Source organism: Spinacia oleracea, chromosome 1 (genome assembly GCF_020520425.1).
Source record: "Spinacia oleracea cultivar Varoflay chromosome 1, BTI_SOV_V1, whole genome shotgun sequence".
NCBI lineage: Eukaryota > Viridiplantae > Streptophyta > Magnoliopsida > Caryophyllales > Amaranthaceae > Spinacia > Spinacia oleracea.
The window spans coordinates 108,346,634-108,418,722 of NC_079487.1; the positions used below are offsets into that span (position 1 = coordinate 108,346,634).

The window sequence follows — 72,089 nt, forward strand, 5'->3', positions numbered from 1 at the left end:
CGCACGGGTCAAAATCTAGTTTTAACCAATACTGAAAAAAATTCTCACTCAATGAAAACGTGTCACCCCTTTCTCCCGTTGTGCCTCTTTTCTCTTTTTACAATTTTTCTTTAATTTTAAGTTTACGTTAAATGAAATTCCAGTTGATCATATGCACGGTCATTGTTGTGTGGTAAAGTTAAAAATGAGTTTAAAATTTTCAATTCATCAAAAAGAATAAATGTTTTTATTTGGGTTTCATTGGGAAAACAATGAAGATAGAAATATAAATTTCTATGCTACTAGAAATTAATAGAAAAATATAAAGATAAAGGAGTATGAAATTTATTGCGGGTGAAAGGGCATGAAGTTTTTAGTGATGAATAGAAATGAAATTGAAAAAAGAAGGAGCATGATTTTTGTTTTATTTTTTTATAAAGAAAATGAAAATAAGTTTTCAAAGATGGACACCTGACACTCCACCTTTCTTGCAAATTTACATGTTATTAAATATTAGTAAAGATTTTCTTAATTTTATGCCATTAACCAAGCAAAATTTGAGCAATACACGACTATAATGTCTCAAATTGTAGACTTTTCAATTTCCCACAATACTATCACCAATATAGAAAAAGACAAACTTTTAAAGATGGTGTTCAACACTCCCTTAGTTTTTTTTTAAAGCATTTGCATGAGCACATAGTTTTAGAAGAATCATACAAAATTTATTATTAAATTAGTATTTGGGTCTGGGCGATGCCCCGAGTTAATACACGGATAAAAAATTTAAATAAATTCAATATTCCATAATTATTAAGTTGTCATTCATTATATTTTGTTATGAAAAGATGACATATAATTTGGTTTGGATTAGTGGTTAATGGTTTGGTATACAAATTAGAGGTCACGGGTTCAAGACTTTGTACCACATATATTTATCACTTTTGAATAATTGTGTATGACATGGAACATTGAAGTGAGATTAGTGTGAGTGCCACGTTGACACATAGGCTTGCTTATCAACGTCTTTTATATAGTATAGATGGTATAAGTAAGGTCCCGCTTGATATCTTTTTTTATTTTCAGTATTCTGTTTTTTTAGAAAACTAAAAGCTGAAACAAAAATATGGAAAGTTTCTAATTATTATATTTTTTGTCACTTTTCAAAATCAATATGTTTACTATAGGTTTTTTGAGTTTATGATTTAATCTAAATCATATGACTTTCGAAAAAATCAAAAACGGTAAGGGCTGGCAATCCCTGACCCGACCTGATAACCCGACTCGAACCCGACCTGAAGTTACTGAGAGAAACCTGAATCGAACCCGAATGACCTGAAATCGACCCGAAAATGACCCATTTATCATATTTTGTAGTAATATTAAGTTTTACAATTTTTCTGATATTTTTGGACACAACACGAAATCGACCCGAAACCAAACCTTAACATGACTCATTGACCGAATTGCCACCCCTAGGTAAACTGCTAGTGATATCGAACGAGGCTTAAGTACATACTCCCTCCGTTTCGAAATAATAGGGACACTTTGACTTTTGACACTATTCACAAATCAGTTTGACTGTCATTTGTGATTTTTGGGTAAGGAAAAATATAGTCGTGTAAGGTCTTGTTTGATTTTCTCGATATGTACTTTCGGAATATCAACTTTTATAATTTTTCCGAATACAAAATTAGAGATATAAATATAATGTCCAAACATTTACATTGGCAAACGTGAAAAGGTAAATTGTCCCTATTATTTCGAATTGGATGGAGTATATGTTAAAATGTTTCTAGTAAAACAACAATCGGATCATTATGATAGAGATAACATATGAGATATGGTATTTTTTTTTTAATCATTTAAGTGGAGGTTGTGAAAAAGAGATAGACAATAAAATATTTTGAGTGGAGATTGATAAAAGAGAGGGAAATACACAAAAACAATGGAACCAACATAGAAACAACTAAATATAACTACATATAACTAAATTTACATATGATTTTATATTTTGGTATAACTAAATAACCGGTACATCTAAAGAAAACACCCATAAAAAGCAAGTGACCCGTTAAAAAAGGACGCAAGGAGTAAATATTATAAGACGGGAGTAAAATCACCTTAATAATGATCTAAAATTATTCTGGTAGAAAATGGAAGTCATGTGAAGTATGGTTTGTGAGGTTTCTGCTAGGTTGTTTACATGGTTTTTACTTGTATTTTATGCACGCGATGTGTGCGTGGATTTTAGAATGCATGTAAACCAACATTAATAAATCAATATTTATTAATAAAGAGTAAACTTTAGATTGGTTAGATAGTAAATTTAGTGGAGGTAATTTATTTGACCCGACTAAAGCTTATTGAATTAATTGAATCTTATTGTAATTTATCTGATTTTTTTTAAGTTTTAATCTAGGCCTTGTTCGGCGAAACTGGCGGTAGCGGGTAACGTTTAACAGTTGAAGTAGAGTTTAGCGGTTGAAGTAGTGTTTAACGGTCAATAGTAGCGGGTAACAATTAGCTATCAAAGTAATGGGTAACTAGTATGAGTGTTTGGTAAAAGTAGCGGTTGAGATTGTAAAATACAATAAAAAATCTATATATTTTATAATTTAATAATGTTGATTTATATTTTTTTATAAAAAAGACTAAAACTTTATTATAATTTTATCAAAAAATACCTGCTACCTTCAAACGCTACTATTTTTAACGTTTGACAAAAGCTACTCAATCGCTACTTTTACCGCTAACCGCTACCTCACGCGCTACAATGCCAAACACTTTCATATTTTACAAGTAGCTTTTGAATAAGTCAAAACGATACCCGCTACCTCAAACGTTACCACCAAATAGGCCCTTATCCGATTTTGTTAGACCTGAAACTATTTTTTTTAGTGTCTACAAACGCCCCTCAATATAGATATCTCCCTGTAACAACTTTAAGCAACTAAATTAAGTACTCCTATACTAACACAAGTAGAAAGCAAATTAAAATAACAATAATGTATTGGTCCCAAATAGCACCCGAAATGTAAAACCAAATAAAGGTATATCTAATGAATGGACCAAAATAAAGATCCCTCAAAAGCCAATTAACGGGGTCTAACATTTCTTGTGAGGTGTGGTCCGCCTAACAAAGACAAACACAAGAGTTGGCTAACCTCATTACTCACCATACAATTATTCAATATTTAATTTCCTTATAAATATACTTAATTTTATTATTTTGTAATTGAAAATAATCTTATGTTTGTTTGTTTTTTGTTTTATGGGTTGGTCTTCTTTACCTTTGGCTCAAAGTATAGGTCAATGAACTTTTCCTTCAATTTGAAGACTACTTGTACTGCTTTAACTAACACTAAACATTTTTGTTGGCCATCTGTAATTGGGTTTTGGTACCTAATTAAACATAACATAAACATCTTTGAATATGTGATTATAAAGTTTGTCTTTAAATAAATATATTATTATGATATTGTTTGATTTTACAAGTTTTGTTTGGTTATTCCATTTTGATATGTGTCACATGGTGTTAGGGCTTTGCATGAAATGATGTAACATGATTAATTATATTAAATGTCTTTTTGGTGGAACATTTGCTTCAAAATATGGTATGGGAATTAAGACATCAAAATCTTTTTGTTTTGGAAATATATGTAATAATTAAATTTAATAATAATAATGGAACTTTGATCACTTTATGAGATTTGTGAAATATTATTCCCCACAATCATACAAATTGGTAACAACTCCATTTTATAAGGTTGATTGAGTAATGAGCTGTTTATTTTCTAAAAATTCATGCATATATACTCCTTAAAACTTGTAAGCATATATGACATGATAGGCTACACCAATTCACTTACCTTAAGCTTATTAATCTAATCAATAATGTTCCATTCTTCAAATAATAGCATACATTAACATATTCCTATGTATACATACTTTGCACCAAAAAGTATATTGTACATATTCCTATATATAATTAAGGTAATCGAGCAATGTCTAGCTTGGTCTAGTGGAAAGGATTCCATCTTTCAACTAAAAGGTTGGGTGTGCAATCCCCACCAGGGGCACTTTGAAGGTGGGTCCCCCTTATCATTCCCCCCCCCCCCCCCCCACACACACACTCTCAAAGTGTCTAGCCTGCTAATCTTGACGGGTTGACCCGTGCGGGGTTCTGACCTGGTAAGACACTCCATCTTACCTTCAAAAAAAAAAAAAAAAGGTAGATCATCACTCAATCATTTCAAAGAATTTCCAAGTGTCAAGTTCGTAATACTCCACACTTTACATAATTGAAAATTAAGCTGAAATTGTTAAGTAAGATTTACGACATAAAAGAGTACATTTCAACAAAATTGACCTCAACAACATCGATTATAGTTAATTTTGTTGTATGGAGTAATACAAAGTACTATCTTTAGCATTGCACTTCACAAGAGGGGACATTTAAGAAACTTAGCCACTATCCAATTTTTCTCTCTCCCTCTCCTCTTCTAGAGTTTCATTTTCTTGGTCGTTTTAGGGCAAAATTAGTCTAATTTCTCCTCTTTATTAACAAATTAATATTACTTTAAAAAAAACATAACGCATAGGTGAATTGATATAAATGACGCCGGAGCTAATAAAAAAAAGGTCATTTTATGATTAGAAATCAACTACCCCTCTGTTTCGTAATGATATTATAGTTCAAAATTTTGACACTTTTCACAATTTAAAAGAATTTTCAAAATCCTTTCCAAGTACTACTCCCTCCGTATTTATTTAAGGGATACACTTGCCTTTTCCGGCCGTATTTATTTAAGAGATACACATGTCATTTTTAGTAACTTATCAACTCTACCATCTAATTAAATAATTATCTAAAATATCTTATGTATCATCACCCTATTAAACAAATAATTTCAGAACTACACCCCACCCCACACCCCCTAAAATGACATGGTCCCCACTTGTTTTACCTATACCCAACCCCACTTGTTTTATTACTTTATTCCATTCAATTCTTCTTCTTAATTCACGTGTCTGATCAAGTGTATCACTTAAATAAATACAGAGGGAGTACGCACGAAGTATAAGAACAAACGTATTCAAGTGGGGTCTTTTTTTTATTCGTCTCATTGAGTAATTATTTTTCTTTTTTTTAATACTCCCTCCATTTCTTTTTGTTGTATCCGTTTCCATTTTAAGTGTTTCTTTTTGTTGTATCCGTTTCTATTTTTGGACATATATTTTCTCCTAAAATACCCTTACATTTCTATCTAATTACCAAAATACCTAAAGATTCCCCACCTAAATTTCCTCACTCCCTATTATTTAATTCTTTTCTCTTCCCCATATACCCACTCTCTCACCTCCTTTATCGACCATCATTATCACTCCTCTATCTTACCTTATTTCTTTATTATTTTCTCTCTTCTTTTTTTATTATAATCTCTTACATACAATCATTTTTTTTACACCCAATCATTACACTTATACCAATACAATTAAGATTCCAATTTTCTTAAAAACACCACCCTTTTCCAAATGGATACATCATTTAGGAATGGAGGGAGTAGTATGTAAAAATAAATAAAAATAATATAAATGTGCATTGAAAATCTTTTAAAAAAAATAGAAAATAAAACATCATGATGGAACAAATGAACTATAACCCAACTTCTTTTTATCGAACGGGTTACTAATTGTCTAAACATTTATCAAGTCGGGTCAATTTTTTCTGGTCATAACCGAAACCGTTGGTATAAAACCATTGAATTGAATCTGAATCAGGGGCTTTCTGATATTTGTGGCTAGACTGAGTTCTGAGTTTCAGAGCCCCCATGTTATTGTGATCACATAATAACAAAAATAAAATAAAAAGTATTTTCCATACTGAGTAGTTTATTTTCCCTGAGGTTGGGGATTTTACAGGATCCTGAGGATAAGAACCATGTGGCTTAGCTACTGCAAAACCCAATTCATTTTTTATTTTGCTTCCTTTTTAAAATTTATTTCCTGGTATGCTGCTGTCCTTTAATTTGAAGTTTTCTGAAAGCTATAAAATATATAAATAATGAAATCCTCCAATTATATGCATAAAGTAAATAAAATAATGAACCCTCCAAATCTGCAATTATATGCAACAAAATTGTATTTGGGATACTTTTTGTAACGATTTCATTTGTTGCTAATGCGTTTATGCAAATCTTACTTTAAGTTTTAGCTTTATACTTTAGTATAAACCTAATCTTTTCTTAAAGTTATGCTTATTTGTTTTTGGACAATTTTTTAAATAAAACCGTTTATACAATTTAAGATATTTCCTAAAGTAATAAGATCTTATGAGCATTTATGCATGGTACCATCCTCTTTCCCTCTCTCTTTTTCTAGAGTTTATTTTCTTGTGCGTCGTTGGACGGAAATAGTTCAATTTATACTATTTTTGACCCTTTCTCTTCATTTAATTTAGCTATTAATTGTCTCTTAAATTTAATAAATTTTTTCACTATATGGGTAGAGTTCGTCCTTGTTCGTTAATCTCCCTATGACGGAGTTAGTTTTAGTATGTTTGGTTTGTCGTTCACTCGTAGTGGATTTATGTATAATTGGTTCGTTGGCAAATTTTTATGGGGGATCGCAACATATATCAATATTCCGAGCACATTTAGATGAATCAAGTGGAAATCATCCCCGCGGATACAACAAATCGTTATATCGTCTCTCTGAAAAAGTTGAATGTTCCACCGTTGTATGCATGAGACGTTCTACAATGCAAGATCTATTCAACGACAGTAGTTTTGACGAAGGAAACATTTATTTGATTCAATTTGCCGTGTATGTGTTAGATCTATATTTCTCTTTAGCTTGTAGATGTCGTATGACTATTTATTAATGAATTAATTTTCCTTTCAACAAATAAAAATGCATGGTACCACTAGTTAGTGGCCCGTAGTGTTACATATAGTTTGAGCTAGCTTTTTTAATTCATTTGAAATTCACTTATAAAATTCTTAATATGTGTGGCTTGAGAATATTATGAATTTCATTATATATGCGGGTTAAGAATAAAATTGGTTTATTAACAATCTGTAAACTAAATTTTTGAGCAAGTTACATTATTTGTGTAAAACTTTATTTTTTGTACTACTATATATATAACTTAGAAGAAATTTTTAAGTTATAATTGTATATTGAGTTACAAAGTCGAAATAAATTTTGGACGAAAAAAACACATTTGATTAGCTAAAAGAAAGCGTTGCCTTATTTTTTCTTATTATTTTCTTTGTTAATTTCATGGTTACGTCTAGTCTAAATCAATTTATGAAAAAGATATATGATTTGATTAGTAATTAAATTAAAATTAAGAAAAAAATGGTTTTCATAAATTGTTACTCAAATATAAAACTTGGGAATTAAAGTTCTATACACTCGTAGGAACGATTTTTCTCATTTTTAATTGTTATATAAGGACGACTTTTCTGTTTTTTAATTGTTTTAGATTCATAAGTTGTATTTTTGGAGTGGTGGATTAAACTTTGCATTAACATATGAGATATCATGAGTTCAAGGGTTGATAGCAACATTTATTTTGTGAGGACATAATAAAACAATGATATATATGTGCACATGACATGACATGACGACCACATATTACTTACTAAGTTATCATGATACTTGGAGATATGTCATAAATTGCCTTGGAGTTTTCGAAATATATAGGTTGGTTGGTTGGTTGAAGATGCAGCAATAGTTGGGAGCTTGTGACCAAGTGATTATTTTTAATTTTAGGTGAACATTACTACTCAATATACACATTTTATTTTTTCAAGTGTTACTCTATATGTCCTAAAAGATTGCCTCACTTTTTAAGGATCGTCTTAAAAATATTATTTCGTATCCTATTTTATTAATATGATACCTCACTACCCTTTCTATAATTACTAACACAATACAGAGTAGAACGTTTGAAAAAATTGTGATGAGACGATTTTTAAGGGAGGAAGGAAGTACAAGTAAGAGTTAACACCATTATTAATGGTTACTTAGTTATTATATACGAAGTACTGGAGTACAAAATAAGTTCAGATAAGCCGTGTCACTTTTATTTTGGAGAGTTTCAATTCAGATAAATTTAGTTAAGAATTTTTCTAAAATAAGATAAATCTGATTAGGATATGTTATGTTTATCTGATCTAGTATATATAATAAAAAAAGTTCTAAAATTTTCTATGAATGTTTCTTTTTTTTGATATTGTCTAATTTTTTCTTATCTAATCTAATTTTTTGATATTCTAATCTGATTTGTTTAATCATTTATATTCCATACGGAGTACATCATAAGGTGACTCCTAAAAAATACAGTACATCATAAGGTGACTCAAATTGGATTAGTGGAAAGGATTTCAACTTCCAACTAAAAGGTTGGAGGTTCAATCTCATTTGGAGCAATTTGAAAGAGGATTCCCCTTACCATTCCCACCATTCTCAAAGTATCTAGTATGCTAACCCGGAATCCCGAACAGGTTTATCCGTATAAGGTTTCGATCCGATAAGACACTTCATCTTGCTTTCAAACAAAAAAATAATTAATGTTTACATAGAGGGAGGCCTTTATATACGAAGTAAAATTTTTCTTTTCTTTATGAGGATATTGATTACATAATTGAGTTGATATCACCCCACAAAATCACAAATTAAAACATGCTTATATTTTTTAGGTGCACATGATTAGACCGTCTACTTTACTACTCTCCAGATGAAGACATCTGGGAAAGCGGAGTAGAGAGGCCATCTCAACCAATAGCGGCCTCTTTCCTGCCTATTTCCCCGTATATAGAAAATATAGAATAAATTATTTGTATTAAATACGAAGTTTACTTCTTACAACAGAAAATAATTTTGTGTTGCCAACTTTTTTATATTTATTTATTAAATAACGTATATATTTTTTTAATTAAATAATAAGAAGAATTAAAATTTGTATTACTAACGCAAATTTTCGTTTGAACCACTCTTAAGCATTTTCGCAATCGGTAATATTTGACTCTTAACCAACTTGTACGGAGTATTGGTTAATATACTCCCTCCGTATTTTATTAGGAGTCACACTTACCATTTTCGACTGTATTTTATTAGGGGTCACACTTTCATTTTTATAACTTTTATATTTTATCCGTTTCACAAAATTGTAACACTTTTAGTTTTGCCACTATTCATATACCAACTCTGACCATGTATTTACTAATCTATTAAAAGCAAATGTTATCAAATAAAATATTTTTGAATTGATCTCATTATATACTTTCATAATATGAAATTTTAAGAGAGTGATGGATAGCTCAGTTGGTTGGAGCTTCTATCCCGGTTCCAGGTGATCCTGGGATCGATTCTCATCCCCGCCCTTGTGGCTCATTTGCACCAAAAAAAAAAAATGAAATTTTAAGATTAATTTAGAACAAGATAATTAGAGATATATCTTGACAAACGTGATAGTCAAAGTGTTGCAATTTTTTTGAAACAGATTAAGTATATTCTAATTATTTAATATTTCGTATATCTAATTTCTTAGGGACCACAACTACAATAAAACTACTCTCTACTTTAATTAAAACTAGTTTAGGGCCCGTGCAACGCACGGCTACTACTAAAACAATTTATTATTTTAATAGTAACTAAAAGACCTGTGATATTAGGAAAACATGAAAGTAAGAGGATATATGAAAAAGTATAAATTCAAATTTGTGTAAAAAAAATATTCAAATGAACTAAATTTGCATATTACTATACAAAGTTAAAAATTATAGTCGTTTACTTGTATGTAGAACGATCTAACAACGTTAAACAAACCCGAATGACTCAAGACTAATTTTCGAAAAGATCCTAGCATAACCGAGTTAGTCAAATACAACATATTTTGAATTGAGTAAAATCTTGATAAATAAACTTATATGTTAGTCTACTTACCATGTATTAATATTTTAATTAACATTCTTACTTACCGGTTACCATGTATTATATTATTAATAGTAGACTAAGATTAGAAGTTCATTTATCAATATTTTTTATATTTCTTATCAGATTAAAAAGTTATAATAATACATAAATAAAATTATATCATAAAAGAAAAAATAATATTGATTTAGCATTCTTACTTACCAGTTACCATGTATTATATTATTAATAATAGACTAAGATTAGAAGTTCATTTATCAATATTTTTTATATTTCTTATCAGATTAAAAAGTTATAATAATACATAAATAAAATTATATCATAAAAGAAAAAATCATATTGATTTAGCATTCTTACTTACCGGTTACCATGTATTATATTATTAATAGTAGACTAAGATTAGAAGTTCATTTATCAATATTTTTTATATTTCTTATCAGATTAAAAAGTTATAATAATACATAAATAAAAGTATATCATAAAAGAAAAAATTATATTGATTTAGCTTTCCTCCAATAATATATTATGTAGTACACATCTATGGTAATTAAAAAATATTTTTATCTTAGTTTACTTAAAAAACGTAATGTAATTTATTTATTTTAAAATAAAAAAATAAAAACATTTTGGTGGGAAAAAACCGCACCAGGAAATGACACGTGTTATTCCTGGTGTCTCTTTTAGTATATAGTAAAAGATATTTTTCCTATCATATTTTTCTATTTGTTTATTACTCTTTCCCCCACTTACTTTAGTAATTTTATTACATTTAACCATCCTTTTTTAATATACGTGACGGTTAACATGTTGATTTTGTGTTACCAACTTACCATAGGATAATTTATCGAAGTGTATTTTGTTTAAAGTTATATATAGCTAGGTGTTAACTTAATCTCGTCGAATTTGTTGTTTGTGATTGATTGATTTCTGTATGATACTCGTAAGGGCTGAAAAATACACATAATCACATACTATTATACTAATATACGTAGTACAAGTGAGTACTCCCTCCATTCCTTTATGTTGTTCCCATAAAGAATGTTGGGGGGTTTTTAAGAAAACTGAATCTTTGTTTGTATTGGGATAAGAGTAATGATTGGGTGTAAGAATAATGATTGTGTGTAAGAGATTATATATTTAAAATAAAGTAAGGAGAGAGAAAATATTAAATAAATAAGATAAATGAGAGATATTTCATTAACAAAATAATCAGATTAAAATCGAACCAGAAAAAGAACAAAATTAGAACAGCTCTAAATCGAACCACTAAATCGAACCAGAAAATTCGATTTAAAATATAACCAAAAAATAAGAAAATCCAACAAAAATCCAGAAATTTAGACTTCAATAACTCACAAATTCGTGAACAAATTCGAGCACAATTCAACCCATAAATACGAACATATTCAACCCAGAAAATCAGGAAAATTCAACCCAAATCGAACAAATTAAACCCAGAAAATTAAACCCAGAAATTCAACCCAGAAAATTAAACCCAGAAAATTAAACCCAGAAAATTAAACCCAGAAATTAAACCCAAATCTTAAACCCAAATCGAACAAATTCAACCAAAATTAAACCCAGAAATTCGAGAAAGTTCAACCAAAATCAACCCAAAAATTAGACAAGAAAATCGAGATAATTCAACCCAAATTTAGACCAAAATAAACCCCAAAAAATCGACCAAAATCAAACCAAAATTCGAGAACATTCAACCCGAAATTCGACAAAAATTTCGACAAAAAGTTCGTCCAAAATCAACCAAAAATTCGACAAAAATTAAACCAAAAACTCGACCAAAATCAACCAAAAAAACAACCCAGAAATTCGTCATAAGTTCGCAAAAAAAAAAAACCCTAAAAATTTGAAACGTGAATACAAAAATAAATAAATACCCAATTGATCTCAATTTCACGATTTTGAGGATTTAGAGGTCAAATTCGACCATGAAAACTCTAGATCTAGGGTTTTCGTGGTCGAATTTCACCATCTAAAACCATAATACGTATTCTACAGCTTTTTCGGGTGGTGGTGGCGGTGGCGGAGTTGTGGTGGTGGTGGCGGCGATATTGAACGAGGAGAGAGAAAAGTGAGAGAGGAAGGAGGAGAGAGAGAAAAGTGAGAGGAGGAATATGAAAATGAAGAACATCTTTGATGTTCTTGAGGGTATCACCAATCGAAACAGAGAAAGGAAGGAGGAGAGAGAGAAAAATGAAAGGAGGTTGAAGAGAGAGAGAGAAATCAGAGAGGTGAGAGAGAGTGAAATCAGAGAGTGAAATCAGAGAGGTGAGAGAGAGTGAAATCAGAGAGGTGAGAGAGAGTGAAAGTGAAGGTAGTGGGGTGGGGTTATGGGGGATGAGAAATTAATTAAATAAGGGTGGTGGGGAAAAAGAGGGTGGAAAAAAGGTAGAATCTTAGGGTTTTTTGGTAAATAGTGGGGAATCTTAGGGTAAATTGGTAAAAAAACTATGGCCAAAAATAGTAAAGATTCAGTAGGGGAACAACAAAAAGAAATGCCAAAAAAGGAAATGGGAACAACAAAAAGGAATGGAGGGAGTACAACCTATTTCTCTATGGAGTAATCTTTAACATTGGACAAATAAACTTAGCCAAAATTATATGTGTTTCATTTTCTCGTTATTTCTTTAATGTGAGATAATTAATCCGAACTCATATTTAATAAACGTTGTACGGAATACATATTAGCATCATGTGTGATTAAGTACACCTCGGTATTGACTTGTATATACACCCGTATTATACAAAATTTGTTGTCTTTTTTGTTGCTTTTTGGTTGTTAGAGGGGACGGGGCGAAATAATTAGACAGTCTATTATCTAACAATAATGAATTAAGACATCATTATCTTGATAGGAGACACCAATTGGAGTGGAGTGGAGTGGAGCCATCATAGTCGTTGGACGTAGCCTGCTTTAATATATTTCCCCATACTACTGGTCAATAATAACATAATTAATTATTTAAATTATATGGACATGAAAGAACAAAAGTACATGACGCCATTTATGAATTTAATTAATATTTAAGGTTTATTTATATAATTAAGATACATTATCACCTTATTTTAAAGTACATTGAAAATCATGATCGTGATCATATTGGTTGCTTACTGTCCCCAATATTATTAAAATTAAAAGATCTTGTATGTATAAGGTGTATAATAAATTTATTGTATATCGAAATAATTTTTACCTAATTTTTTTTGTAACTTTTGTATTATGAAAAAAAAGTTGATGGATAAATACTTCAAAGATTAAATGGTTACCTTTCTATATTATTATTAGTGATTTTGAAGGAATAATTTTTATTAAAATAAAAAAAAATATTAGAAAAAAAATACTACATCCGTTTCATAAAAATCATTACAATTACTATTTGCACAAATATTAATACAAAGGTGGAAAAGTTGCTTAAATATAATACGAAGTAAAATATAGATAAAGTAAGATAAAAGTGTAAAAAGGTAGGCGAGTGTAAGAAAAAAAAGAATAAAGTAAGATAAAGTTATGGAAAATTGTAAATATTGTGGGTAAGAAGGGTAAGTAGTAAATTTTCATGTCAAAAAATAGAATAAAGCAAAACGTAAAGATCATTTTGAAATGGAGGTAGTAGATAACTTTTACATATATAAGAGTAAGTTTTTAAACGTATTAAGTTAACTGTTTTTACCATGGTGTACAATATTAATTTATTGCATATCACTTTTAAAAAAGAATTTGTGTATTCAAATTGGGCAGCTTACCTTGTTTGAAATCTTTGAATTGAAGAAATGATTTATAAAAAGAAGAAGAAAAAGATAGGAAAGACAAACGAAAGAGAGAAGTATTTGAGGGTTTAGATTTCCGTTGCTATCACAAAATTTTCAAATTAGAATTTAATTTGATTTCGATTGTTTTGTTTATGTTAGTTTTGACTTTTTTGTTGTTGTCGCGGTTTTATAAAATTATAATTTTAAGATCTAATTATAATTTTTATTTTTTTGGATTTATACTGTAATTATAGAATGACTATTTTTATTACTAAATTAATTTATTAATGAGTTTTTAGCCAAAGTAATTAAAGACTTAAAATATTAAGATAAGTTACTGATTTGAATCTCTCCTCTCCATTTATAATTGACAAGGCCTTGTAGCTCCACTCGGATCAAAGAAAAATTATTGTGAATTTGAGATGCCTTGGACATTCCTAACTTTGAAAGGTTAATTAGTATCATTCATTTCCATTAGTGTACTTCTCTGTCTCTCGATCGCTCTCGTTAATTAGTTAGGTGAGTGATAAAATATCTAACTTAGTTGCTTAAGTTGTATTCAACTTTATACTACAAAAGTCACACAACAAGTAGGTCAATATCATATGCTCGTGCTCCTTTGAAATTATTTGGACATGAATTTTATATGAACTAAGGGGGCTGTATAGTGTATAGTTGTATACAATAAGACGGAACAAGTCGGCCATTATTCTTGAATAATTATAAATTTTTATGTAAGGCGATTTTAAACAAAGATCGATATCATTTTGGTGTCATATAAGTTAAGTAATGAAGCCAATTATTTAAGTACTGGAACCAATTAATTAAGCACCGAAACTAATTAATTAAGAAAAGAAACCAATTAGTTAAGTAATCAAAACGATCTTCTCGGTAAGGCGGGCTTACAGAAAAACTACTGTTGAAAAATTGGCAAAATATAAATTTATCTTTTCCCATGTACATAAGGTAATCCGAAATGTTCAATAATAACGAAAACTCTTGTCAGCATTACGTAATTTCCGTGTTCTCGTTTAGTTGCAAGTTTGCAACCTTTCTATTTTGAGAATTTTTTTTATATAAAATTGCAACCTTTTAATTTTTGACAATTTTAGCCATTGACTTTACCAAAGTACTATAGTACATACTCCGAATTGAATAACATGCATTACCTTAAATTACATATGGAAATGGAGGCATGAATATAATTTACTACATATCCACTTGTATTGTAAAATATGGGGTTGAATAGTAAAGATTACCACTAAAACCGAACCTTTGAATTTTTTTTTTTGTTTGGTTGCGAATGAGCCATAAGGGCAAAATAAATTACAAATGAGGATAGGGGGATTCGAACCTGAGACCTATTGTACACAGGCCCTCAGTCTTAACCACTAGGCCAAGACATCATTGGTGAAACCTTGGAAATATATGCTTCTACGTCTACTCCGTAAAAATTACAATTAAAACCAAACGTATGAAACATAATATTTTTTTTTCTTTTTCTGTGTGAACATAATTTAATTTCATGGCAAGTGACAGTTCACAGTACTATGTGACACATTTTGGTTTATGTAGCCGAGCTTGTCTTTCGATTTAAAGAACTTTGATATTGATATTGATATTGATTTCAAGTGTTGGACCGGGAAACTTAGATTAGAGATTGATGAAAGCTCTAAAAATAATGTGAGGGTGAATTTCATCATAAGAACTACGTAGTAATTAAAGGCCCTATTTGGTTCATTATTAGTAAAGGAAAGGAAGAGAAAAGAAAGGAAGGGAAAAGAAAGGAAAAGAAGGGAATTTTATTTTCCTGCGTTTGGTTTAAGGGAAAGAAATGAAGGGAAGAAAAATGAAATATAACTCACAGTTTTTTATTTTCTCTTTCCTTCCAAATTCCTCCAATTTTGGAAGGAAAGGAAAGTGAAAATTTTATAAAGGAGCTTTCCTTCCAATTCCCTTCCTTTCCTTCCACTTCCCATATAATTATTTGTACCGAATACATGAAACCTTAATTTACCTTTCCTTTCTTTTCTTTTCCTTCCAATTCCTCCCAACCAAATAAAGCCTAAGGGAGAAAGTGATGAAAGATGTTTCAGAAATGAGTTCCTAAACCAACTATGCTTCACTGCTTGGAGAGTAGAGATAATAGTTTTTAAGTGGGTAAGCTTAATACTTCATATTCTTGATCGCCTCATCGGCAAAAAGGACAGTAGAGCTAAAACTACCGTTGCGCCACCACACCTTATCCAAAGCTCGTACGAAAGGTTGCAGTTTGGGTAGATGGGTGCTGTGTCCAATCATATATTCATATCGATGGGTGCTTCGCATACATGATACATGTACTTCGTATATGATTCATGAATAACGAAGAATTCATGGATGCCCAAGTGACAGTTCAGGCAAGTCTAATATATTTGGCCAGAACTATGACTAAAAAATTAAACAAATTCTTCCATTTTGGTGCACATTGAAAATACACAACTCAGTAAGTAATATACTAGCTCAACAAAGAAGAAAGAATTATACTGAGAGGTACCTGAATAATAATGTAGATATTATTAGTACCTAATGCTCTTGGCAACCTCAAAGAAATGAGCAACATTCTCTTCCGGTGTACCTACAACTATTCCATGACCTAGATTTAGAATGTGCTTCCCTCTCCCGGCTTTTTTCACTGTATCCATTATTCGACTTGTTATGAATTCTTTTGACCCAAAAAGCACACCAGGGTCCACATTGCCCTGCACTGCAATATCAGATCCTAACCGTCTCCTACCTTCTGCCATGTCCACCGTCCAATCCAAGCTTACGACATCAACACCTGTTAGGGGAAGCCGTTCTAGCAACCCACCAGATCCACTAGCATACAGTATGATTGGCAGATTTGGATGTGTCTGTTTCACTGAATCAACTATCTGCTTCAAGTATGGTAAACTGAACTCTTCAAAGTCTACTGGGCTGAGCTCGGTTGCCCACGAGTCAAAGATCTGAACAGCTTGTGCACCATGGTCAGCTTGATATTTGACGTACTTTGCCATAGATGTGGCGAATTTCTGAAGAAGAGCATGCAAAACCTACAGGAACAACATCTAAATGGTCAGCCAAAGCGGAAATTTTATATAAAAAGATGCTAATTTGGAAAGCACACTAAGGTTAGGTTACCTTGGGTTGAGAGAAAGCAAGTCTTTTAATTTTGCTGAAGTGCTTTGATGAACCACCTTCAACTACATATGATGCCAGAGTAAAAGGAGCCCCAACAAACCCGAGAACTGCAGCCTTGTTGTCCACCTGAGGAACAGAACTTGCAGATGAATATGCTGATAGATGTATTTATTCATGTCTCATAATTAAAATGCCAACATATATCAGATTCCTTCACAACACCCGATTCGTTAAACAAAGAAAAGAAATTGCATGAGAGAAGCTAAATGTATCTCCAAATTAGTTTTCATAAGCTCTAGCCACTGTGTTAAGTGCTAATTACATAGTATTTCCTAATACACTACCAAATGAAATGGGCTAGAAAGTGCCCATTTCTACTACCTCCACAATGTCGAAGAAAATATTTGATCTGTGTCAAGAATTCAAGATTCTGTCAACATGAATTGCCACCATAAGGGTTTAATAGGTTAAAATTCTTATGACAAGAAGTCAAGAACATAAATGAAAATATAATAAAAAAGAAAAATACAAACAAATTAAAATGAATATAGGAGCAACGAGGAACATGCAATACCTCCTTTCGCAAAATTGTTAAGGCTTCCCCAACATATGGAACTGATTCCTCGGGAACAAACTCTCTAACCACATCAACATCTTCCTGCGTGCGTAGAGGATCGAATATGACTGGACCCTTTCCTTTCACAATGTCAAAAGGTATATTCATTCCAGCAAGTGGAGTCAAAATGTCTGAGAACAATATAACCTGTCAACAAAGCACAATAGTCATCAGTATACAAGCAAAGGCATTACAGGTTATTGTATACTGTCTAGGTAAAGGTTTTAGAAAGTGACAGAGATGTCTGGATAGGAAGGCTGGACAGTAATATTAGCAGGAAGAACTTACACCATCAGGCTTGAAAACTTTCCATGGTTGCAAGGATATTTCTACAACAAGATCAACATTTTCTGATCTTTCACGAAACGAGGGATGCTTCTCACAAATAGCTTGGTAACTCTGAAAACACGAATTAGAATGAAACCTAGTTACGCATCAGGTATACATCATATCATTCGGAAAACAGGCCACATCACACATATCACGAGGAGCTTAAGACAACAAGGAATATATAATACAATCCTAGTAAAAAGATGTCCCATCTGATGTTATTCCATAGTTCTTTTCAGGCCACGTAGTCTTTTAATTACCTAGCAGCTAGAACCAACATACTTTCAACCTTCTTAAAAGGTTGATCCTATATGCTACACCTAATATATAATACATATCTGATGCTGACTGTCAAATCTTAGTTCCTCTAACTTCAAAACCATGTCATTTATAGATGTCTGTCATGTTAGCATTACCCGCAGTACATCAGTACATGTAACAAAACTAAGGCAATATTAGAGGTTTGATTAATCTGCTCAAGAAGGAAGTCTTATGCGGAAGTTCCATGATGGTCATGCTAAACTAACTAATTATCTTTACAAATGCATGTGTAACCAGGTTGTACAAGATATCCAGGCATGAAAATGAAAAGCAACATTTTGAGATCCAAACAATTGGATTAACAAACTACTCCTTAATAAGCATTCCAACAACCACGACAGAGATGACAAGCCATATCCAATCAAACAGAAACAGAAACTAGTAAGAACACACCCCAAAAAACAAGAGTATGGTAATAAACCTGCCTTCATGTATCTCCCAGCTTGCCTCATCAGCCAAACTGGGGGTCTTTCAACATCCAACCCTTTCACAGCATTTAGCAACAAGGGTTCAGCTGTAATGACTCCTTTTGACTCTGCCACTAAACCTAAACAATACAACAACAACAATGTCAAAGCCTTAATCCCAAATTCCCAATCGGTAAGTCCTGCTGCATGAACCAGAGAATCTATATTCATAGGTCGTCCAAAAAGATCTATTAAACCATAACAGTGATCACCCTATCACAGCAAAATTCATTACATTTTCCCACTGTAAATTAGAACCATAATCCAGAAAATATATCCATTAACCTAAACAATGATCAACCAAATCATCCAAAATTCAGTCCATGTTCACTATAAATTAGAACTGTAATCCAGCAAGCATATCAACAAAACCCACAATTAAAGAATCCCCAGTAAATTAAATTCCAATTAAACAAATCGTCTTTCACTAAAAACTCGAAGCAAAATTTACCCAAATGAGAAATCAACAATTACCCAAAATCCCAAAAGTCAAAAATTCAAATTTAGCTACAAAATTAGTACCCATAAGCCATTTCTGCATGAATTAAGTATAATGTAATAAATTAAAATGAGATATTTAAGAAAATTACCACCAGCAGAGCACTGAATCGAAGAGGGTTTAGAATTTGATAAAGATGAAAGTCTTGAATGGGAGATAGAATGAGCAGAGAAGGATGATACAGAACAGCTGCCACCATAGATGCACGACATTTTTAAATTTTTTGAGAAATTTCAACAATAAATTTTTGCAAGAAAAATTCTGGGTATAAAGCTTCAGTTCATCAGAGTTTTGTTGGGAAAGTCTCCCTCTTCCTTGGTTTGAAGGGAGAATCCGGATAGATAAGGTAAAAGGAATAGCTGGATTATTACCAAATCGGTTGAGATAATGAATAGTTACATCAGTTTTCTTTGGCTTGTATCCTGATGCGGAAGATTCAGACCCGTGAAGGATTGCGGATCGGATACGTTAGTTCGGGATCGAGCTCATCATAGACAACCCGAATCGACAGTTTGGAGCGTTTGGGCAGAACCGGTCCGATTTTGCAGCCCGAAATTGATGTTTTGATATAAAATTCAACCCGGTCCGAAAAGCCCGTCATTTCGTGACACCTATTATTTGCTCGATTTTGGCCCATCTTCATTGGATAGTAGTAAAGGTATACGAAAAACCAAAAATCCGAAAAATCCGAAATCCGATTCAGTATCCGATTCGAAAAAGTGGGTATCCGAAAAGACATGGTTATCGATTTGGGTACCCGGTCCTAAATTCGGTTATTGGATATGGTTATGGATATCGTTTTACAAATAACTGGTATCCGATAACGATTCAAAATAAGTTGTTTTTTTTAAAAAAAAAGTTTTCCCAATTTAATTTTTTTTTTCTTCCCAATAGCTCAAAATCCTAAGTGTTAATAATTAACGTATAATTTGAGTAAATTGTAATTTCATTTTTAATGTAGTCAAAATCATGTGCTGATGTTGGTATTTAGTGTTGAATGATATTACAATAATCTAGTTATGCCATGTACACTTGAGTAGAACTTAGATTGTGTGTGCTTGCGTCCTTCAAAGCCACAAATGATGAAGTCTGATGTAGAGGAGGATGATTGGCAGGAACCATCAAAATTGAGTTTGAAGGTACCCTGGGTGGATGGGAAGTCGGGAACCATCTGACTAGCAAGGGAGTGGGGGTGGATGTAGTGGTGGTTTGAAGTTTGGTAGAAGAAAAAGGAGTACCTCTTAGTTCGTGTGAGTCTATTATTAGGAGTTCGATTATCTAAGTTCCCAATATTTAAAGGCAATTGATGCTTTAAAAAAAGTTGTACTTATACAAGAAAATGAGAAATTTCCCTAAAAAAAAGGAAAAGAGAAAGAGAAATCGATCAAATACTAAATTTTACTTAGTAAGTACGTTGTATTTCTTCTTACGTATTCCCTCCATCTCTTAATACTCGTACCGCTTTGACCGGTATGGAGTTTAAGATACTTGAATTGAAGTATTAGTTTAATATAGTTAGTTGATAGTGGAATATTTTTTTTAATATAGTTAGTGGAAAATGTGTAACGGGTGGGGAGTGGTGAGTGGGGGTGTGAATTTTAAATGATTTTTGTAGAGAGTAGAGGTGTATGTGGGTTAGTAGGTAAGTGTGAGAAATAATATAATATTGGTAAAAAAATTCATTTATAGAAGCGGTGCAAGTATTAAAGAACGACCCGAAAAGAAAAGCCCTGCGAATATTAAGGGAAGGAGGGAGTAGTGTTCACTTTACAATACAAGAAATCCATCATATAGTACTCCCTCCGTTCCTAAATACGTGTCCACTTTGGACATTTACACGGTAATTAATAAAATTGAATGGTGTGTAAGAGGTAATGATTAGGAATGTTTTTTTTGGGGAAAGGAAAAAATATATAATTGTTTATTAATAAAGTATATATAAAAGTGGATGTGGTGATTGAAAAGTGGTAAAAGTGTAGAATGTGTAAGAAAAAGTAATAATGATTTATAGAAAAGTGGGAAAAGTGTGTGGAAAAGTGGGAAAAGTGTATGGAAAAGTGGGAAAGGTATATGTCCAAAAATGGAAACTGGACACTTATAAGGAAACGCTATTTATGGAAACTAGACACGTATTTAGGAACAGAGGGAGTAATTACTTTTGTCTTAACGAATCTCGTGTTTCTGAATTGAGCTAATCTCGTGTTATCGAAACTTCTGCTGAATGTCACAAAAGCAAGATTTGAATTATGATGATGTTATCATCATGTAGCAAATCTCATCTTATCCACCCACAAGGTTTTTAATTGGATACCTCCAAAAACCACATTCCCATAAATTGACAAAAAAAATAAAAAAATCGATGGCTTTGTCCCTTCAAGATTATCCCCGTTACGGATCGACTAATACAGAGTAGATTCTAGTTCGAAAATAAAATTCAGGTTGAATCGTTTTCGAGTTGATTTTCAAGTCAGATATATGTTGAAATGGAATCTATTGTTGCCTAGTTCAAATCCCTTCCCCTAGCTTCATTTAAAAACAAATGAAAATGCAAAAAAAACTGTAACAAATCTGAAAGCAATCTGATAACAATGAATAGATTAAAGAAACATCGCGTTTTAATTAAGACTACATTGCTAAGACTTGTAATGTACATTGAACAGCAAAGTATATACACACATTCTACAACATACAAGACCTGAAAGAGAGGGATGGAAAGTTGAACAGAATGAGATTACTCAAAATATGGTGTCAATAGTAAGCTTCCTTTTGGGGGGAGTTTTCTCTACAACCTGCTTCTGCAAATCCATGAAATCAGAACCCTTGTGTGCAAATAATCTCCGCAGATTTATAACCGACAGCTCGCTGAAGTTGGCCACTGCAAGATCAGCCTGAACCAACTCATACCTGCAAACACCAACATCAATCCTATCAGGTCCAAAGTTATTCCTAGCCTCTCTAAGGCTCCGTTTGTTCAACGAAAACCATTTACAAAGGAAAATGATTTTCCATGGAAAATAATTTCAAGGGAAACATCGAAGGAAAATAGTTTTCCTTTGTTTGTTTCCTTACAAGAAAAAAAAATATAAAGAAAAAGAACATGGAAGTGGAAATGAGAAGAGAGAAAATGAAATGTAAGGGATTAGAGTGAAAAGTGTGGCATTCCTTCTTTTCTTGGGGAAAATTCCACCCTTACCAAAACAAACAAAGGAAAATGGGAAAATCAATTTCCGGTAAAGTGCTTTCCATCAAAACAAACGGAGCCTAACTCCAACTCTCCTATTAAGTATTAACTTTACTGTAACTGCGTTGGGCAGATATCAAACACCTTTAATGGATACGATATGTCAGATACTTCTAAAGAGTCTGCCGTATGTTAAGAATCCTAGTAACTTAGTAGTCCACAGTCTCGCATAGCAGTAGATTTGTTTATGTATAACTTGTTTCTGTTCATTTGAAACTAGTAACCACATCTGAAGGTATAGAGCTGATCTGGGAAGCACGGACACGCCATTGGGCTGCCGTGTCCCGTGTCCGACACGTATTGGACACCGACACGCCTTGGACACGCAGAAATATGTGTCCGACACACGGGAAATCACATGTCCGGTTTTTTTTTTTGAAAAATTAGGACACGAGACACACGACCGGATACACGATGGACACGTCTTGAATACATATTTCAATATAAATTAATATTTCAGATTGCTATCTCTTTTTTACAATTCCTTCGAAGGTCTCCTGAGCAATCAATAACCTTCATAAATATAGATCGGATTCACAAGCCACCATGACATTAATTACAGTCTCCTTTGTGGGTTACTCCATCCATCATGCATGTGAATATGATCTTATGTTTATGAAGGCTTGGTGTTCATTCACAACAATCTCCGTCTATTTTCTAGGAGGAGTGAAAGTTATTACAAAGGAAGAACACAAATGAGGGATGTGAGAGGAGATGATTATCATGTCATTTTATGTAGTATAGTTCAATTTTCTTATTTGAATGTCGTTAATAAATTTAGTTACTTTTTGCATTATTTTATTAATGATTTTAATTTTCTTTGATATAATATACTTCCTCCGTCTTTTAATACTCGCAACGTTTGTTAGTTGCACACATGCCAATGCACAATTTTGATCATTTATATCTTAAATTCTCTTTATGCAAAAATTATAAAAAGTTGATATTTTGAAAATTCACATTGAGACGAATCTAACAAGATCCCACATGACTATGTTTTATCTTATATAAAAAACACTACGAATAGTCAAAGTAGATTATATGAATAGTGGCAAAAGTCCAAACGTTGCGAGTATTAAAAGACGGAGGAAGTATTATTTTAATATTATTATTTCCCGTGTCCCGTGTCCGTCATTGTTAAGATGGCGTATCCCCGTACCCGTATTGTGTCCGTGTCCGTATCCGTTTTTGTGCAACTTAGGAGCTGATACTACGATAAAATAAGAAGGCATTTCAGTTTTCATGATACTTACGCAGGGTGAGCACCAATTAGCGCTACAGCCATCATTGTACAGTTATGAGCAGCGGTTACACCTCTTGGGTCATCCTCAAACACCACACACTTTGAAGGTTTCCTATCCAACTGCAAGAAAATTATAAGCAGTATAAAATATTAACTTAGTAACTTAGTATAAAATATTAAAAACTGAATATTTTGCTAATGCAGAACAAGAAAGTTCTTTATTGTCCTAAACTAACCATAAAGTTAGTAACTACTGTAGAGAGGAAGTGCTAGTAAAAATTGAAAATGGGCCTAAAATATCTCGAAAGATGAGAAACTCGTTCAATGAGAACAAATACATTTTATTCAATATCAGTTCTGGAAAACGGGTTTCCATGAGCTGGAACTCTGGAAGTAGAGAAAGATAGACCAGTTTATTGTGTTTGTTACCTCACCACATAAAAGTGAAGATTTCAATTGCAGTGGCTAAACAAGATTTGAAAAAGTAAAACAGAAAAAGAATTCAGTACAGAGAATTCCTACCTTCACTGCTGCAGAGAGAAATCTATGGGCAATGGCCTCCATGCCATCTTCTTCACTCACTATCGCCTGCAATTCCAAAAAGATATCAGTTGCAAAAATGAGTTTGATTTTCTTAAACAAGTGCAGCTGTTTAGAAAAATGACCAAAAAAGATGCCCCAGAAATTTAAGGTGAGAGATATAAACTCCTCATAGGAAACATACAGTAACCACTAACCACTCCCAACTAATCACTGCACTCCCAATTAATCAACCATTCCTCATAGGAAACATAAGAACCATCACCATACCATAAAAAAACAAGCAGGTACCTGAAAGTATTTCTTAATTCCCATCCTTTCCAGAGTTTCAACCATGTTTATTCTGTCAAGACTTGAAACAACAGCACACGGTATACGAGCAGTTGATACTGCCTCCAGCCATTCTTCCACACCTTCCAAAGGTCTATCAAGCTGAAAAGATGACAAAATGATGAATATATAAAGGTGGACGGGCTAGAGCAGAATCTCCCCCCACCCCCCTAAAAAGATAAAACATACCTTGAGAAGATTTTCATGATATAATTGTGAAAGGCGCAGCTTTAACAAATCTACATCAGTTTCTGATTTCTCCCACTGCAGAATCTGAAAGGTAAAAGAATGTTAGTATTTTACACATCAATCTGAACAATTTGGATTCCCCAAGAAAACATTGCAAGAACTTGTATTTCCTCCCCCCACCCCAGCTAAGTAAACAAATGACATGAATGGGGCAACCCAACCCCACGACTAATAGGTAGATGCTCTATTAGAGAACACACCAACGGCAACGCCGTTACTAATTGCAGCCACAACGATGAGGCAAACAAGTAACAAAAGCAGATCTTTTGGCTGCTAGCAGCTATTATGAGTGGCAAGATTCCAAGATGTAAACTTTCTGGCTGCTAGCTGCTATTATGAAGAATTTGACAGCAAATTAGACCTCATTCACGTATATGAAGTATTTCTTTGAGAGAGGAGGATATAAAGCTTAGAGAAATTAGAGAATGCAACCTTTTCAGTTTTCCCTGATATATTGACTTCTCATGCAGATTGTCCAACTTAAACATTAATATGATAGGACGATAGTATCCCTATATCAAATTACTTTTCCTCCATTCTATGCTTGATTTGAATCCAAAAAGTTGCGAAACGAGCATTCAATAGATCATACATAACCAGAAATTATCAAGTCCAGAACACCACCAAATTCCCAAGAAGAGCTTATATATAGAACACCACCAAATATCAAATGCCAAGAAGTGCATAAACACTAATACCACAAGAGGGGGAAACCAGACCATAGGAGATCCTCTTATGGACGTTTTTTGGGACAGACATGCGCGTCTGAGGAAGACTTGTGTATTGAAAAGTTGTGAACAACCTCAGTTTTCAGATGTTTCAACAAATTAAAGAATTAGAAATTCAGGCTGGTATTTTCAGGACTCTATATAAGCATTTTTCAGGGGTTATGTCCAAACTCTGAAAGTTTCAGAAAACCAAAGTTCCTGGAAGTATGCATCTCCATAGCTCAAGCCTTAGGCTCCGTTTGGTAGGGCGTAAAACGTTTTCATTGTAAAATGATTTTCCATGGAAAACATTTTTCAAAGGAAAACACAATTCCAAACTAGTTTTCCTTTGTTTGATACCTTAAAGAAAAATGGGAGAAGGTGGTGAAGATTGAGGGGAAGAAAGGAGAGGGAGGTAAGGAGGAAAAGTGGTTTCCCTCCCTTTCAAATGGAAAAGGGTTTTCCACCTTTGAGGGAGTCATGGAAAATTGGGTTTCATCCCTTACCCAACCAAACAACGTAAAATGATTGAAAAGGGGAAAATCGTTTTCCATAAAAACGTTTTACGCCCTCCAAACGGAGCCTTAGTGACAAAACCTAGTAGGATCCACTACAGGCAGGGCTAGGAGATAGATAGTCAGACGGTTTTCAAAAGCTCAAAGACAGAGACGAAACAATTACTCACTTGTTTTAACAAGGAATTAGAAAATGACTTCTACCACTGGCTACTGACAAAGTTAACTTGAACTCAATAATTTAGGAGATACTGAAATAAACAATTTAGGAGATACGAAACAACAGTGCATTATAATCAGCATCTATATAGAGAATAACATCCATTATAAATCTCCGACCTTATTCAATACATGATCAGGACCTGCGTAAAGCATCAGTCTTTGAGTACCAGCATCCTCAGGAATTTTTCTTCCTGCAAAGAAGTAAAACACAGAACAGGAATCTAATTAGAATAGCACCCAAAAGAAATTACTGACGTAAGAGGAGGAGGGGCATCATGAACTCAGATATACAATACCCTTGGAACGTCAATATTTTCATAATAGTATCAGAATGTAACATGGAATTAAATGGCTCTCAACATCTTGTTAATGCCTTGAAAAGTGAGAAGTAAATGGTGGAGGGTTGGAACGGAAGGGAAGTACGAGAGTAACAGGGAAGAACATGTAACCAGTGAAACTATCTGCACATAGTGTTTTTGATAGGGAATGACCACGGGGAAGTGAGTAAATTGGCTACGTTGTTGCTCCCAGATAACATGATCTTAAACATAACTCATTATTTATTATAAACATCCATTACAATTTATAAAGGAGGACGGGAAAAGAATAAGACGCAAGTCATCTTCTCTCAGAACTCAGAAGTTCCAGATTAATATCAACATTATCAAGCATATACATTTAGCACTAGTGACATGGGATATCTCACATAAAAAGCTATGTAAATACCTTCTTCAGTGGCAAGCTGTTTCCAAGCATTCAACTTCAACGCTCGAGTATCTGCCTAAAACGTATCGAATTAACATTAGGTTCGCAAAATGTTGAAACAAGATAGGTTACAATAGGGAATTACATCTATCACTAGCAGTTGTATCAACTTGATCGCAACATGAATTGGTAGTTCTATCTATTTAACATTAAAGTTACCAGGTATCTATTTGAAACAAAAAGTCTTAGAACAACTATGTCACTACATATTTCACGAAAGTTTATCCTGAATAAAAAACTTAAAGAGTGTGGAATGAGGCAGCAGATGATCTCGGAAGCACAAAAGTAGACTGTCTGCATCAACTTCAAGTAGTCACTAATAGACAACAATGAGGTCTTTTTTAAAATAAAAAACTTAAAGAGTGGAATGAGGAGCATAAAAAATGATCAAATTTCTATAAACCATGATACTTCAAGAGAAACAAAACAGTAAGAGAGAACCATGCTAAAATACATTGCATTAAATGTTGGGTAAGTTGCTAAATTTTCTAGCCATATCTTGTCTCCTTTCACAAATATAATTCCATAAGCGTTAGGAAGAGTCAATCACAATTTCGTTCCCAAGGGCTACAAGCACCCAGACTAAATTTCCCTTTTGTTGGATAAAGAAAGGTTTCCAAAACTAACTTGTTAACTACGAACCAAAATTCCATATACCCTGCAACCAAATTACCTTTCAAAACCAAAAAAATAAAAAGTCCACATACTCTCTGATTTAAATCCATCACACATTTAATGCAAACCTATTTTTAAGCCAACCAACTGTATCTTAGTTCTAACATTAATTCAGTTAAAAGTGATGATCGACGGTCATAGACATTAACAAGACAACAACAAATAAATTGAAAGATGGGAATTTACCAGAACATTGTCCCAAGAAAATATAAGTCCAAATGCTTCATCGGGTTTCATAGCGTAGCGTATTCTTTTAAGAAATCCCTCTTGCAATTTGTCATTCAAAAAATCCTAACAACAAAGGAAACAGTATGAGCAACTCATAATTCCTTAGGAATAAAATTCAACAAAACTGTGTAATATCATCAACCAAAATAACAGCTTGTTTCGTAAGTGGCAATGAGAATAGATTTGCATGTAAATTTGCAAGGAAAATCATATACTAATGCCCCATGGTAATGCTTGTTCACCCAAGGGTATCTATTATACTACGTACTTCATAAAAGTTCAATTATCATCCGTTACCACTTTTCGAGCCTCGGCAATGTATGGCCATAGCTCCTATATAATCAAATTGCATTACCATGGACACCTAGGATGATATTTTCCTTGCAAAATACACATATAATTCATTCCTATTACCGTCATTTATAATCACCTAACATTCCGGTAGTACTAAGCTTCAATTACATACATCAAATAAAAGTATGTTAAATATGTATGCTAATTGCTTACCACATCAACTTTTAAGGGACCATCATGCCTGAAAGTCTCAAAACCCTCTCCATATTCAGCTCCAATAGCCTGATATCCCAAAATTAATATTTCGAATTACCCAAATAACATAATACAAACGTAAGTAATTACATATCATGAAAATTAAAATATTCATTTACAATAAACCCAATAAAACAGTATCATAAGGGAGTAGATTTCATAAACCCAGAAACCCCTTTTGAGAATTATCACACTAATAACTCAATAAACCTCAAACTTTTCAACTTTTAATCAAACCCACAAATAATCATAACCTAATTTCCCTAATTTAACTGAAAATCAAACAGCCAACCATTAAAGTATAAAAAATAACAAAAAAAGAAGCCTACCTCTTCCTTAAAATATTTTTCTGGAAGAAAAGGAAGGTCATTGGGATCAAAATTACAAGCGTTTCTAATCAACAGGCGCTGCTTAATTGGGTTCTGGCGCTTGCATATCTGTTTTCCAAAAAGGTTGAACAAAATTTAGACAAATTAAATTATATAAATACAAAAAGGCAAACGAGATAATAATGAAAAGAGAACAGATTTACCGGTAATTTGAGATTGCTGAGAAATTGGGAGTCGGATAAACTAGAAGAAGAAGAAGAACAAGGTCTCTTGGGAAGTAAAGCAGAACCTCGGATAATATTGCAACAGTCCATTTTTGCTACTCAACGATTCTTGGTGTTTAACATTTTTATTTATTTTACAGATTTTCGACCTCTCGAATACATTTATTTTTATTTTTATTTTTATTTTCCCTTCCTGCTATAATACGGGTTGATCCGTTGATGTACGTGATACAGTAATTATTAATATATAGATAGGTATGCACCCATCTATATATGCATATGCAGTGAAACGACTGTGTTTCATCAATAAGAAATCACGCGCCTATATCACATGCTCATTTTCTCTCTCCTCTAACCTCTGCCCATCTTCTCTCACCATTTTCTCTCTCATCAAAACCTCTCACTCTCTTTCCTCCATTGATGCGCCATCGTCGATATGATGTGCTCACTCTTTCTTTCCGCCGCTAACGCCTACTCCGATTTTCTTCCAACGTTGCCGACGATATGCCGTCGAAAGCCGATCTATTACTGTTCTTCGTCGATCGCGACGCTTGAGAGGCTTCCTACCTACGACGATCTGTTGACCAAATCGATCGGAGATTGCTGAAGATTGCACCGTCTTTCGGCAGAGAGGCAGGGCTTCGAACCGTAGATCCAAGACTTTTTCTCGTTCTCGCATTGCCATTGAAGGTAACTCATACTTTTAAGTTTTAACCATCTCCTTTTTTTTCTTTCCCACAATTTATGCGTTTTTATGCACATTAATCTCACCTTTTTTTTCTAGCTTCATCATTTTCTCAATCAATCTCTCGTATTAGTATGGCCGCTTCATGTTTGTTTTGATCAGATTCCTTAATTTATTGTTCAATTGATTTTAAATTTCAAGTGTTAAAATAAATAAATTAATTAATTTTGTTGACTGATTTGGCTTTCATCTTTAGTTATGGGAGTGTTGCAAGAGGGAGAGGTGTGCTCATGGTGCCAATAATATTTTGAAGAAAGCTATATTGATTGGAGTGGTGTGTAATTTCTATTTCTCTTTCATTTCCTTTTATTTTTGTCGATTAATTTCTTATTTTTGGTGGTTGTACTTGTGATAGTTATTGCTATATATTTATTCACAAATAATAACATTTTTATGTGATGTTCAGTTTTTAAACTCTCGTTTTCAAATTATAAAGAATCATGTTCAATTTTACACAAAATCATGTTCAACTAAATTTAACTACATTTGTTAATTTTGATATTGTTGTTGTTGGTGGTATTGTGGTTAGGATTGTTGTTATGTATGATAGTTCACAAATAATAAGATTTTTGTGCGATGTTTAGTTTTTCAACTCTCGTGTTCAACTTATAAACAATCATGTTCAATTTTACACAAAATCATGTTCAAATAAATTTAAATTGTAAAATTAATATATGTTCAATATTTTTGTGTGATGTTTAGTTTCTCAACTCTCGTGTTCAATTTATAAAGAATCATGTTCAATTTACACAAAATCATGTTCAACTAATTTCAACACTTTTGTGTGATGTTAATTATTTTTATTTTTTGAACAATATATGATGTGATTATCTATCAATTATGTTTTGCACCAAAAACATCTATTTAATTATGTAATTTGTGTAATTGTGAAATGTTAACTCAAGTTGCATTGCTTAACTTTTGGTTGTGATATGGATTAATTTCATTAATCATAGTAATTATTATTAGCTTCATCTAATTTACGTTGATAATATCGTTGAACAAATATTTTGTTCTTTTAGAAATGATTAATTTGCTACTTTGTTAGGCTTGATTTTGAGTGATGTTCAGTTTTTCAACTCTCCTGTTCAACCTATAAAAAATCATATTCAACTTATAAAACTATAATATGTTCAATACTTTTGTGTGATATTCAATTTCTCAAGTCGTATGTTCAACTTATACAAAATCACGTTCATCTAAATTTAACTTATTTTTTAAAAATTTAACTTATTAAACTAATATATGTTCAATACTTTTCTGTGATGTTCGGTTTCTCAAGCCTTATGTTCAACTTATATAAAATTGTGTCAACTAAATTTAACTTATAAAACTAATATATGTTCAATACCTTTGTGTGATGTTCGATTTCTGGGTTTGTAAATTTAAATTATTGTTAAAATATTTAATACTCGATTCTGGAGTAAATGCGTCTAAATCAATAATAGGTGACTTTTTTTTAGTTCCTAAAAAAAATCACATATTATTCATGGTTATGTTCAATTTTTAAAACTCAATGTTCAGTTTTAGAAATTTAATGTTCATACTATGTTTGATATCCTGTCAAGTTCATTTTTAATTAAAAACAGATGATCATTAATTCTTTACTAAAAGATCATTTCAGATTGTATAAGCATGTGTTCATTATTCTTTACTAAAAATTGGCACTCTCTAAATATTAATGTTCAGTTTATAACTCATCATGTTCAACTTATAAAAGATGATGTTTATAAAAGACGATGTTCACAAATAAGAACACTTTTGAGTGATGTTTAGTTTTTCAAGTCTTATGTTCAACTTATACAAAATCATGTTCAACTAAATTTAACTTATAAAACTAATATATGATTAATACTTTTGTGAGATGTTCAGTTTCTCAAGTCTCATGTTCAACTTATAAATAATTATGTACAGAATCATGTTCAACTAAAGGCAAGCAACAACAGTAATAAGCGAATGTTTATTATTCTTTACTAAAAGATAAAAAGTGGCGCTGTCTAAATATTGTCATGTTCGGTTTATAATTCTTCATGTTCAACTTATAAAAGATGATGTTCACAAATAAGAACACTTTTGTGTGATGTTCAGTTTCTCAAGTCTCATGTTCAACTTATAAATAATCATGTTCAACTAAATTCAACTTATAAAACTATGATATGTTCATAAATAAGAACAGTTTTGTACTTTTGTGTGATGTTCAGTTTCTCAAATCATATATTCAACTTGTATAGAATAATGTTCAACTAACAACATTATGATTTTTCTGCAGGAAGGAAAAAGTTAATATGAATGCGCCAACAAAAGAGAAAAAAACGATTTAGAAATGGAAGATGTGGTATTAAGAGAGGCTGCAAGAATTGAAGGCGGAAGCAACAAGAAAAAAATTATGCAAATAAGGAAGCCGATAGAAAGAGAAGAGACCGGTGTAGCGAAAAAAGTGGAAGTCGAAAGGAAGCGGAAAAATTAGAAGCATATAGAAAAAGAAAATAGGCAGCAACAACTAAAATAGAGGAAACATATAGAAAATTAATGACATGTTCATTAAATTCCTTTAAATGTCCATTTTTTTGTTTATTATGTGTGCTTGCAGCTTACTCAAATAATGAGATATTTTTTTTGGAAAACAAGCGTGATAAAAAGTTTTTTTAAAAAATGAAATTTAAAAATTTAAATTTAAAATTTAAAATTTAAAATTAAAATTTAAAATTTAAAACTGCAAATTAAAAATATGAAACAGGAAGGCTGAAACTTTCAAAACGAAGCATCTGAAACGCATATGCATGCAAAATTGCATGCATACCTATGCAGCCAAAAATTTGGGCGTGATACAGTATCACATGTGGATAATGTGACGAATCTTTGAGATTTTGGGGTAAAGACTCGAGAGTTTATCCTTAATCTCTGTTCTACCTAACGATGGATGTGACGGGCCGGTCCGGGCCAGTCTTCTATTTGAACGGGCCCGAGCCACACCAAGGCTACTTGTATCGTGCCGTGCCGAAATTTTAAAAATGGGGTTCAGGTCTATGTGTCCTCATGCCGAGCCGTTGTGTCTAACTGTCTAACCCATTTATTAAATTTACAGTGTTTTATCGTGTGACTTGCTTTTCAAAAAAAGTACGTCCCAAGCCCGCCCCACGAATTCATGCATATGTCGGGTCGGGATCTTTTCGTGCTGCGTCGGGCTTCTGGCCGCCCCAGCCCACATCCAACTTTAATTCTAACACTACGGAGTACGGATGAACGTATAAGATTTGTAACGGATGAACGTATAAGATTTGTATTAGATCTTTGACTCTGTGGTGTCTGTATAAAATAGTTATGTACTACTAAAGTGTTAAATTTGTTTAAATAGAAAAAAATATTAATTATAAAAAAATCATTTCAAGCAAAACACAAATTCTTATTTACAAAGGATGTACAATAAATATTGTACACCGAAGTAAAAGTTAACTCAAAATATTTAAAAGTTAAGCTTATATGTGTAAAAGTTATCTATTTTTTTGTGATAAATTTTTTCATTTCAGTAAAAACATATTTCTTCAAAACCACTAATAATGTATAAAATTAATCATTTAATCATTTCTATCAACTTTTTTTTACTAATATAAAAGTTAATCAAAACTAGGTTAAAGTTACAAAAAGATGGGTAAAAGTTATCTTAGTGTACAATAAATTTATTGTACACCTTGTGCGCGCAAGACCTTTTGCAAACAAAAATGATAGGTCTTTCCATTGATCTAATCAACTACGTATTTGTTATGAAGTATAAAATTCAAAAAAAGTACCACACGTCCACACACATCCTATACCTAAACGCTAGTTCCTTGTAGAAGTACCTCGTTGGACCTATTCACATATGTCGGCCAACAAGTAACTCATTTGTGAGGTGGTTCCCGCCCATCACGGGCGCCTTCAAACTCAATTTCGACGGTTCGTGCAAGTCCTCTTCAGCGGCAGCAGGCATTATTATCAGAGATAAAGGGGGAAACGATCTTAGCAAAGGCTTTTAATTTAGGAGATACTCAAGTTTTTATGGAAGAAGCAATGGCTCTTCACAAAGGTGTTCAAGAAGCAATTCGGCTAGGTATTCAGAACCTTCAAATAGAGGGTGACAACCTTCTAGTCATCAACGCTCTGAAAGGTACCTGAAAAGTCCCCTAAAAGCTTCAAAACATTATTCAAGATATCAAGACACTCCTTCACAGTCTTCACAGTGTTCATATCCAACACGTCTTTAGAGAAGCTAACAGAGCTGCGGATTGGATTGCTAATGTAGGTCACTTGATTGTTGAGCCCATGTGTATTATCCCTAGTTCCAGCCTGAGTTTAGATGACATTGTTACTAGTGATTACTTAGGAGTCACCATCGTGCGGAGGGGTTCCTAAGCTTTTTTCTTTACTTTGTAAAAAAAAAAAAAAAACTCATTTGTAGTTTTTTTTGGTTCGAATGACCAATAAGGACATTACAATTTATATGTGTGAGTTTACGACCTATCATGTCATGTTGATAATATATACATCTTCGGCGAATGGACTGATCTCACGCGAGAGTTTGCATGGGTACCTCGATGGGAAGCATCCCTCCCATTTGAGATTTTTTGCATACCCAAGCCTCGAACCTGAAACCTTGATTAAGGATCAAGAGGTACTTAACCACTCTTGTCAACCTCAATTGAGAAAAAGATGTATTGCTACCACATGCCTTTGTCTTGTGTGTTTGATGGGCCATTGCTTGGAACATGGTGCTCTTTGTGCTATGAAGTATTTTGTATATTTCCATGAAGTAGAAGATAGTCGTCCTGTTATCGTTTTGGGTCAATTGAAAACAACCTCTCTGCAATTACAGGTGTAAGATTGCGTACGTCCGACCCCCTATCCCGCTTGTCGCGGGAGCCTCTTTAATGCAATGATGTAATGATAATGATGATAATGATGATGAAGTATTTTGTATATTTTAGGGGATGTGAAAGGAGCATTTTGTTCGGTTGAACTTATGCACAAAGTACACGGAAGAAAACGAGTTTGAGAAAACTGAAAATCCAAAAGTATATACAAGGTTGTGAAATTGATTCTCTCCACAGGCATAGTCTAACAGTGCATACAGTCTTAAGATAAAACTATTTTAACTCGTGTGTTTGCCTTTTCAAAATATATGTGGCGATCCAGTCTTGGAAATTTCAATAGACATCAACACACCACTGCTTAGACTTTCAGTACAAAATGGAGTACTAGGCAAAAATTTACAGTGGGCCCGAACTTATTCAAAGCCTCAAAAGGGCAAAATTGGAGTAAAGTCTACCCACAAAATGACCCAATTACTACTACTACCAATCACTAATTACTAATTTAGTAGTACTCCGTACTTGATTAGTGCTAATTGCTAAAGCATACATCAAAAGCCAGGGAAATATATAGACATCGATCAAACCCTGTACATGAATTCCTAGACTATACAATAGCCAAAAAGACTTGCCTTGGTGAAAGTAGGTTAAGCCAACCGAAATCCTAAGACCATGCATAAGCTTCTTTTGATATCGGATAAGCCAATCCTATCTACATCAATCTAGCCAAAAAAGTTGTTGTCCACATAGCAGAAACAGCTTTGAGCATTAGGGCACCATTTGCAATTCCACACGTTGAAAGGTTCTTCGTCTTCTGAGTCATCATAGTCGTCATACTCCTGATGACCAAGAGATAATGGAAGAAGTAAGAATACAAATGTACTTTACATAACCATAACCTACATGATCCAAGTAGAGAAAAGAAGGAAAACCTGAGTGCATTTCGCAGAATCTGCTTCATCATCACCTTCCTGCATACACCATTCTGTTTTTAGATGATTGTAAAGGGAAGAGTAATGCAGAAATGTACCAGGGAATTTTATGACATATAACAGCAATTTTAAGTCATGCTAAAACTCCCTTCAACAGTGAAACATGTTAGACTCCTAGACTCAATGCTTTGTTGTTTCTGACAATGGTTTGCTGATAGTGGTTTAAACACTGTTGAGTGTTGAGGTATTACTACGACTCCATAAGCTTCCAGAAGACAAAACTCAGAATGTCAGTCCAGTCAAATGAAGAACTCAGCACAGAATATAGAGTTTAAACTTTGAAACAGTAGTTCCTGAACTGTAATGCAGTAATGAATGTTCGGAAAATGGTGTTTTCTAGACTTATCTCATATGAGTATATGACTTCATGATATCAGAGAAGTGAGATTGTCAGATTTCCTCATTAAGTTTCTTAATCATTGTTGCTTGAGTTTAAGTGAAACCCAATCAAGTAGTTTCCTTTTACGATCTAACTTACATACTACTCCGTACTATACTAGATTAATAGAACTTGTTTATAGAATGAGTTAGCTGCCCGGCATTCTCATATTGCCTCAACAAACACACCAAAAATGACAAAGAACATGCCCCCACCCCCCCCCCCCCCCCCCCCTATAATTGCCATCAGAACATCTCATATATGAGTTTGAGACATGTGAAACCATTAATCTTCATATTTATCAATATCATTATCATGCACTAGTTTGAAGAATATTCACTATTTAATTTATATATAATTCAACCTTCAAATCCCATCTCTATTTAAATCTTAGATTCACACTAAAATCACAATCTTTCAATAAAATGAGAACTTTAAAAGACGGCTAAACAACCACTTTATAAATGGAACTGGTATAGCTAGTTTGTTCAAAATACTTACTTGAGACAACGATTGAATTTCTTCTTCATGTATGAGTTTCAAATAAGCATTTTCCACTTTTCGAGCCTCGGCAATGTATGGCCATCGCTCCTATATAATCAAATTAAGAAAATATCTAAGTTCAATTTCATCATAATTCCTTCTTTTCAGGAATCCACACTATTAATTACAAAGTACTTCATAAACGAATCATATACCGTAGTTGACATTTTCTTCCATTTCTCACAAGCTTCACGACTTATCTCAATCAAGTCTCGACCTTTGAAAGATTTTGAATAACTTTCCCTGGAAAACCCACAAAAGCCAAATCCAAAACCATAAGAATTCCAAAATTGAATAGAAAAGATAACCGAACAACAAATTTCAATATTCAACAGTCACATCAGATAGAATGTAAATAGTCTGAAATTGAAATAAAGATTAGTAATTAAGTACACGAAGTAAACAAAAGGTGAGCCGGGTTGCTCAGAAACGTTGTCCTTTTTGGGAATTGAAGGCTTAGGATTCTCTTTCAATTTCTTCACAGTACCCTTCTTCATATTGCACTCGTGCATGTCCATCAATGCTACTGCCACAGAACCTCCACATTCATCACTGCACACATACAAACCCAGAAACAATTTTTAATCGGAAAAAAGTTCCTTCAGAATCAACTAAATAAAAGCATTTTGGCGAACACAAATACCATTTGGTGAAGGCGCTACCGTCGGGGGCGCGGCAAGGCGGGCGAACCCTTTTGCGAGATCTGGGTGGGTTCCCCATTGAAGCTGTTAAACAGAAGAGTTATTGTTTTGAGAATAGTTTAATTAATTTTTAGATTTGCTTAATTTTGTTATTCGAAGAGTTCTATATGTGAGAATGTGAGAAGTGGGAAATTTAATTTTAGCTGAAATTTTAAAATTTCCCGGGAAAAGATGCTTAAAGTAGCGCCAAAAGAGTCAAAAATATTTATTTTCTGGAGAAGGGTGAAAATGGAGTGGAAAGCATGTTGGATTTTATAGGCACACGTGCGGCAAGGTGAGTGGAATGACAATGAGCAAAAGTACTGTTTAATTTTATGGGCACGGCACGCTTGTACGGGATACATTAGCATTTAGCAAAGATGAACTTTAGGTAATTAGGTTTGGTATTTCATAATTGGATAATTCAGCATAATTTCAGCCTGGATGATCATTGAACGTTGCTGGTAAAGAATAACCGGAGAAGACTAAATTGTCTTGTATGATCAAAATTATGGAGTATATTTTTCTGGACTTTGATTGTGCATATTTTACTATCTTCACGGTTAGTCAAGAAATTGGTATTTGTAGCACTTTTTAACAAGAGTTAAATATCTTGTAAAATTGTACGGTGTACTCTATGCGATTCTCTCTCTCGACTTTTATTTCCCAGTAATTTATAATCTAATAAGTTGTTACGTGTCTAACATGTTAGGCGTTTAGAGATATTCATTCTAACAACCACAAAATGTGAATCGAGTTTGATTTGCAATAGATAGACCCTACTAACATAGTAACATGAATACATGATCGATCCACAGGGCACCAATATAACAATCCCACATTTTTTTTAGTTTGTGCTGGTACATGCTATTAATTATTGAAGTGTTGATTTTGGTGAAGGTAAGCATCATCTGAAAGTCTGGTAGAAATCTAAATGTTGAAGATTGCCCTCTTGCATATGAAGATGCAAGTCAATAATTGACTAGGTTATTCTATAGTTTCCTTAATACAAGGAAAGTTTGTTATACTCTTGTTAGTAGCTTCCTTCAATCGCTTCCCTACTCTTTCTTCGTGATTTTCTTCCACCTTAGATCACGAATTTAACACTAAATATCAACTGTCAACAGAACAAATTGCATAAGGGATAAACAGATTACAGAATGTATTGGATCACTGTGATTGCCAAAATAAAGAAAACGTCAGAATTGAACTATATATATTACTAAGTACGAGGGATTGGAACACTACTACTAATTTGGGACCAAAAGAATAGTTCCCTTCGACTCGAACAATGGTTATATTGGAATAAAGAACATGAACGAATCTCACAATCCAATACAAGCACAAATCAAATAGAGCAACTCCTTTACATACAACATACATATAAGCATTATAAGTAGCATGAGCAAGCTAAGCACCACACAGCCAATCAAGAATATGGCAAACAAGTATTCAACTAATACAACTCCATCCTTCTATTCGTTGTCTCCTCTCCAAAAATTCAAAGACTGAATCTTATTTTTACTCTGCTTTGACATTGGAAGTGATATATGCACAAACCCCAGACCCTTTCTCTTGGAGAAGAAACTCTTTCCCTCATTACCATCTTTCTCTCTTCTCTTAGGTGGACTTGTCTCTCCTCTATGTCGTCGTAGCATTTGGTTCAACGACACCCTTTGCCTCCCTCCTCCACCACCACCACCGCCACCACCACCACCACTTTCTTCTAAATCATCCCTCAGCACAAGTTTCCTGCTCAATATGTCTCCTATTGAAGTAGTTGTTGGCCTTGCAACTGGCTTATAACACTGATCATTTCTCATGTACTCAAACTCGTTGGAATCGAGCAGCCTAGGATCCCTTCGAGGGTGTAAAGGCATATTGTTCCTAAATCCCATCTTACTCATCAGTTTCTCCTCTGTTTCTTCTTCTATCTTCCTCAAAGCATCCATCTCCCTCCTTTTCAACAAGTTTTCAGCTTTTTGAGCTTTATTACTCAAACTAGAATACTCTTCAATTGACAGACTAATTCTTCCCGCGTTTTGCTGATTATAACCCTCGAATGATATACCTTCATTGCTCGATGATAAAGCCCTGATCTCAGCCAAAGCAAGAGATTCAGCAGCCTTAGCAGCATCCTCAAGCTTCTTGGCAACAACCCATCTCATTTCTATCACTCTAAGGCTTGTTTTTGTCTGTTCTACATCTGACATTGCCTTCAGAACTTCTGATCTTGCTGCTTCAGCTGTCTTCATAAACTGATCAGCCTCGAAATTCAACTCTCTAAGCTCTCTTGAGATAGCTAATGGGTTAAACGCTTCATTCCTAACTTTCATTTCATGTCTAGCTTCATTGACATGAGTACTCGAAGGTTGCAGTTCAACTGAGGTTTTCTCCCTGTCCATCTTTCTGCTGAGAGCCTCAACAGAAGCGCGAAGTTCAGCAAGATCATTGGTGTTCTGATACAGGTTGTTTTTCGCTTGCTTTAATTCCATCATTATCAGTCCAGCAGCAGTTGATGGAAGCAAGTTCAATTGTTCTTCATTCTTGATTGTTGTGGAATCCACAGGATATTTGTTCACATAAAACTCGTGGTTCGGTTGCCTTTGAAAGCCTAAGCATGGGTTTGATGTGCATTGGTCATGAACTTGATCTTTTGGCACCTTCAGTTTTAGCTCTTCTACAAGCCTTTTGGTTAACTCAAGTTCTTTCAAGATGTCATGTGTTTCTTGTTCTTTCCTTTGCAGATCTTTCAACATCGTTGCTGTTCGTTCATCAAGTTTATGGACATCAGTATTTTGCTGTCAATCACAAAATCCTATCAATTAGAAATCAAAAACAAGAAAAAAAAAAACAAAAACAAAAACTCCACACTACTACGTACATGATAAATTACAAGAATACTGTATTAGGTATTGATCATGAAGGTATTTAAGGATAACTTATGTCTTACATGTAATGACTCGATCAGATTATAGATGCACAAAATACAACTCATGCATTGGTATAACCAGTTGTATAATATATAAAAAGTGCACACAACATGTATCGAGTTTGTCTGTTTTGTCAGTTATATTTCACACTGAGTAAAATTGTACGTACGTAGTATTCTTTTTTTTTGTTAGCACTCGGTTCACCCTTAGAGCTAATCCGGATTCGGGGCGAGTTTTGGGTGGTTAGGTTCCGGTCCCCTCTCAATTGTTATTGCGGGGGATCGAACACGAGTTCTCCCTACCAAGTTCAGCCCTAATCACCACTGAACCAACAAACAATTGGTTACGTACGTAGTATTCTTGTATGATAGATTCTAGGAAACGACTTGAATAGGAATTGTCGAAACCCTTGTATTGGATGATTTTGCACTACTCAATCAAAATATAAGAGGAAACCGACATCTTTGTTGAAATCTCCTAGTGAGCAATAGCATCTACTGTAAGTACGAAAAGTTGGAGGAAATATTGCAAAAATCAAAAGTGAATAACCAAAAATTACTTTAATTTCATGCCCCCCTTTTTTTTCCTATCTTTCTAAAGTTCCATAATAGTCCTACACTCCTACCAACTTAAGATTTGTGTTTGGTCCTTTAGTTTTTGGTCCACTTAAGCTTTACTAGAGAGAACAACCATATATACCACTACAAGGATAAAGCGCATTCATATCCTTTTTTGTTATAGTGTTTTCACAAATATAAAATTTCTTCTTCCTCGGTCATCATTACCAGCCAATACAATTAGGCCCTGTTCTGTTAACTTTATTTTCACTTATTTCAGAAAAAATAAGTTCAGATAAGTTCAGTTAAGTTCAGATAAGATAAGTTCATGAAAAATAAGGGTTGGCCAAGTACAATTTATAACTAAAATAAGTTTTGATAAGTTCTAATAAGTTCAGATAAGATAAGTTCAGGAAAAATAAGTGGAAATCAGGTGAATAGATCGCAGCTTTAAGTTGATTTGAGGCTTTGAGCTTCAATAAATCAGGTGTAAAAGCATGCACTTGCTAAAGTTTGTTATGTGATCCTTACAATCTTACATTGTGATAGTCCTCACTTTTATTTTACCTCTTAATCACATGCATATTTACCATTAAAGATATTTTCAAGTACTAAGGAGCAATGTACGAAATATTATGAACGTATGAACCACAATTGTCTTACATAATGTAACTATTATTGTATGGGATAATTCTTCTGTCCTTTGTTTTATGGACTAATATCTTGGACTAAACATTTAACTCCATTTACCAATAACTTTGTCGTATATAAAAATCAAACTTTATGAACTCAATTTGTTGTTTATTTCTAATTTGAAAACGGGAAAACAAATACGAACAATGCATGAGTCCCCTTTACATGTAATAAACTAATTGTCAACATTTTGGGATATACATAGTACCAAACTAGAAAAAGGGACAGAAATAAACACAATCTTCCAAAATCTCTGTCCACATTGACTTTAATTTGCAAAACATATTCTAGAGACACAAAGTCAGCTAAACCAGTTCTAATTAACTAGCTATTAACGAGCATACCTTGTTTGTGAAGCAAATTTTCATGAGCTGAGCACAACAAATTAAAGTTCATCTTGAGAAATTCGTGTACAAGCTCGGATTTTCTAAAAACAATTTTACTCTACCAATTATATATAATTGTAATTTTCGAAATCAATTTAAGTTAAAATTTTACTTAAATTGTTTTTAGAAAATTCGAGAAACGGCTTAAATTCGAATGAAAGTGTAACGAGTCAAGCTTGAGCAACTCAGTCGTCTGATTAATTATCACCCTATTTTGATTCTCTAATTCTCTTAACTTTATGTTGAAGTGTAATTTGAATTAATATGATAAATACATCTAGACAAAGTATGTACCATACTTACGACTCATAGGAATTAATTTAAATTGTAGGAAACTTACACAATTGTCATCAGTAGCAGTAGCCGGATCAACATCGAGAATGGGTTGAGGGTTCCAAAACCCACGACCTCCGAACCGAATTACCGCTTCTTCAACGGACCCGAAAGGCTGAGAAGTATCCACTTTCGGGCTCGAACTCCCCATCTCATGTAACGTGTATGACTCTTCATCATCCGACCCGAAATCTGAAGTTTGGGTTGCTGAGTCTACCGCAACCCATCTTCCCGCCATTTTACCCCTTTATCTATTTTTAATTTAAGAAGAATGATTTAGCAAAATTGGAGAAAGAAATGGTGGGAATTTAAGGAGTGTGTACACGTAACTCGTAAGTGGTAATATTGTAGAAGTGAGTGATTAGAGGGGAAATAAAAGGGGAGGTAATGATGGTGATCATTTGGGGTGTTATCATCATGATAGTTAGCGAAAGGTGATTTTGCGGTAATGGGTCGGGTCCCCACTGACCCACTTCTTCGACTGGGAACATTTTTTTTTTAAATATACTAGTTGTTGGATCGTGCGCTAGCGCGCACGATTCCCCAAGGTATACAAAATTATTTTTGTAAAAATGTTACTTAAAAGCTAGGAACTTACAATTTATGATAAATGCTAGAAATGATATGTTAAAGTTAGATGTTGGATTTACATGTAACAGGAAATAGAAATCATATGCGTTTTAATTGATAGTTCGAAGGTACAATATATAGGAAATTATACCCAAAGAAAACATTACATTTTGTATAGCAATGGAAGGGTGAAACCGTAAATGCTCTATTGTTAAGAATAAGACAAAATAAAACAAAGAAGGAAATAAGGGGCATGCACGTAAATGTATTATTGGGTGAATAGTAATCAAAGTATGAAGCTTTATAAGTGTTAGGATTTGGTGTTAACACTCGATTCACCTTTAAGGCTAATTCGTATTCGATACGAGTTATTTGTGAATTGGTTTCGGTCCCCTCCAAATTACTGTCGCGGGAAATCAAATACGAGATTCTCCCCACCAAGCTCATCCTCAATGACGGATCTTAGGTATGGCTGGGGTGGGCCTAGCCCCCCCGCCGAAAATTTTTGTAGTGTATTTTTAGTTACGCCCCCCCCTCAAATTGTGTATAATTGTATAATTACATACTCCCTCCGTATTTTTTTTTAAGAGATACACTTGGTCGGGCACGGTATTAAGAAGAATAATTGAATGAAATAAAGTAATAAAGCAAGTGGGGTTGAATAGATATTTTAATAATTAAACATGTGGGGACCAAGTCATTTTGGTGGGTGGAGGGTGGGGTGGGATTATGAAATTATTTGTTTAATAAGATGGTGGGTGATAGTGTATATTAGATGTATTATTTAATTAGATGGTAGGGTTGATAAGTTACTAAAAATGGCAAGTGTATCTCTTAAATAAATACGGCCGGAAAAGGCAAGTGTATCCCTTAAATAAATACGGAGGGAGTAGTATATTGCTTAATTTTTTTCTACCGGCCCCCTCATAAAACCGTTCAAGGTCCGCCACTGCTCGTCCTCAATCACAACTAAATCAACAAGCAATTAATTTTTAAATATATACAAAAAACAACTACCTAGTCAAAGCCTTGAATGTTCGAAGGGATGTGCGATGCGATGCGATGCACATAAAGAGACTAAAGACAATACGACTAATTAAAACGACTATAATATCCTTTGAAATTAATAGTAATAGTGCTAACATCTACGACTCTCGTTTGTAATGATCTTTACGGTAATTTTTTGTATAAACTATTAATACAAATGAGATAAAATAGATGAGTATAATAAAATATGGATAAAGCAAGGTAGAGTGTAAAAATGAGACTCAATGTAAGAAAAATATTCAAAAGGTCTTACACGCATAAGGTGTACACTAAATTTTCGTAAATCGAAATAACTTTTACCTAATTTTTTGTAATTTTTACCCGCTTTTTGTACCTTTTAATATGTTTTAGTAATTTTTATATTATGAAAAATAAAAGTTGATGGATAAACATTTTAAAGGGTTAAATAATTATTATAAAAGATGAGGTAATGATTTAATTTACCTTCCATATAAGCCCTTTTTTCCCATAACGTACCAATTTAGATTACTTATTTCGTTTCCATACGAGCGTCCTTATTTCTTGCCTACTCCCTCCATCCCGGAATATACTTACACCGCTTTGACTGGATACGTTTGGCAATCCACACATTTAATATCTTTAAATACATATTATAAAAACTTACAGAATATTAATATTTTGAAAATATGTACTGAAGGAAATAATGCCCTTGGTCCAAGTATGCATTCTATGTTAAGTCTAATAAATGCGGTTCAGTATTAATTAACAAGTTAATAATTCAGTGAGATCAAGTGAGCTGAATGCCTAGCTAGAGGCCGCTTCAGTTCAAGTGGAATTAATGATATTAATCCACAGCTTACTCTTGACTGAACCCGTAGGGTCACACAAATAGTACGTAAACGGATCAAGTATTTAATGGCATTAAATACTCCATCTATGAATATTCGGAAACGACGGATCTTGGTTTCAGTGGGAGCTAAGATCGTCACAGGCAAGAAATGAATACTCCGGAAACGATGATATTGCCGGAAACGGAAATATGGATCGTATCGGAAATATGAATATTATCCAAGTCGTAGATGTTGCCGGAAACGGAAACATGGTACGTATCGGAAAATATTATTGGAAATGGAAATATTACCAGAATCGGAAATATTGCCGGAAACGGAAATATTGTCAGAATCGGAAATATTACCGGAATCGGAAAATAATTCCGGAAACGGAAATATTAAATATTTGTTCGAAACGGAAATTAATTCCGGAATCGGAAATATTAAATATTGTTCGTATCGGAAATAGATTCCGGAAATGGAAATTTAATCGGAAGCGTATCGTACGAATTAGCATCGGACGAGGCCTGCCGGACGAAGGCCCAGCACGAAGCCAGGCCATCGCCCAGCAAGCACGCACGCCACAGCCCAGCGCGCACAAGGCCGCGCATGCGTGGGCCGCAATGCGTGGGCTGCTGCTCGCACGCACATGGGCAGCCCTTGTGGCTGCCGTGTGTGTGTGAGTTTCAGCTCATGCGAGATTCCTGAATCTGCAAGAGTCAGTGTATGATTAAATGTCTATTCCTATTGGATAAATTGATTAAGTAGAATTCGTGTAGAATTCTAATTCCAATTAATTCGCATCCTACTGGGATTACGATTCCTTTTCCATAACTCTATAAATAAAGGCCTAGGGCTCATAATTTATATACAAGTTTTCAAGTATTCAAAAGTGAGTTTTTGAGAGAAAAACAAACACACATCTTGCTCAAAAGTGCCGAATTTTCTGAGTACCTTAAGGGCGATTCTAGTTGGTCAATCTTAAGGCGGATCCGGACGTGCTGTGGACTTTCTACGGAGGGACGACACTTGGAGTCCTAAAAGACTTGTTCTTGTTCGGTTCGGGCGCAGCTAGGGAAGGCACGCAACAAAGAGTATGCATCTAATTATGCTATATGATTATGTGTAAATAATATGTTTCCTGGGTTAATGGTTGTTTCCGCATGATCTATGTAAATGTCATATGTATCATAACCTAACAGTGGTATCACGAGCCCCTTATTATTTTCATAATCTAAATTGCATGAACATGGTTAAATATTACAAATTTGCAAGAATTAAAAGGGGTGATTAATTTTCGTAATTGTTAATTAATTGCAAATTGCGTTTATTTAATTATATGTACGCAGTTTTTCGGCAGTTTCTTCATTACTCATCCGAATTGAGTGATTTTTGTGTCAATTCCGCATGTAAAAGGCATTCTAAAATTTTGACAAAAATAGTATTTTTCTGCCGAACCCAGAATTCTCAAATTCGAAGCCTAACTATGACTTTTCGAAGGTTTTAGTTTTTCGGATGCAAAATTTCGTAAATTTAAGATGTTAAATTAAATATTTGCGATTCCTGTTGATAAATCTTGAATTTTTGATTGACCTACTGCATATGTTTAACAAGTTTGAATGCCTAGTCTTGTTAATTATGCAATCTAATTTGTAATTATGATTAATTTGTTGAAAATTAGAATAATTTAGAATTAATTTGATTTTCATAATTAATTGTAATTTAATTAGAAACCTATGATTAAAAACCACCATAAAAATTGTAAATTTACGATAAATTTTAAATTTTTATGACCTAGACTTGAATCCATATCAATCGGAAATCAATTGGATAATAAATTTTCGATTTTTTCGCCCTAAAATTATGAAATTAATATTATTTATTAATTTGTCATTAATTTTAAATATAAATTTTAAATTTTTATGCGATTCGTTCAAATAACTTGCACGCACGAAGCAATGGACGCTTCGTGTTACCCTTAAGGGGTGTTGTATAATGCGGGCATGCGACGACGAGCAAGGGAGCTCGTCGCCCGTGCGGCACGAATGCAATGAGCAAGGGCGTAGTGCACGAGCACAAGGCAGCAGCCCTGCCTTGTGTCGTGTGCCACGAGCAATGAACGGATGGGCATGGGCGAGGGGCGAGCCAAGGCAGTCGCGTGTGGGCAGCAAGCGAGCTGCGCCACAGCGCGCGCTGCCTCGCACAACAGCGCGCAACCTCGTGCGCAGCGAGCGCAAGCTCGCGTGCCACGAGCGCTGCGCACAGCATCACTCGCGCGCGCAGCGCGCGACGTCGCCCGCCCAGCGAGCGATGTCGCGCACCAGCGAGCGATGGCTCGCGCGCGCGCAGCGAGCGATCTCGCGCGCCAGCGAGCGATGGCTCGCGCGCACCAGCGAGCGATGCAGCGCCCCAGCGAGCGATGGCTCGCGCGCACCAGCGAGCGATGCAGCGCACCAGCGAGCGATCTCGCGCACCAGCGAGCGCGGTAACGCGCGCGCGCTGCGAGCGATAGCTCGCATGCGGTGGGCGCTGTGCGGAGGCTTGCGTATGGGACAGCAGCAGCTATGCAACGAGCGCATGGGCTGCGCGCACATGGCCAGCAATGGCTGTGTACGTACAGCCCATGGGCGTGCAACGCGTAGGGTGTTTGCGTTACGATTAGATCGTTTTGATGTTTAATTTAAAAATTTCAGTTCGAGTAATTTTGATTAATTTTAAAATTAATAAATTGAATTAATTTCTTGGATTTTAATTTTGAATATTATAATTATAATAAATGGAATTTATTCTAATTATTTTACTAAAATTAAAATCATGAATTAATTTAAATGCGACTGAAATTAAAATTAAATTTTTGGATTCAATTATAAATTTATATGAGCTTTAAATTTTAATTAAATTTGTATGTTTCCGGTTAGACTAGAAATACAATTTTATGTTTAAAATTAGTAAAGCATATGAATTTATTGGTTTGAGTGGGAGTGCTTTTAGTCATAAACTCTTGATTAGGTCTACAAATCCTTAAGGTTAAAACAACTCGATTAGAATTAATAAGGACTGAATAATTGGTAGATTATTGGTGACCTTGATTAATTGCTGCAAATGTTTACGTGATGCATAATGTGTTTAACTAACCAGCTATGTGGGCCATTCATGATAATGAATGGGTGAATGGTATATATTGTATATGTACTGTTTTGCAGGTTATGAAGTGACTAGTATGGCCCAAATAGGATAGAAAATATGGTCTGCGTACCATTAATTTGAATGTAATTGGTCTAAAGTACCAAAGTTGTTTTTCAATTCAAATATGGTCTGCGTACCATCAAATAGTTGTAATTAGTTATAACTTATCCTATTTGAAGAAAATGGTGCCTCCCACGGAGATTTTCAAGACGGACTTTGAAGTCAAAGCTTCAAGATGAAGTCGGGCCATACTAGATCACAAATATCTTATGCATGTTTTAAGTTATTTATTGCTTTAAATATGTCTTAAAATGCATGAGATCAAAAGCTTGATTATGTTGCATGATTAAGGATTTTAGTTCACTTAAAATCTAACCAACATAGTAAGAGCCTTAAGTTCCAAACTTAAAAATTGAGTTAAAAGGTGCCATGCCAAAATATACACTTGCTTGGATATCCTTTACATCAATCTAGTAATAGTTTTCGCTCAGCGAGGTGTTACTTATTGGTCCTAAAGGGGCAAGGTACACAAATAATTGTGAGTACATGTTAGTTTTGGTGAAACTCAACGATATAAGTAAGGAGTCCTTTTATGTCGTGGCAAATTCGATAGGTTTACCTAATAAGTTCTTAGACGTACCTATCAACCAAGAATAGTTTCTAGACTATTAGCAAAAGGCTTTTGCTTACCTAAGATGTTCTAGGATTAAGTCGACAAACTGTGCTTAGTTCTTCAATGATTTTAGGATCTTGGAATCATTTTATTCACACCTGCCGGAACACATAACTTGAATAAAATGCTTAATAAACATTGAATTATGCATGTATGCTAGAATTTAAGTTTATTAAGAGAAACTGTGAATGGTTATTTATTTGTTTATTCTTTTCAATTGTAGTTTTTAATATGGCAAACAACAATTCATTCAACATTCGATCAATTCTCGAAAAGGAGAAGTTGAACGGGAAAAACTTCCTTGACTGGCAAAGGAACTTGCAAATAGTTCTTATGCAGGAAGAAAAGGAGTATGTCCTAGATGAGGCGATGCCCGAAGCTCCAGGCGACGGGATCACTCAGGCAGCCCTCAATCGTTGGATTGATGCCAACAAGGATGTGAAATGTCTAATGCTCGCCACCATGAGTGCGGATCTGCAGAAAACGTTCATCAACTCAGATGCTTTCACAATCATCAGTGAGTTGAAGAACATGTTCCAAGATCTGGCTCGAGTCGAAAGATTCGAGACTCATAGGCAAATTCTTGAGACCAAGCTTAAGAAAGGCGAGCCCGTAAGTCCACATGTTCTCAAAATGATTGGACTCATTGAGAATATGAGTCGGCTGGATCAGCAATTTTCTCAGGAAATGGCTATAGACACCATCCTCCATTCTCTTCATAGCGGGTATGATCAGTTCAAACTGAACTACAGTATGAATAGTCTGGACAAAACGCTCACTGAGCTTCACGGTATGCTGAAGACCGCTGAAAAGACGCTCAAAAGTGATAAGCAGGATGTGCTTATGGTGCGTGGGGGCAAGTTCAAGAAATCTGGAAAGAAGAGGAATGCTAAGAAAGGTGGCAACAAGGCCAGCCCAACTAAGCAAACTGGCGCCAAATCTGCAAAGAGGAAGGTCAGTCAACCCACTTCTGAATCCGAATGCTTCTACTGCAAGAAGAAGGGGCATTGGAAGAGAGATTGCTTGAAGCTAAAGGAAGATCAGAAGAACGGAACAGTCGTTCCATCTTCAGGTATTTTCGTTATAGACTGTATACTTGCTAATTCAACTTCTTGGGTATTAGATACTGGTTGTGGCTCACACTTATGTTCCAATCCACAGGGACTAAGAAGAAGTAGAAAGTTAAGCAAGGGAGAAGTCGACCTACGAGTGGGAAATGGAGCACGGATTGCTGCATTAGCCGTAGGAACTTACTATTTGTCGTTGCCCTCCGGGCTAGTTTTGGAACTGGAAGAGTGTTTCCATGTTCCAAGTCTTACTAAAAACATCATTTCAGTTTCTTGCTTAGATGCTAAGGGATTTTCCTTTATAATAAAAGACAATAGTTGTTCGTTTTATTTTAAAGAGATGTTTTATGGATCTGCTAGATTAGTCAATGGACTTTATTTATTAGATCACGACAAACAAGTATATAACATAAATACCAAAAAGGCCAAAAAGGATGATTCAGATCTCACCTATCTGTGGCATTGTCGATTAGGCCATATAAACTTGAAACGCTTAGAAAGACTTCAAAGGGAAGGAATTCTAGAACCATTTGACTTAGAGGATTATGGTAAATGCGAATCATGTTTACTTGGCAAAATGACAAAGCAACCTTTCTCTAAAGTTGGAGAAAGAGCAAATGAACTATTGGGTTTAATCCATACAGATGTATGTGGACCAATGAGTACAAATGCTAGAGGTGGTTTCAGCTACTTTATCACTTTCACTGATGACTTCAGTAGGTATGGTTATGTCTACCTAATGAAGCATAAGTCTGAATCCTTTGACAAATTCAAGGAATTTCAGAGTGAAGTAGAGAATCAATTAGGCAAGAAGATTAAGGCACTGCGGTCTGATAGAGGCGGTGAATATCTGAGCTATGAATTTGATGACCATCTGAAAGAATGTGGAATTCTATCAGAATTGACTCCTCCTGGAACACCACAATGGAACGGTGTGTCAGAACGGAGGAACAGAACCTTGCTAGACATGGTCAGGTCAATGATGGGTCAGGCCGAACTTCCATTAGAATTTTGGGGACATGCACTAAATACAGCTGCACTCACTATAAACAGAGCTCCGTCTAAAGCTGTCGAAAAGACTCCATACGAATTATGGTTTGGAAAGCCTCCAAATGTGTCTTTTCTTAAGATTTGGGGATGTGAAGTTTACGTCAAACGATTAATTTCAGACAAACTTCATCCAAAATCTGACAAATGTATCCTTGTGGGCTATCCAAAGGAAACAAAGGGGTATTACTTCTACAATACATCTGAGAACAAAGTGTTTGTTGCTCGAGATGGTGTCTTTTTGGAGAAAGATCACATTTCCAAAATGACAAGTGGGAGAAAAGTAGACCTCGAAGAAATTCGAGTCGAACAACAAACTCTAGAGAATGCTCAAGATGACATTCAGGATGAAACTCAGAGATCTTTAGAAGAATCTGGTGAGAATCATGGTCAATCTAGAAATGTTACCCCGCGTAGATCGCAAAGATATAGATCTCAACCGGAAAGGTACTTAGGTATTTTGACGAACGAGAGCTATGACGTTCTATTACTTGAAAGTGATGAACCTGCGACTTACAAGCAAGCTATGACGAGCCCTAGCTCCAAGCAGTGGCAAGAAGCCATGCAATCTGAATTAGACTCCATGTCTGAAAACCAAGTATGGGATTTGGTCGATTTGCCAGATGGCTACCAAGCCATTGGAAGCAAATGGGTTTTCAAACTGAAAAAGGACAAGGATGGGAAACTTGAAGTTTTCAAAGCTAGATTGGTTGCAAAAGGTTACAGGCAAGTCCACGGTGTGGATTACGATGAAACCTTTTCACCAGTTGCAATGCTAAAGTCTATTCGAATAATGTTAGCAATCGCTGCATATTACGATTACGAAATATGGCAGATGGATGTCAAAACTGCTTTCTTAAACGGCGTTTTAACAGAAACTGTGTTTATGACACAGCCTGAAGGTTTTGAGGATCCAAAGAATGCTAAAAAGGTATGCAAGCTAAAGAAATCAATCTACGGATTGAAGCAGGCATCCAGGAGCTGGAATATACGTTTTGATGAAGCGGTCAGTGACTTTGGTTTCATCAAGAACGCAGACGAATCTTGTGTATACAAGAAGGTCAGTGGGAGCAAAATTGCTTTCCTAGTATTATATGTCGACGACATATTGCTTATCGGAAATGACATTCCTATGTTGAACTCTGTCAAGATTTGGCTTGGGAAATGTTTTTCGATGAAGGATCTAGGAGAAGCACAGTACATATTGGGCATCAAGATTTACAGAGATAGATCTAAAAAGATGATTGGACTTAGTCAAAGCACTTATATCAATAAGGTGCTTGATAGGTTCAAGATGGCGGACTCCAAGCGAGGCTACCTACCCATGTCTCATGGAATGACTCTAAACAAGACTCAGTGCCCAAAAACACTTGATGAGCGTAGACGAATGAATGGGATTCCATATGCATCATTGATTGGTTCAATAATGTATGCTATGATATGTACACGCCCGGATGTTGCGTACGCACTCAGTGCTACGAGCAGATACCAGTCAGACCCAGGAGAGGCGCATTGGACTGCTGCCAAGAATATTCTGAAGTACCTGAAAAGGCACAAAGATGACTTCCTGGTCTATGGTGGAGATGATGAATTAATTGTTAAAGGCTATACGGACGCAAGTTTCCAAACCGACAAAGATGATTTCAGATCACAGTCTGGGTTTGTCTTCTGCCTCAACGGAGGAGCAGTAAGCTGGAAAAGTGCTAAGCAAAGCACCATTGCGGATTCTACAACTGAAGCGGAGTACATTGCTGCACATGAAGCAGCAAAGGAAGCTATATGGCTAAGGAAGTTCATAGGAGAACTTGGTGTAGTCCCCTCCATTAAAGGACCAATAGCCCTGTATTGTGATAATAACGGAGCTATTGCACAGGCAAAAGAGCCTAGACACCACCAGAGAGTCAAGCATGTACTTCGTAGATTTCACCTTCTACGAGAGTTCGTTGAAAGAAAAGAAGTCGAGATAAGCAAAATTGGAACTGATGACAACATATCAGATCCATTAACTAAACCTCTGCCGCAAGCGAAGCACAACTCGCACACTGCAGCTATGGGAATCAAGCATATTGGAGAATGGCTTTGATGTCTCTGTTTAATGTTTTAAAGTTTTAGAGTTTAAATCTTTGTAAAACATTATTGGTTAATCATTCACAATAAATGAAAGGAATTCATTTTTCCATTTAATTTGTGGTTTATTAAATGATGAGTCCCTTCAACTTGACGATATATTCAAGATAGACTGTCAGGACCAGTCCTGTGACTAAGAAATGTCTATCAAGTGAACTTGAATGTCAAAGGTTGAAAATGGTCCCTAGTCGGAGTTTTCTATAAAATTGGACGCATAGAAAACGTTAGACGATTAGAATGCAAGATGACTAGTAGTTCTGTTTCTTGAACTATGTGGACATGGCAATGTCATAATCATTTGCATAGATACTTACTTTGGGAAGACTAGTATCGGACAAGACCTATGAAACTTTACTGTAAGAGATGAAAGTCTGTCATAAGTAAATTTCATTAAATTATTAGACACTAAATCCTCAATACCTGAGTGATTTGAGATTACTTGTTTGAGAACTGGTTGCTTTGACGTTGACCAACCGTCGCACCGTAAAAGGAGGCTATAAAGGCAACGCTCAGGTAATCACCTATCAAACGAAGTCTAATCTCAAGATCGCAAGATTGGGATTGTCCTCCCATAAATCGGGATGAGATGCTTAAAAGTTGTACAAGGCCACTCGGAGAGCTAGAAACTGTGAAATGCATGGCCGTGCTCGGATGAATCATAGGCTATGATTATCTGTTTATTTGATCAGTTGAACTCTGAAACCGAGGAACACCTCTGGACATAATAAGGATGACAACTCTTACCTTATGTTCAAGAGCAAGCATCGAGCGACAAAGGAATTAGGAAATGCACACTTGTCCCTAAGGACAAGTGGGAGACTGAAGGAAATAATGCCCTTGGTCCAAGTATGCATTCTATGTTAAGTCTAATAAATGCGGTTCAGTATTAATTAACAAGTTAATAATTCAGTGAGATCAAGTGAGCTGAATGCCTAGCTAGAGGCCGCTTCAGTTCAAGTGGAATTAATGATATTAATCCACAGCTTACTCTTGACTGAACCCGTAGGGTCACACAAATAGTACGTAAACGGATCAAGTATTTAATGGCATTAAATACTCCATCTATGAATATTCGGAAACGACGGATCTTGGTTTCAGTGGGAGCTAAGATCGTCACAGGCAAGAAATGAATACTCCGGAAACGATGATATTGCCGGAAACGGAAATATGGATCGTATCGGAAATATGAATATTATCCAAGTCGTAGATGTTGCCGGAAACGGAAACATGGTACGTATCGGAAAATATTATTGGAAATGGAAATATTACCAGAATCGGAAATATTGCCGGAAACGGAAATATTGTCAGAATCGGAAATATTACCGGAATCGGAAAATAATTCCGGAAACGGAAATATTAAATATTTGTTCGAAACGGAAATTAATTCCGGAATCGGAAATATTAAATATTGTTCGTATCGGAAATAGATTCCGGAAATGGAAATTTAATCGGAAGCGTATCGTACGAATTAGCATCGGACGAGGCCTGCCGGACGAAGGCCCAGCACGAAGCCAGGCCATCGCCCAGCAAGCACGCACGCCACAGCCCAGCGCGCACAAGGCCGCGCATGCGTGGGCCGCAATGCGTGGGCTGCTGCTCGCACGCACATGGGCAGCCCTTGTGGCTGCCGTGTGTGTGTGAGTTTCAGCTCATGCGAGATTCCTGAATCTGCAAGAGTCAGTGTATGATTAAATGTCTATTCCTATTGGATAAATTGATTAAGTAGAATTCGTGTAGAATTCTAATTCCAATTAATTCGCATCCTACTGGGATTACGATTCCTTTTCCATAACTCTATAAATAAAGGCCTAGGGCTCATAATTTATATACAAGTTTTCAAGTATTCAAAAGTGAGTTTTTGAGAGAAAAACAAACACACATCTTGCTCAAAAGTGCCGAATTTTCTGAGTACCTTAAGGGCGATTCTAGTTGGTCAATCTTAAGGCGGATCCGGACGTGCTGTGGACTTTCTACGGAGGGACGACACTTGGAGTCCTAAAAGACTTGTTCTTGTTCGGTTCGGGCGCAGCTAGGGAAGGCACGCAACAAAGAGTATGCATCTAATTATGCTATATGATTATGTGTAAATAATATGTTTCCTGGGTTAATGGTTGTTTCCGCATGATCTATGTAAATGTCATATGTATCATAACCTAACATGTACTACTCTCTCCATTCCTAAATGATCTTCCTATTTGGTGTTTGGGGTGGAAAATAAGAAAATGGAATCCTGTAATGATTAGGTGTAAGAATAATGATTGAGTGTAAGAGAAAGTAATAAATAAATGAAGAAAAGTAATAAATAAATGAAGGAGAGAGAAGATATTTTGTTTAAAGTAATAAAAAAAATCATAAAAGTGGGGTTGGGTGGGTGAATGGGGAAATGTGAATGAATTAAATAGGAGATGGTGGGGAAATTTATGGTAAAAAGTCATGTCCAAAAATAGAAACAGGAAGATCAAATAGGAACGACATTTATAGAAACAGGAAGATAAAAAAGGAATGGAGGGAGTATGTATTAAGATAAAACCAAAAATATATTATATACTACTCCGTAACATTTATTTTTATATACTTGAAATATAATAGGTTCCTTCAAAAAGAAATATAACAGGGTCAATGTTCACTATGTGAATAGTGCAAAAAGTCAAAACGTTGTAATTATTCCAAGATGGAAAGAATATTCAATTTGAGTTAAGAATAGGGCCAAATCCCATCATTCAAACTAAATTGTTCATCCCAAATTCCCAATAGACCATGCGATAATATGGGGCTTTTGGGTAAGGTTTTGCTAGAGCTGTCAAAACGGTTACATAGGTCGGGTTTGGGTCGGATCCTGATTGGGGCGGGTCACCTCGGGTCTCAGGTTATGATCACGTCGGGTCACTTTGTCACCCGGGATCAGGTTGGATTCAATCGGGTCATGTCGGTTTATTTTTTTAATTTCGGGTACATGTCAAGTTCACATGTTCAGGTAGGGTTTAATTTCGAGTTCGTGTCTTATCTAAACGGGTTTAAATCGATTTCGTAGCAGGTAATTTCGGGTTCGGGTCAAATTAGGATCAGATAATTATCGGGTTGATCAAAATTCAGGTTGGCTTCACTCCCGGACACATGTCAAGATGTGGTCCGATAACTATCGGGAATCGTCAAAGTTTTAATTTAACCTATGATTATTTTTATCTTACTTTCTATGTCCCACATTACTTGTTACACTTTCTTATTTCATCCGTCCCACATTACTTGTTACACTTTCAAATTAGGAATGGTCCTACAATTATTATATTTTCTCTTAATCCCACTAACAAAAGTTTGGTTCTCACACCTTCTCTCATTCAATTAAAAAAGTAACCCACTAACTCTTATCACCTCTACTTTTCAATAATAATATTTTGTGCAAAAGTAAGTGTAATGAGTAATGTGAGATGGAGGTAGTATATTTTAAAATTAATGTTCAATTTCTTTCAAATTTGAGTTTTATTCAAAATAGGTCATCGTGTTTTCTTGTCAAGTTAATACATAATAAAGTAAATATGAATTTCGAGCCAATAACTGATTTGGTCATCTCAAAATATTCAAGCGTAAATATTTACTTCACATGTCCGGTAGCTAACAGGTTATGTCGGGTAATAATCGGGTTAAGGTCATTGTCGGGTCGGGTATCCAATCAAGTTCGGGTCATTGTCTGGTCGGGTTATTGGTCATCTTTCGGTCGGGTGTCGGGTCATACAACATCGGGTTAAAATCGGTTATCGATTTTTCGGGCCAGGTACATGTCGGGTTACAGGTTACATGTTTTACCAAAAATTTGGGTCATGATCGGTTACGGATTCGATCAGTGCAAGTTGGATTATAGGGTCTGATCAGTTTTTTACCGCTCTTGGTCTTGCCTTAAACATTGTCCGACCATATTCCACATGAAATTTATGCCCAAATCAAACATTTGTTATGTTTCGACCCGAACCAGAAAGTTCTGGGTCTTGAACAAGCATTTGTAAACCCGAACCCGAAAGTGACCGACCCGACTCAACCCGAATCCGAACGTAATTTTTGATAACCCGACCCGACCCACCCGTTTGACAGGTCTAAGGCCCTGTTTAGTTCACCTTATTTCAGGACCTTATTACTTATTTCAGATTTAATCAGATCGGATCAGACCAGACCAGATCAGATCAGATCAAATTAGAAAAAATAAGTTCAGATCAGACCAGACCAGATCAGATCAGATCAGATCAGACCAGATTATTATGATGATGATTTTTATTATTATTTATATCTTTGTTATTATATTTAATATTTATTACTATTATTGCTTTAATAAAAAAGAATTTTGTTGTTGGTGCAATTAAAATCTATTACTTAAGGCATAAAAAAACATTAACAAAACATTCAAATTCATCATGTCCAAATTAAAACTATTAAGTCCAGATCAGAAACGATATGATCAGGTCATGTCCATATCAAAACTGATTTTTATAGATCAAAACTATTACGGAGTATATATCTAGACCAGAACTGATAGAATCAGATAATATCCATATCATAACTGATCTGTACAGATCATGTCCAGATCATGTTCAAATCTGCAAAGATCTTGTCTACATCAGAACCAATTCTTACATAACCAATATGTTCAGATCAAAACCGATTTGTACAGATCATGTCCAGATCAGAATCGATATGTCCAAATTATAACTGGTCTAGATATCGACTCTGTACAGATTATGTTAAGATCGGAATTGATCAGCAAAGATCATGTCCATATCAGAATTGATTAATAGTGATCATGACCAGATCAGAACTGGTCTGTACAGATCATGACCAGATCAGAACTAATATGTACAGATGATATTTAGATCAGAAATGATTTGTACAGATTATGTCCAGATCTGATCTAATTTGTATAGATCATGTCCAGATCAGATCTGATCTGTACAGATCATGTCCAAATCAGAACTGAAATGTACAGCTCATGTCCAGATCAGAACTGGTCTGTACAGATCATGTCCAGATCAAAATTGGTCTGTACAGATCATGTCCAGATCAGAACTGATCTGTACAGATTATGTCCAGATCAAAACTGAACTGTACAGATCATGTCCAGATCAGAACTGAACTGTACAGATCATGTCCATATCAGAACTGAACATGTCCAAACAGAACAGATCTGTACAAATCATGTCCAGATCAGAATCGATCTGTACAAATTATGCCCAGATCAGAATCGATCTGTACAGATCATATCCAGATCAGAACTTATACTTATAGATCATAACCGATCAATCTAGATCATGTCTAGGTCTATCTAATATAAGGAATAGTTAAATCATGAGCAAAGTCAAATAAATAATATCAATATTATAAATTTGTGTAACATTTATTTTACACGTAAGTCGTTTAATATTAATAAATGTAGATTTTTGTTTAAACTTAATTATGAAGAATAAGATCAGATCAGACCAGATCAGATCAGATCAGATCAGATCAGATCAGATCAGATCAGATAAGATCAGATCAGACCAGATCAGATCAGAAAAAATAAGTTCAGATCAGACCAGAGCAGACCAGACCAGACCAGATCAGATCAGGAGAAATAAGGTGAACTAAACAGGGCCTAACTACCACACTTTCATCTTATTTTAATAAATTTAACTCACTATCTTAAAACTACGTGTTTGTCATTAAGTGTATCCTTTCATTTTTTCTTAAACCCACTTAGCTTAGTATTTACATATTTATCTTACTTTATCCTTTTTTTAAATCATATTCAGCTATCTTTTTATTTTTATCCTTTTCCCCTTAATATTTGTACAAATAACTGTAAATATTATTTTAAAACAGAGGTAGTACGTACTGCGTTTATAACCCTTCCCATATCCTATAAAATTTCTTTATTGTGTTTAAGTTTCTTTATTGTGTTTGCAACAACAAAACTATTGTTTATACGTTATTGTAAAGGATTGTAATATCACTTACTCCGTATCTATAAAATTTCGTACAAAATTAACATTTTCATATGTAAACCGTGCAAAATAACATTTTCTTATGTAAACCAACATCAAATCTTAATTGATGATGGGGCGAGTTTGGATTTAAGATTGGTCTGACGACGAAAATAAACGTCGATGATTGACTAATATTGACTAATAAATAAAGATTTGATGTTGGTGTGCGGGTATAAGAACAACATGTACCCACCTTGGCGATGAGGCAAATTTGAATCTTGAATTTAGAACATTCACTCAATCCTAATTATGTATGTCACCTTTAAATATTTTTATCAAAATTATAGTTAATACCATTAATTTTAATAATAAACTTATGTCAATATATACAAAAGTTAGTACGTTGAAGAGTGGGTGGCTTATTTACCAAATACAGAGATGTCAGGCTGTCCTCTTTGTGAGATCCCCTGCGCATCATCCTCACAAGTGGGCGGGAATGGAGGAAATTAAGTTTGATTGTGATGGAGTTAAAAAGTTATTTGTAGTAGGTGATAGAGCGAGGACGAATTTTAGATTGGACCCACCCGCGTCCCTTGTCTTTGCTCTAATTGATTATAAATATATCAACATTTTTTTACTACTAATGTACATATTATAATATTTTATTTATTTACTCAATTACTCTAATCAGATAACCGGATTATCGGAGACTCTAGAAAAGAGTTTTAAAATTCAAAATTCTTTTAATAAAAAAAATAGTCGAGTCTAGGGATGGGTTTGAGGCGGGTGTGGATATACGGGCAGGTGATGGAGCGTGAATAAATTTTATTTTGTACCCCTCGAGGCGAGGATTGGGAGGGGTCTACCATTCCCATATGGGTGTATGTCAGGGATATATATAAGAATTTTAGGCAGATACTGGTGTGGAGGCTCCACCCCACCTCAAAGACATCTATAGGATGAATAAAGTAAATGGCGTAAGTAGGTGTTAATTGGCCAGGTAATGAGATAAATGAGGCAAATATTAAGTGGGTATAACTACCGAAGTGAAGGGTGGATGTGGTACCTTCATGCTTGACAGAGTGATGAATGGAGATGAAAATGATTCTATCCATGTACCCTTATTCGTTTTAATTTTTTTAATAAATAAGACAACGAAATGGGTAATAACAAACTTATCCGTCATTATTTTAATTAGGATAATATATATAATCTCTATTTTAATGATAATTGTCTACTAGATTTCATACAAATTTATATTAAGATTATAAACCGTGCATCGCACGGGTACTATATTAGTATTATTTTAAAACAGATGTAGTACGTACTGCGTTTATAACCCTTCCCATATTCTTTCCCCCTTTGTTGGATCAACAATCAAATACGGAGTATTTCGAACATACATATGGGAAAGAACCTTGAAGCATCTACAAGTGAAGACCTTTAGCTAAGTCTCATTTTTTCCCCCTGTAAATAAGCTAGTCATCTTTTGCAAAGGCAATTTTCTTCAATTTGTTTGTTGAAATAATCTTTAATTCTTTATCCAGTTTTAACCTTTAAGGATTGGGGCCTGGGTAAAGCACGCACAGTCGGTAGGGGACCTATAAAAGCTTCTAAAACATGCGTGATTTATGGATCATACACTATTTTCTTCACTAACTTTTAAATTTGCGTTCAAAAAAAAAAAAAAAAACTATTTTAACTTTTTTTTGGTGCTACAAACAAAAAATCTAAAATCCATGGTGTGCTTGTTTGTCACTAACCCCGCTTCCCTGAATCAGCCTTGCCACCCCCCCTTTAATTAGGAAAGGGAATTTTTAGCCGCACATGGGTGGTCATTTGCTCAATATCATAAAGGGTAATTGCATGATATGCCTTTGTGATAAAATATATTATTGATAGGGAAAATATAATATTGTGTTTTGTATTGTGTTCTGTTATACGTGGGCATACGCCTCTATTTATAATACAAACTAGATCTCCTACTCTTCATAGGTTTCCTAATTCATATAGACTTCTATCTTATATCATATAGTCTAGTTATAACATAACTCTACTATATTCGATATTCTATCATATAGGATAACTGCCTTATCCTCAATACTTTGTTCTCTTCACCTCATATGATCTTATTTTTCTATTTTATGGTGTGTTGTGGTCTGGTAATGTCTTTCGTTATGAGTGTTTTTTTTGCTTTTTTTAGTCTGGTTTATTCGATCTGGTATGATCTATTTTTTCTGATCTGATCTAATAAACAATAAGGTGAAGAAAACAAAAGACATAGAACCGGATCATTCATACACCGTTCGTCTTTATGACTCTCTCTACGACACTATAAAAGAAATTGCTGTAACGTCGCTATGTATTGTACCATTTGTTTTGGAAGGATTGGCTTTTGTTATACTCCGTAGTTTGTTCTATTTGTTCTTGTTGGAATCTAGTGCAAAATGAAAAATGAGGACAATGCATGAAATGATGATAATAGTTGTTGAAAATGAAAAGATATCAAGTCATGTGAATTGTTAGACAGGTTAGCTATGCGGTAACATCAGCAATTATGTTAATTTCTTAGCTAGACATTGGAAATGAGTGCTTTTGATTCCATTTTTCCACTCTTTTTGTTGGTAGTTAAGACATCTTATTCTCCTACATGCCCTATCCTGCATGTGTCACTGTACATTCGATTCAGTTAACTCGTACAGACTACGAGTAATATCAGCTTTCATTTCTCGTTGATTTTAAGAAATTTTGTGAAACACTGCCTTTAAGTTTGGTGGTCTTGTAAATTGTTATCTTATAAAAAGTTTTTTAAATTTAACTACCTTATAAGTTTGGTTTGTTTGACTAAGACTACTATTTGACGTTTTTCGTTAATGTTTTCCGCCGTGTATTTGTTCTATCTATTACTTTATACTAAAACAGACACCAAGAATGACACATGTCATTTCCTGGTGTAACATTTTCCCGCCTAAAACATTTTCCTAATATATATATATATATATATATATATATATATATATATATATATATATATATATATATATATATATATATATATATATATTTATTTATTTATTTATTTATTTATTTTATTTTTATCCTCTACCATTTCATAAACTAGCTTTGTATGGAAAAAGTTCATAAATTATGGCAATAATAGATATCACGTAATAATAATTTTGCTAAATATCTTTTTTATAATATTTTAATCAAATCGGTACATTAGTAATGGAAAATATATTCACTCGATATGTCGGTCAAATTACCATATTACACATATATAATATGCATATTAGATGAATAAATTTAAATGAGTATGTTGAAATTTTTATATTATGCAGTAGTTTGGGGATATTTAGTTAAATATTTTGTAAAAAATGATCATACTTCGCGCGTGCACGAGATCTAATCTAATTTTTTAAAATATCTATGTTCATTTGCCGTTTTGTTCATTTACCATACTAAATAACCGTTGTAGTGGAGTTCAAAGACGGAAAACAACAATAAAAAAACGGCAAATGGTAGTGTTAGTCAAACAAACCAAACTTATAAGGTAGTAAAATATAATTTTCTTTTTATAAGTTAGCAATTGACAAAACCATCAAACTTAAAGGTAGTGTTACGTTTCACCAAATTTCCTTGATTTTATTTTAAGTTTTTAACTTTCTGATATTTATTCTATCTGCAATTATCTTAAGTTCTTAACTTAGGTCCCGTTTAGTTCACCTTATTTCTCTTTATTTAATCTGATTTGATTTGATTTGAACTTATTTTTTCTGATCTGTTCTGAACTTATTTTTTCTGATTCGATCAATTGTGATCTAAAGTAATCTGAACTGATTTTTCATAATTAAGATTTGCATAACCAAAACTACGATTATTAATATTAAATGATTTACATGTAAAATAAATTTTATTCAATTTCATAATATATAATTACAAATTATTTATTTGACTTTAGTCATTATTAAACTATTCCATATATTAGATAACTTGGACATAGTCTGGATAGATCAGCTCTGATTTGGACATGATCTGGACATACCAGTTTTAATATGGACATAATGCTTCTTGAAGGAAATAATGCCCTTGGCCCAAGTTTGCATTTATGCATTTAATGCTAAGTATAATAAATGCGGTTCATTATTAATTAAACAAGTTAATAATTCAGTGAGATCAAGTGAACTGAATGCCTAGCTAGAGGCCGCTTCAGTTCAAGTGGAATTAATAATATTAATCCACATCTTACTCTTGACTGAACCCTTAGGGTCACACAAATAGTACTTGAACGGATCAAGTATTTAAGTGAGTATATTATTCATTAAGTACTCTATTTATGATCATTCGGAAATGATGGATCTCGGTTCCAGTGGGAGCTGAAATCATCAAAAGGCAAAGTAAAGAATATTCTGGAAATGAAGATGTTGTCGGAAACGGAAATATGGTTCATGACGGAAATATAAATATTATCCAAGTCGTAGATGTTAGCGGAAACGGAAATATGGTTCGTATCGGAAAATATTATCGAAAATAGAAATATTGTCGGAAACGGAAATATTACCGGAATCGGAAATATTGCCGGAATAGGAAATTATTACCGGAATCGGAAATATTAACGGAAACGTAAATATTGTTCGAAACAAAAATAAATTCCGGAATCGGAAAACGAGCCGGCTCATCACTCGATGAGAAAAGGCCGCACGCACATCGCAAGGCACAAGGCCCAGCGCCAACGCTAGGCCTAGCTCCCGGCAATGGTTCTGGCGTGTTGTGCGATGGGCCACGACCAAGCAACATCAAGCAATGGGCCGAAGGCCAGCAATGAGCCTCGCTTGGGCCAAGCCAAGGAGCGCGCCAGCGTGGGCCTGCAAGGCTGCGTTGGTGGCGAGTTCCTTGTGTACCAAGGCTTGTGCGATTTCTTCGGCGCCAAGTAACTTGGGCCTTAAGAAATCAGTTTTCCTATTTCTACTAAAATTAGATATTTGGATAGATTTGAAACACTTAGTGTTTAATTAATCCTAGAATTCTAATGCTACTAATTAACTAGAGTCCTAATAGGATTAGTTAATTGAATCCTAGTAGAATACTAATTCCTTATTTCCTACTCTATAAATATGTGATTAGCATTCACAATTTATACACAACTCATAACATATACTTTACACAGATTGTGTTCAAGGGAGAACATAATTCATAGCCTAACCGAGTGCATATAATCTTAGTAAATATCCTAGTTGGTTGAACCTAAGGCGGAACCGAACATGATGTGGACTATCTACGGAGGGGCGACACTTGGAGCTATAAAGACTTGTTCTTGTTCGGTACGGGATCAGCCAGGGAAGGCATGCATCACGTTGTATGAACCCTAAATTAGGCTAATTGACAACTTGACAACTAATTTAGATTCCTGGCTTTATGGTTTTTCAGCATGAATTATATTGTTTATATTGTTCATAACCTAACACTTCTGACTTGGACATCATATGGACACACCGGTTCTGATATGGACGTATGAGTTCTGATTTGGACAGATTGGTTCAGATCCGGATATGACCTATACAGATCGGTTCTGATCTGGACATGATATGTACAAATTGGTTCTGATCTGGACATAAGCTATACAGATCAATTATTATTCACAAATCGATTCTGATATGGACATGAAGGTTATGATCTAGACATGAAGGGTTCTGATCTTGACATGATGGTTCTGATTTGGACATGATCCGCACATACCGATCATACCAGTTATGCTATGGACATATCAATTCAAATCTTGACATGATCTGTACAGATCAACTCTGATCTGAACATCCGCTGTACTGGTCGATTCTGGTCTGGACATGATCATGGTTCTAAATTGGACATGAAGGTTTTGATCTGGACATCATGGTTCTGATTTGGATATGATATGCACATACCAATCACAACGCTTCTGATCATACCAGTTTTGATCTGGATATATCGGTTCAGATTTGGACATAATTTGCACATATTGGTTCTGAGCTGGACATGATCTATACATATCTAGACATGATCTATACAGATCAGTTATGATCTGGATATATCGATTCTGATTTGAACATAATATGTACCGATCGGTTATGATCTGCACATATATATAGATTCTGATCTGGACATGATTTGTACATATTGGTTATGATCGGGACATGATCTGATATACCGGTTATGATTTGGACATATTGATATTCTTGACATGATCTGTGCAAATCAGTTCTGATCTGGACATACCGATTTTGATCTACACATGATTTGTACATTTCGATTCAAATCTAGACAACAACATTTTTCTTATTAAAGCAATAATAGTTATAATAACAATGATATAAATATTTACCAACAACAACAACAACAACAATAATAATAATAATAATAATAATAATCTGATCTGAACTGACCTATTTTTTCTAACCTAGTCTGATATGGACTTATATTTTCTGATTTGATCTGAACTTAGTTTTTCTGATCTGATCTGATTAAATCTCAAATTAGAAATAAGGTCCTTAAATAAGGTGAAATACACATGGCCTTATTTATAGAGCTTATCATGGGCGGGACGAGCCGCTAAGCCCGGTTCATCCTACTCGTGTGAAGAGCGGGCTTTGACAACGAATTTTGGTAAATAAAATAAAATTTTGGCCGTTAATGTGTTAACTGACGGGCATGGACGAAATAATATTTGTTGCGGGTAAGCATGCTGGTCCGTTTATTAAAAAAAGTTATTCGATTATAATTGTTATTTTTTTTGTAAGTAATAGAAAAACATTGGATTCTTGACCTTTAGTTGGAAAAACTTTTCAGTTTCGTTATCAACTTATCTATTTAAGTCAACTCACTTGATTCTTTCTCACATTCTTAAAAAAATATCCCACAATTTTAATATTTCATTTTATTTTATAATATGGAACTCGAAAATTTAGAGATAATTTAAGAAAAATAAAAATTTACAATTAACATAAAGTAAATTTATTATATTTAATAAAAAAAATTAAAAATATTTGTACGCTCGTTAGCCCGCGGTCCCGCGGACAAGCTCAACCAATTTAATAGGCGAGTACGGATAAGAAGTCAAACTGACAAGCTCGCAAAAAAGAGCTCAATTTTTCCATTTTAGGCTCGTTGGACAAAAAATAAGCTTAGGCCCAACCCATCTAAGTCCACAAATGATCATCTCTACTTTTTTTTTTTGATAATCGAATTAATTCATTGATAAAAAGTCATACGACATCTACGTAAGATTTGAATCTAACAAATACATAACAATCGAATCAAATAAAAGCTCCCTTTCACCATAACTACCATCGTAGTATATCAAACATTTTGTATACTCTATTTTATATATTCCAGTTGTGATTTACAGCTTTCTTCGACGAGGGGGTCTATAGATCTGTTGTAGCGGTGACAAATATGATTTCCTTTCGATTTGTCTGATTGTAGTCGAAAGATTGACCTCCTCTTTGATCCTGCACAAATCTTTACCAAAGAAACAACCTGAATTAAACCAAACACACAAAAGTTAGCTAGAATTAAACCCACCATAGGGATACTTACTACATTGAAAAGGATTATATTTTGGATCCTATAGAGTTCTAAAATAACACTATAAGGTAGAGTTTGAGCAATATCAACTATTGAATGAAGAATTAATGACTCGTATATTATCTTTCCAAAACTCCCCTTATCTTTTTCTAATCAATATTTACTCCATGATTTTCCCTTCCCTATAATACGAGTCATTGATTTTAAAATATATGGTTTAGATACAACTCTACCTTGAAGAGTTTTATTAAAACTCTAGAGGATCCGGACTCACTGAAAAGATGTAGTTTTATTGAGATCTAACGCAAAAAACAAAATAGAATTGAAGAGAAAGGGGTGAAAATAACCAAAATTTCGAAGAAATTTGGTTGTTTTCGCCCTAGAAAACCTTAATTTTTGTAAACCCTAAAAAGAGAGAAGAAAAGACGGAGAAAGAGGAGTTGGCTAAATATACTACTTCCTCCATTTTTTAATACTCACAACGTTTGAGCTTATTACACTATTCATATAACCTATTTTGACTATTCTTGGTGTTTTTTATATAATATAAAACATAGTCATGTGTGATCTTATTAGATACTTCTCAATGTGTATTTTCAAAATATCAACTTTTTATAATTTTTGCATAAAGAGAATTTTAGATATAAATGACCAAAGTTGTACATTAACATTCGTAAAAATAACAAACGTTACGAGTATTAAAAAACGGAGGAAGTACTTCGTATCCTGTATTTGAAGCTGTAAATGATCACCTTTACTTATTTGAACTTACTAGTTGTTGGATCGTGCGCTAGCGCGCACGATCCCCCAAGGTATACAAAATTATTTTTGTAAAAATGTTACTTAAAAGCTAGGAACTTACAATTTATGGTAAATGCTAGAAATGATATGTTAAAGTTAGCTGTTGGATTTACATGTAACAGGAAATAGAAACCATATGCGTTTTAATTGATAGTTCGAAGATACAATATATAGGAAATTATACCCAAAGAAAATAATACATTTTGTATAGCAATGGAAGGGTGAAACCGTAAATGCTCTATTGTTAAGAATAAGACAAAATAAAACAAAGAAGGAAATGAGGGACATGCACATAAATGCACTATTGAGTGAATAGTAATCAAAGTATGAAGTTTTATAAGTGTTAGGATTTTAGGTATTACTTCCTGGGCTATAGCAATATTCGTTCAGCCAAACTCGGATTGTACATTTGATAGGAAATTTAGTCATTGTACATTTGTTCTACGTACTTTAGGTTCCGTTAAACTATGTCTCAGATTTTGACTCTGAGCTAACTAATAAGTCTGATAACCGGGCCAATGGCCATAATTTCAAGTGTGACGGCCCTCTTATAAATATGGCCTTTCATTAAATTTCCTATCAAATGTACAATCCGAGTTTGGCTGAAAGAATATTGCTCTAGCCCAAGAAGAAATACCTAAAATAAGTTCAAGTATCACAGTGCACTGGTGCAACCACTCCTTCGTGTGACTGTGTGAGTAACCAGGTTATTCCAAAACACCTTCCATGGTGTCTTTGCTCACATATGTGATTGAATAGGGAAATACGCAGGATAGAGTTAGCACTATTATGAAATGCTTAGGTCTCCTTCATCCGCTCATGCTGCTACTCATACATTGGTAGGAAGTCCGACTCTTGGGACTCTAGAAATAGAGCAACCAATTGTAAATGTAGGAAGTCCGACTCTTGGGAGATTGAATATGGAGGCACAAGGAGGGAGTTCTTGGGCCAATATTGTTAAAGGTCACCAGCTCACTGTTAAAGGTACGTGGTAACACTCTCACTTTTATTGTGCCTATATTGAATGATGGTAAGGCTATTGCTCAACTTGATAAAGTAGAGGTTGATAAGATGTCTACTACTTGGGAAAATGCTATTGTGATGTATTTTGCGGGTGACCTGCCCTTAATATGTGTTGTAACGCGATTTGTTGATAGAGAATGGCACGAAATTAGCAAACCCCATGTATACCTTCATGATGAAGGTTTCATCATTATCAAGCTTTCTTCACAGGAGGACAGGAATTGTGTCTTACCTGTTGGCCCACACTCTTTCAACGGGAACCCTATGATTGTTAAATCATTGGCTCCTGACTTCAATCTCTATAAGGAAAGACTGAGAATAGTTCCCTTATGAGTTAAGCTCCCCAATCTTCCCTTGAATTGTCGGGGTGCAGACTCTCTAAGAAGAATTGGAAGCCTATTGTGGGGTTCCTTTTATGTGCTAATAAATGCACTTTCTAAGCAGTTAAGGGTATCTTTTGCTAGGATTCTAGTTGAGGTTGATGTGACAAAGAAAATTCCTAGTACCGTGCTGATTCAGGATCCCAATGGTTCTGTTGTGAACTAGAAGGTGGTGTTTGATTGGCTGCCACCTTACTGCAAGAAATGCAAGGTAGTGGGGCATGATTGTGCTAAAGGTAACCAGGTGAACGCTGCCAGATTCTAACCCGTAGCAACCAAGAATGTAAAGAAATGGGTTCTAAGCAAGTTCAAAAACCTACCACTCATGTTGTGTCTCATCAGATAGCTCCTACCTCTAAGGAAGACAACATCATGAAGAGGAGGGGGGGAGGATGGCGGGAGAGTGGTCACTAGGAGGAAGACACTTAGGCCACTCACTACTTCTCTATCTACTGTCCTTGAACAACCTACATACCTTACATAGGTGAATAATCAAGCGATGAATGGAGATTAAGGTCATGTGGGAGGTGGGTGGGGGGGGGGGAGTTGAGCCTCTTGACCATGTCACATAAATATTTGCAGTTGGAATATGAGGGATTTGAATGATCCCTGTAAGGTGGTGAAGGTGAGGAAGATTTTGAGCAATAATAAGGTAAGTGTAACTGCCTTACTAGACTAAAGCTAGGCATCATAATAGTAATAAAATAATTAATGAAGACATTTGGGTCAATCTGGTCTTGGATTGACAACTATACTGACTCTCCTAGGGGTAAAATTTGGCTAGGGTGGCATCACAATGACATCAGTATCTAGATAATTGATGAAATTGGATTCTTGATTCATTGTTTAGTTCAAGCAAAAAATGGTAAGTTCACTTCTTACCTCACCGTGCTGTATGGATTACACACGGTGGATACAAGGAGGCAAATGTGGGGATATCTAGAGTCTCTTACTAATTCTATGTCTGAGACATGGTGTGTGATTGATGACTTTAATCAGTCTTGTATGCAAGGCATAGAATCAATGGTAATCCTATTACTCTTGGTAATACTAGAGACTTTGAGCATCTGCTGGACTTTACTGATCTGGTTGAGCTTAAATCTAGTGGCTCTTACTTTTCATGGAGTAATAGGGGGGGGGGGGGGGGGGAGGGAAGAAAATTGAATCTAGAATTGACAGATGTTTTGGTAATTCAAGGTTGCATAATCAATACACCACTGATTTGGTTGAGTACTTGACCCCAGGGATATCTGATCACTCTCCTCTAGTGATCAGGTGTGACATTGAGACCAGATAGGGTGGGAGACCTTTCAAAATTTTCAATTACATGGCTGAACATAAAGATTTTAATCAAGTGATCTAGGAAAGATGGAATAAGACAGTGCAAGGATATACTATGTACAAGCTCGGGGGGAAGCTCAAACAAGTTAAGGTTGGCCTGAAAAACCTTCATTGTAAAGACTTTGCAAGATTAGATGAAAGAATTGATCACCTCATAGATGAGTTGGAGGATATTCAGGAGAAACTTGTTGGTAGGACCACTGATGTGGTTCTACAACAAAAGAAAAAGAGACCATTACTTCCCTAAGGAAATTCCTTGCTATTCAAGAGAGTGCATATAAACAGAAAGCAAGAACTCATTTATTGTAGCTAGGAGACTCAAACACAAAAATCTTCTTTACTTCTACGAAAGAGAGATACAGTAGGAATAACATTGATATGTTATTTGATCGATGCAGCTGGTAACGGGTTTACGTACTACTACTAGTGCTATTGCAGGTGAGATCAGACAATTTTAGAAGTCCTTAGTGGGCTCTGCTGCTCCTACGTTACAGGGAGTTGAACTATTTTTAGTAAGAATGATACTTCTTCTTACTGATGAAACAGCTCAAAGTTTGATCCAGCCTATTACTATTCAGGAGATTGATGCAGCACTTAGTGGTATTGATATCTCTAAGGCTCCTTGGCTAGATGGGTTGAACAATTATTTCTTTTAGAAAGCATGACCTATATTTAAAACAGATGTGTATCAAGTAGTGATAGAGCTTTTAATCTGGTAAGTTATTGAGGAAAATCAATAACACTGTGGTTACTTTGGTGCTTAAAGTTCAGAATTCTTCAAGAATTACAGACTTCCGACCAATAGAATGATGTTATGTGGTGTACAAGCTCGTTGCAAAGATTCTTACTGCCAGTATGTAACCTCATTGTGGGTAGTGTCATTAATGACTCACAAGCTGAATTCATCCCTGATAGATCCATAGCTACAATATTTTTTTGGCTTCTGAACTTATCAAAGGTTATAGCAGGAAGCATATCTCACCAAGGTGCATGATCAAAATAGATTTAAAGAAGGCTTATGATTCTTTAGAATGGCCTTTCATTAAAACTATGCTGCAAGAATTGGGGTTTCCCAGTAGATTTGTTGGGTGCATTATGGAGTGTCTTCATACTGTCTCATACTCCATCTTGTTGGATGGCTATCTCACTACTCCTATTCCAGCAAAGAAAGGTCTAAGGTAAAGGGATCATATGTCCCCATTCATTTCTTCTTTGGGTATGGAGTATCTCTCCAGGTGCTTACATGCATGATGAAACTGCTAAGTCTGGGTTCAACTTTCATCGAAGGTGTAAGATGTTAAACATAAGCCACATGATGTTTACATATGACTTGTTGATGTTTGCTAGAGCTGACCACCATTCAGTTGAGACTGTTTTTGGTGCCTTTCCAAAATTTTCTGAAGCTTCTGGTCTAGTTGCTAATCCGGAGAAGAGCAATGTTTATATGGTTGGAGTGTCAGATTATGAGGAGCAAAGTATTAGGAGTGACCTAGGTATGATTAAAGGGTCTTTTCCTTTTAAATACCTAGGGGTACCTCTTACTAGTAGGAAGTTGAAATACACTGATTATATTACGTGTCACTAATTGATAAGACTGTTGCTAGAGTGAGATCTTGGTCTTCTAGGATTCTTTCTTATGTAGGAAGGATGTAACTGGTAAGATCAGTCTTATTTGGTGTGCAGTTTTATTGATGCTAAATATTTGTTATGCCTAAGAAAGTTATGATAGAGATCAATATCATATGTAGAACCTTTCTCTGGACTGGTGGTGATGTAGAGACCAAGAAAGCTCATGTTTTTTGGGAGAAAATGTTCTTTCCTAAAAGCAGTGGTGGGTGGCACTTAAACGATTTAATAGTGTGGAACAAAGCTACTGTTCTAAAATATTGTTGGGCTCTCTCTATGACGCAGGGCAGATTATGGATCAAATAGATCCATATTTACTATGTGAAGAATAAAAACTTCGAGACTATGGAAGTACCTAATGGGATTACTTGGTCTCTTAGGAAAATCTGGAGTGAAAGAGATGTGTTAACTGCCGTTGACATTGGCGGATCTTGAACGGTTTTACGAGGGGGACCGTTAGAAAGAAATTAAGCAATACACTATGTAATTTTACGATTATACACATATTTTAGGGGGACGTAACTAAAAATACACTACAATATTTTTCGCTGGGGGGGCTACCCCACCAGTAACTAAGATACGCCTCTGGCTGCTGGTGATAATTAGTGTTTTGTTCATGCTGGTAAATATAGCATCATCATCACATACAAGCACCTATGAGGGGATCACAACAATCTAGAGTGGAAGAGAATGGTGTGTAACAACAAGACCAATCCTAAAATTGTCTTCATTTTGTGGTTATCTGTCTAGAACAGGTTGGCCACTAAAGATAGTTTGCTAAGTTGGAACTTTGTTGTATGGTACTTGCAGTTTGTGTCAACGGGCTCCAGAAACAACTGTTTTTTTTAAAAAAAAAAAAGTGTGCTTATGCTAGCTAGTGAAATTTGTGGAAATACTTCAAAGAGCGGGGCAAAAC

General features: G+C 34.6%; 4 protein-coding genes across 4 annotated transcripts; all 4 read right to left on the minus strand.

Moving 5' to 3' along the window:
- Positions 1–16,119: 16,119 nt before the first annotated feature.
- On the minus strand, positions 16,120–19,481 carry LOC110786791 (uroporphyrinogen decarboxylase). The gene is made up of 6 exons (XM_021991372.2): positions 19,179–19,481; positions 18,547–18,668; positions 17,759–17,869; positions 17,429–17,617; positions 16,855–16,980; positions 16,120–16,766 (listed from the first exon to the last, which is right to left on the minus strand). The coding sequence occupies exons 1-6, from the start codon at positions 19,297–19,299 to the stop codon at positions 16,251–16,253; spliced, it is 1,185 nt and encodes a 394-aa protein (XP_021847064.1). The 5' UTR covers positions 19,300–19,481; the 3' UTR covers positions 16,120–16,250.
- Positions 19,482–21,656: 2,175 nt separating this feature from the next.
- Positions 21,657–29,058, minus strand: LOC110786792 (5-amino-6-(5-phospho-D-ribitylamino)uracil phosphatase, chloroplastic). The gene is made up of 11 exons (XM_021991373.2): positions 28,884–29,058; positions 28,681–28,788; positions 28,310–28,378; positions 27,761–27,865; positions 26,861–26,915; positions 26,252–26,325; positions 24,631–24,714; positions 24,403–24,543; positions 24,094–24,159; positions 23,582–23,691; positions 21,657–21,991 (listed from the first exon to the last, which is right to left on the minus strand). The coding sequence occupies exons 1-11, from the start codon at positions 28,992–28,994 to the stop codon at positions 21,823–21,825; spliced, it is 1,092 nt and encodes a 363-aa protein (XP_021847065.1). The 5' UTR covers positions 28,995–29,058; the 3' UTR covers positions 21,657–21,822.
- A 5,745-nt stretch (positions 29,059–34,803) lies between these two features.
- Positions 34,804–37,290, minus strand: LOC110786743 (high mobility group B protein 2). The gene is made up of 6 exons (XM_021991319.2): positions 37,051–37,290; positions 36,801–36,959; positions 36,563–36,650; positions 36,366–36,455; positions 35,426–35,464; positions 34,804–35,332 (listed from the first exon to the last, which is right to left on the minus strand). The coding sequence occupies exons 1-6, from the start codon at positions 37,125–37,127 to the stop codon at positions 35,216–35,218; spliced, it is 570 nt and encodes a 189-aa protein (XP_021847011.1). The 5' UTR covers positions 37,128–37,290; the 3' UTR covers positions 34,804–35,215.
- Positions 37,291–38,365: 1,075 nt separating this feature from the next.
- On the minus strand, positions 38,366–42,368 carry LOC110786793 (WEB family protein At3g51720). The gene is made up of 2 exons (XM_021991374.2): positions 41,997–42,368; positions 38,366–39,888 (listed from the first exon to the last, which is right to left on the minus strand). Exons 1-2 carry the CDS (start codon positions 42,225–42,227, stop codon positions 38,563–38,565), a joined length of 1,557 nt encoding a protein of 518 aa, XP_021847066.1. The 5' UTR covers positions 42,228–42,368; the 3' UTR covers positions 38,366–38,562.
- Between the last annotated feature and the right edge of the window lie 29,721 nt (positions 42,369–72,089).

Bases quoted from the DNA above. Each gene is read 5' to 3' on its own strand.
- LOC110786793 (XM_021991374.2), bottom strand. From the start codon at position 42,227: ATGGCGGGAAGATGGGTTGCGGTAGACTCAGCAACCCAAACTTCAGAT. The intron at 39,889-41,996 runs GTAAGTTTCCTA...TGTGATTGACAG, and splicing joins CTGCTACTGATGACAATTGT to CAAAATACTGATGTCCATAA.
- LOC110786792 (XM_021991373.2), bottom strand. From the start codon at position 28,994: ATGGACTGTTGCAATATTATCCGAGGTTCTGCTTTACTTCCCAAGAGA. The intron at 26,326-26,860 runs GTATTTACATAG...ACTTCTTTGCAG, and splicing joins ACAGCTTGCCACTGAAGAAG to GAAGAAAAATTCCTGAGGAT. The intron at 24,160-24,402 runs GTACCTGCTTGT...TTGGAATTGCAG, and splicing joins GAATTAAGAAATACTTTCAG to GCGATAGTGAGTGAAGAAGA.
- LOC110786791 (XM_021991372.2), bottom strand. From the start codon at position 19,299: ATGTCGTGCATCTATGGTGGCAGCTGTTCTGTATCATCCTTCTCTGCT. The intron at 18,669-19,178 runs GTAATTTTCTTA...TGTATTGTTTAG, and splicing joins GATTCAGTGCTCTGCTGGTG to GTTTAGTGGCAGAGTCAAAA. The intron at 17,870-18,546 runs GCAGGTTTATTA...TCGTGTTTTCAG, and splicing joins AAGCTGGGAGATACATGAAG to AGTTACCAAGCTATTTGTGA.
- LOC110786743 (XM_021991319.2), bottom strand. From the start codon at position 37,127: ATGGGGAACCCACCCAGATCTCGCAAAAGGGTTCGCCCGCCTTGCCGC. The intron at 36,960-37,050 runs GTATTTGTGTTC...GTATGTGTGCAG, and splicing joins GGTAGCGCCTTCACCAAATG to TGATGAATGTGGAGGTTCTG. The intron at 35,333-35,425 runs GTTTTCCTTCTT...CTTGGTCATCAG, and splicing joins ATTCTGCGAAATGCACTCAG to GAGTATGACGACTATGATGA.